The sequence below is a fragment of the Miscanthus floridulus genome, chromosome 2, assembly GCF_019320115.1.
Source record: "Miscanthus floridulus cultivar M001 chromosome 2, ASM1932011v1, whole genome shotgun sequence".
In the NCBI taxonomy this organism is placed as follows: Eukaryota; Viridiplantae; Streptophyta; class Magnoliopsida; order Poales; family Poaceae; genus Miscanthus; species Miscanthus floridulus.
The window spans coordinates 39,160,974-39,231,413 of NC_089581.1; the positions used below are offsets into that span (position 1 = coordinate 39,160,974).

The window sequence follows — 70,440 nt, forward strand, 5'->3', positions numbered from 1 at the left end:
AATGTGCAGCTCACATGTTGTTAGAGGCTCGGTAATGTCATCAACAGGGAAGCGCAACCCAGCGTCGTCTTGAATAACTGGTAGCTCCGTAGAAGCACAACTGCTTTTCATCTGACCAACGGGGCTAATGGTGACTCCCGGCGTTGATTGCGATTGCATTTGACTCATTGCTAGCTGCACTTACCTCTTGATCTCCTCCTGCATTCTTGCCTCAAGAGATTTTTCTCGTTCACGTGATTCAAGCAATGCTTGTCGTGACTCATCAATAAATTGCTCCAATACATGGATTCGTTCTGCCTCCTCATCCTTCTTTCTTTGGCAGCTTCTGTAGATATCCTTGTCTGCTAGGAATGCGTGTAGCCACGAAACCACCCCATAGCCTCTTGTTCGACCACCGTGTTCGGGATTCTCTAGGGCATATGTCAATTCATCCTTCTCTCTGTTGAGCTTGAAAACACCACTATCAGCTTCTTCCCTAGCACGAGCTAGTCTCTGTGTTGCTCTCTCAATTTTTTGGCCGAAAATTAGCTTGCCAGTGTCTGGGTCTAGGCTTCCCCCATGAGCGTAGAACCAATTCTTCGCGCGTTGAGGCCAGTTCTTCTCTATTGTTTCAGGTATGATTCCCTTGGCAGTAATCTCTGCTTCTAGGTTCTACCACTTGGGAATAGCACTCTTATAACCACCTGATCCCATGCGATGATGGTATTGCTTCTGTCGGGCATTCTGCCGATTCCTCATCACACGTTCCTCACTATCTTGGGATGTCTTGTATTCTACGAAGGCATCCCAATGGAACTCCAACTTGACAAACACCTTAGCATTGAAATTTGGCGTAGCATTCTTCAAGATAAACTTTTTATACAATGTCTTCTTCCAACTCTGGAACAATGTTGCCATCTTCTTCATTGTCCAATCCCTCACTAGCTCCTTCAAAGCATCATCTGCTTGTAATGTGAAATGCTGAGTGATATCTCTCCAAGCTAGGTTCTTGTCACGATCAGATACAAAACTAACATTAGGAGCGGATATCTTCTGCTTCCATTCACGAGCACTAACTAGGATCCTATCCCTTACAACGAACCCACATTGATTGACATATATCTGAGCATGTGGTCCCAATGGTTTGCCGGTGTCGGTGTCGAATTCTGATATTATGAAACGGCCCTCTAATGGCTTTTTTGGCCCTCGGACTTTCCTACTTTTGTCGGTGGTTGATGTAGATCCAGAGACCGGCTACATGAGTAGAAACACAACGATTAACAACAAATATACGTACGCATGCATCTATAAGAGATGATAGATAATCGAATATACCTCGCCAGTATTTTCTTGCGCGATAATTTGTTGATCTTCAACCACCGGTATATTTAGGATATCCTCATAATCAGCAAAGTACTGACTCGTGTCATCTACATCCACATTGGTGCCGGCGTTGATAATATCTGCCATTATGTCATCACTGAAGTTATCATTCAGAGCAGCCATTTGTATCTTCAAGATAACACATAGATAGAATTACTATGGTACATAACATAAGTACATGTGATAACACATATAGAATTACTAAATCCAATTAAATATAATAACACATAATATTTCATCAACATGGAAATAAGTACATGTATATATATACACAGAATGATACAATATATTTTCTCTCTCTCTCAACACATAGAAATAAGTGCATATGTCTATATCTCTAGATATGCATGTGATACACATAGAATGTCTCTCTAGATACAATTTTCTCTCTCTCAACACATGAAAATAAGTACATGTATATATACATATAGAAATAATTAAATACATATGTATACATATATATAGAATCTCTCTCTAGATATAATATATATAGAGAGATAGAATATATAATTACTAAATCCAATTAAATAAAACTAACATGAAATTAGATAAACTAGTAAGATAATACATTTTAATCTAACATATATCAAAAACTATAATAAAAAACTATCTAAAAAAACTATCTAAAAATACTAATTAAATTTTAATACATTTAAATCTAATATATCAAAAACTATCTAAAAATAACTAAAAAACTAACAATAAACTACTAATTAAAATTGAATACATTTTAATCTAACATACAGCCGAGACTTTGTAAAAAAATCTAAAAAACTTGGCCGATCGAGAGCAGCAGATCAAGATCGAGTTCGACGGAGGCCGTACGGCGTGGGCGCGCGGGAAGCGTCAGCGACGGAGGGTGGGGTCGGGTGCGGCGGCGGAGACAGGATGCGGTGATGCGGGCCTGGAGAATGGCGCGGCCGGGCGGGGGTAGACGACGACGGCGGCGCGGCAGAGACGAGCTCGACGACGGCGGATGGCGCGGCCAAGCGGGCCTGAGCGACGGAGGCGAGATCGAAGATGAACAAAACAGACGTTCGATATATATAGCCCGAGACCCTTTAGTCCCGGCTGGTAACACCAGCCGGGACGAAAGGACATTTAGTCCCGGCTGGTAATACCAACCGGGACTAAAGGTCCAACCCTTTAGTCCCGGTTGGTCATACCAGCCGGGACTAAATGGCCTTTAGTCCCGGCTCGTGTTACCAGCCGGGACTAAAGGTATTTTTTGGCGGGCACCGAAATTGCCGCCCACCCTTTAGTCCCGGTTCTTGGTCTGGGCCGGGACTGAAGCCCTAAAAAATTTGCCAACCCGCCAGCGTAATTGGAAAGGCCTGGGATTTTGTTTTTGTTTAATACTAGGTTAATCAATTAATTCCATAATAACTTCAATACTTTGCAATATTTATTTTAAAAAATACTATTAATTAACTAATTATTTATTGTAAATAGAAAAATTTTGTAACCTAAAGTTTTTAATTTCTTTTATGAATATAGAATATAAATGTTACTAATACTAAGTATTTTGTTAATGCAAAAATATATTTCTAACTTAAAATTAATAAAACTAATATTATTCGATAGGAAATTTATTATCACATTATTGTAACGTCAATGTTTCAATTTTTTCTCGGTTTTTGACCAAAATTGACAGGAATTTTTTGTTGAACCTATAAAAATAGAGAAAATATAGTATTTTTTGTTCTACAACTTTCTCAAATGAAAAAATGGCCTATATAAGGATTGTATATATTGATGAGCTTAACAAACTCGGTATTCAAAACTTTTCAATTTGAGACAATCTAGGGTCCCGAAAACTAGTTTGTAGGCGTCGAAATTTAAAAATCATAAATTTGAACCGTCCAAACTTTCTCAAATGGAAAATTGACCAAAACAACAATTGTAGATATTTTTGAGTTTAACAAACTTGGTATTCAAAACTTTTCAATTTGAAATCATTTAGAGTTCATAATACTAGAGTCAAAGTGTTGTTTTTTTATTTGACCAAATTTGACTTGGTCAAACTTGCTCAAATGAGACACTAAATGACCTCAGATGAAAAAACTCTGAATACCAAGTTTGATCATCTCAGCAAGATATACAATTGTTACATAGCTTATTTTCCCATTTGAGAAATTTTTATCAAACACTAGTCACAACTTCTTGAATCTCATATATACTTTCTAAAACTATGTCACACATTTGTGAAATTTGAACTACATTTTGTTCAAGCTTTCTCAAATGAAAAAAATGTCCTATATAAGGATTGTATATATTGATGAGCTTAACAAACTCGGTATTCAAAACTTTTCAATTTGAGACAATCTAGGGTCCCGAAAACTAGTTTATAGGCGTTGAAATTTAAAAATCACAAATTTGAACCGTCAAAACTTTCTCAAATGGAAAGTTGACCAAAACAACAATTGTAGATCTTTTTGAGTTTAACAAACTTGGTACTCAAAACTTTTCAATTTGAAGTCATTTAGAGTTCATAATACTAGAGTCAAAGTGTTATTTTTTTATTTGACCAAATTTGACTTGGTCAAACTTGCTCAAATGAGACACTAAATGACCTCAGATGAAAAAACTCTGAATACCAAGTTTGATCATCTCAGCAAGATCTACAATTGTTACATAGCTCATTTTCCCATTTGAGAAATTTTTATCAAACACTAGTCATAACTTCTTGAATCTCATATATACTTTCTAAAACTATGTCACACACTTGTGAATTTTGAACTACATTTTGTTCAAGCTTTCTCAAATGAAAAAATGGCCTATATAAGGATTGTATATATTGATGAGATTAACAAACTCGGTACTCAAAACTTTTCAATTTGAGATAATCTAGGGTCCTGAAAACTAGTTTGTAGGCGTTGAAATTTAAAAATCACAAATTTGAACCGTCCAAACTTTCTCAAATGGAAAGTTGACCAAAACAGCAATTGTAGATCTTTTTGAGTTTAACAAACTTGGTATTCAAAACTTTTCAATTTGAAGTCATTTAGAGTTCATAATACTAGAATCAAAGTGTTGTTTTTTTATTTGATCAAATTTGACTTGGTCAAACTTGCTCAAATGAGACACTAAATGACCTCAGATGAAAAAACTCTGCCAAGTTTGATCATCTCAGCAAGATCTACAATTGTGAAGTCATAACATATTACATAATATCTGTCTCTAAAACATAATATATTAAACATGCATCGTTGTATCATGCGGGCACAACAGTGAATTTCTTCTTGACGTATGACCCTTGGTTATGATCTTGTCGTAACCATGGAGTGTCTTCATCATTTAACATGATGCTTGGATCTTTCTTCACTATGAAGGGTGGAATTCGGACATTTCTTTCGTAATCTTCTGACATGTCTGACTTGTCTTCAATTCCCACTATATTTATTTTCCCAGAAAGAATTATGTGGCGCTTTGGCTCATTGATCATTGAGTTGATGTCTTCGTTTTTTCCTCTCTTTGATTTTGTAGACATGTCTTTCACATAGAATACCTAACTCACATCGGCAGCAAGGACGAATGGTTCCTCTTTGTACCCAATATTGTTGAGGTCCACTGTTGTCATTCCATACTCTTTGTCGACTGTTACCCCTCCTCCGGTCAGCTTCATCCATTGGCACCGGAACAAAGGGACTTTAAAATTAGGTGCATAGTCTAGTTCCCATATCTTTTCTATGCGGCCATAATATGTTTGTATATTCCCATTTGGATCTGTTCCATCTATGCGAACATCACTATTTTGATTGGTGCTCCTTTTATCTTAGGCAACTATGTAAAATGTATTCCCATTTATCTCGTACCCTTGGTACGTGAGGATATGCCATGATGGCTGCCTAGCCAACAAATATAGTTGCTCATCAATATTGTCATCGCCTTGACATTCTTTTCGCAACCAACCACTGAAACTTTCCATGTGCTGACGCCTAATCCAAGCTTCAGTCTTCCCTGGAAATTTGGATCGTAAGAACTCCTTATGTATCTCGATGTACAGATGCACCAATGACGAGTTCTGAAGAACTGTGTAGTGTGCTTTATTAAAATAATTGTCTTCCATGCCGATATATATTTTCTTCCCTAAAGTTCCTTTACCACTGAGTCGCCCCTCGTGTCGTGATTCAGGAACGCCAATCGGGGCAAGGTTAGGAATAAAGTCAACACAGAACTCAATGACCTCCTCTGTTTCATAGCCCTGGGTGATACTTCCTTCAGGCTTAGAATGGACTTTCACATATTTCTTCAAGACTCCCATAAACCTCTCGAAGGGGAACATGTTATGTAAGAACACAGGTCCAAGAATACTAATCTCCTTCACCAAATGAACTAGGATGTGTGTCATGATATTAAAGAAGGATGGAGGGAACACCAACTCAAAGCTGATAAGACATTGAACTACATCATTCTGTAGAGTAGCTAGTTCCACTGGATTGATTGCCTTCTGAGAAATTGCATTGAGGAATACACATAGCTTTACGGTGGCTAGACATACATGTGGAGGTAGAATTCCTCTTAAAGCAACTGGAAGCAATTGCGTCATAAGAACATGGCAGTCATAGGACTTTAAGTTTAGGAATTTCTTATCTGGCATATTTATTATACCCTTTATATTGGAGGAGAATCCCGATGGGACCTTGATGCTGCTTAGACATTCGAACATGTTGTCCCTCTCTTCTTTGCTAAGCGTGTAGCTAGCAGGACTTAAGTAATGACGTCCATCATCTGTCTTCTCTGGATGAAGGTTGTCTCGTTCTTTCATGCCCTGTAAGTCCTGGCGTGCTTCAAGTGAATCCTTTGGCTTCCCGTACACACCCATGAATCCTAACAGGTTCACACAAAGATTCTTTGTTAGGTGCATCACGTCGATTGCGTTGCGGACCTCTAGGACTTGCCAATAGGGTAGCTCCCAAAAGATGGACTTCTTCTTCCACATGGGTGCGTGTACCTTAGCATCTTTGGGAACAGATTTACTACCTTGTCCCTTTCCAAATACTACTTTCATATCCTTGACCATTGCGAGTACATCTTCCCCGGTTCGGTTATGAGGCTTCTTCCGATGGTCTGGCTTACCTTTAAAATGCTTCCCTTTCTTTCTTACTTGGTGATTCAACGGAAGGAATCAACGATGGCCAAGGTACATGACCTTTCAACATCTTTTCAAATATATACTGTCAAGGTCATCAAAACAATGTGTGCATGTATTATATCCTTTGTTTGTCTGACCTGAAAGATTACTTAAAGCAGGCCAATCATTGATTGTTATGAACAACATTGCTCGTAGGTCAAAGTGTTCTTGTTTGTACTCATCCCAGACACGTACACCTAGTTTGTTCCATAAAACTAGAAGTTCTTCAACTAATGGCTTCAGATAGACATCAATATTGTTGCTAGGTTGCCTCGGACCTTAGATGAGGATCGGCATCATAATGAACTTCCGCTTCATGCATAACCATGGAGGAAGGTCGTAGATACATAGAGTAACTGGCCAAGTGCTATGACTAGTGCTCTGCTCTCCAAAAGGATTCATACCATCTGTACTTAAGGCAAACCTTAAGTTTCTAGCCTCATTTGCAAACTCTGGAAATTCCCTGTCTATCGCTCTCTACTAGGACCCATCAGCTGGGTGTCTCAGCATATTGTCTACCTTATGGTCTTTTTTATACCACCGCAACAACTTTGCATGGTCTTTATTTCTGAACAAACGTTTTAAGCGTGGTATTATAGGAGCATACCACATAACCTTAGCAGGGATTTTCTTTCTAGGACGTTGTTCACCCTCGACGTCACCAGGATCATCGCGCCTGATCTTATACCGCGATGCTTTACATACCGGGCATTCATCCAAATTCTCGTATTTATTGCCATGGTAGATGATGCAATCATTAGGACATGCATGTATCTTCTAGATTTTTAATCCCAATGGGCAGACAACCTTTTTTGCTTCGTACGTAGTGGTGGGCAATTCATTTAGCTTCGAAAGCATCTTTTTTATGAGGTTCAATAAATTCCCAAATGCCTTATCGGATATACCATTCTTTGCCTTCCACTGTAGCAATTCCAGTGTTGTACCCAGCTTTTTTTGCCCCTCTTCGGCCATCGGGTATAGCAACTTCCTATGATCCTCAAGCATGCGCTCGAACTTAACTTTCTCTTTTTCACTTTTCCATTCTTGTTGTGCATCACGAATGGCATCGCCAAGAGCATCACCGAGATCATCTTCTATCGCTACCTCTTCTTCATCTCCCCCCATTATAGTATCATCAAAGGCACCATACTGAACAATAATGTCATCAATGTCTAAATCTTCTCCTTCACCTTCTTCCATCATGACCCCGCTTTCTCCATGCTTAGTCCAACATATATAGTTTGACATGAAACCTAACTTAAGCAAATGTGAATGAAGACTCATTGAGCTTGAATATTCCTTTAAATTCTTACATAGGGCATATGGACAGCACATGAAACCATCCCGCTTATTTGCCTTGGCCACACCTAAGAAATAGTGTAAGCCCTCAATAAAGTCTTGGGAGCGGCGATCGGCATTGTACATCCAATGGCGTGACATAATCTGTATTACATGACAAATTATGAAAACCTTGAACATAATTTAGTATTTTATTACACAACATAAATGACACACACACGATTGATTAATTAACTAAGTCTGGCTACAACGTAAGCAATCCCAACTATCACTAAACAAACTAAAACTACAATGCACTTCAGTAACATAATTATTTCGTGATCGTACGCAACTAAAACAGACAAATCATTCTTCTGTTGAATATCAATAAGCTTCTCCTGCTGGCTCACTGCCTCATCAGCAGCAGCCGCTACCTCAAGCACACCCAAATTCTGCACGTATATAGCATAATCTTCCTCTCAGTACCAACCATCGCATCCATTGCCCTCCCACTGTAATTAAAGCTAAAAAATATTTAGTCAAAAATATTCAAGAAAAGCAGGTCAATTAGCCATAAAGATAAAATACGTAAGAAACTCACATCGCGATCCAGGCACTTGTAGAAAACACGACCCTTGTTGGGTCCCTGTCTCTTGACTCGGTACTCCATCACAATCTTCTGCTTACACTTGCCGCAGATAATGAGAGGGAGTTCTGGCCTCAGTCGTTTCGCAACCGAACGAGAGGCCGATGATCCGGTACCAGTTGTCATCTACTTTCTATACTTATTTTTGCAAACTAGTGTAAATTTCATATTTTCTAAAATGATATATTTAAACAAAACTAGTACGGATTTCACATGTTTCAATAAATAACCATCCGTACTAGTTGACCTTGCTTACGTGATCATCTCGGCCAGCATTTCTCCACCGGACGGCACCGTACTTGGCCAAGGAAGAGTTCCGATTCTACGAGAAAGGGAACATGGTCTTCCACGGCCGTTGCCGCTCTCCCTCGTAGCATCAAAGTTCCTCCTTGACGTCCGTTACCGCTCGGCAGAGAACATGTTGGCCGAGCTGAACACGGTCCGCAAGTTCAACTAGTACGGATTTTCTATAATTTTCTAACTATTTACTAAGTTTTTCATTTCATGGAAAATTTAATTCTAAAAAAAGGCATGATTTCTAAGTAGTTCATTTCATGAAAAAATAATTCTAAGTGACCTGCTCGATATCGGCGAGCTCGCGGACGTTTAGGTTGCCGAGGATAGTAACATTTGTAGATGACATTTGTAGGTCTGAAGTTATCAAATATCCATCAAATTATAGCTTAAAAACATGTTTCAATAAATAACCATCCGTACTAGTTGACCTTGCTTACGTGATCAACTCGGCGAGCATTTCTCCACCGGACGGCACCGTACTAGGCCAAGGAAGAGCTTCAATTCTACGAGAAAGGGAACACGGTCTTCCACGACCGTTACCGCTCTCCCTCGTAGAATCAAAGCTCCTCCTTGACGTCCGTTACCGCTCAGCAGAGAACATGCTCGTCGACTTGAACACGGTCCGCAAGTTCAACTAGTACGGATTTTCTATAATTTTCTAAGTTTACATATAAAATCATAATAAAGTCCAACATATAAAGTTACACATGCATCTACATCGCAAAATGAGATAAGCTACTGATAAAACATAAGAGGATTAAGTTTGTTACCTCCAAAATCGAAGAGCAACACCAATGGAGGGGGAGAGAGCAAGAACAACAGCAAGCTGAAAAACAGAGGCAGTGAGTTTAAATGGAATGGCTCGGGCTCGGGCTCGGGGAGAAAGAAATGAGCTGAATTATAGGCCGGGATTATTAGTCCCGGTTAGGGGTCCAAACCGGGACTAAAGATTAATCTTTATTCCCGAGACATCACCTAAACCGGAACTAAAAGCTTTAGTCCCGGCTGGTAATACCAGCCGGGACTAAAGGCCCCTGCCCCGCGGACGACCGTTGGGCAGGGACCTTTAGTCCCGGTTGGTATTACCAACCGGGACTAAAGGGTCCTTTAGTCCCGGGGGCAAAAAAAAATGCCGATGCTAATGCTAAATTGGGACATCGTTTTAAAGTCTGTTATCTAGTAGTGCGTGCCTGAGAGTGAGACTGATACGAGGCTGTTTTCTGACTGAAAGCAAAATGATTGCGATAGTTACACAGATTGTCCCTAATTATAAAGTCGTGGCAGTGCCTGCTTCTTGGAGCATGCTAGAATTGTTCTGGATTTGGAAGGGGAAGATAGATTGTGGCAAGGCTTAGTTGGAGCATACCGGAGCATTTTAAGTAAAAATAAATGTCTAGCATACGTGTTCTGCAATATTAGATGGTTTGAGGAGGCGCTTGTGCATGTATTGCAGGTTGGTGTTCACTTGTTTGGATCTCGGATGCTTCTGTTCAAGTTTTAGCAATATTGAATTATGGAGTTGAAGTAGTTAGGCCAATGTCAATGGATGCTTCTCAGGGTGCTATGAACACTTATTTATTCATTTACGAAAAGAGAGTACAAAGGGGTTTTGTTTAGATGAGAGTACTTGGGCACTGTTTCCAACACAAATACTATTTTTGCTTATATATATGAAACCAAAATTGGAACAATGCATAAGAAAGACAATTCAAGCATCAAGAAATGTTCTCTGGCACATGTGGCACTTTTGAAAATATACCAATGCCAATATAAAGCCTCCGTTAGGATTTGCCTTAGAATCTTCTCTCATTCGTCCACGCATGTAAGCATTCATAAGATTTGATTTTTAGGTCAAATTGAGCCAAAAAGTAAAAGACTTCGGTTCTCCTCAGTAAAGGTCCTAGTCCATCTCTTTGATTGGTTAGCGGGAGAGAGGTCAGGAGATAATTTAACGGCGGTTTCTTTAATTTACTAGGTGGAAGACTTCAGGAACGGTAAACATTTGTGACAATTTTTAAACACTATACATGCTTAAATTGTGGACACATGAATATATTAGAAAAAGTTGTTTGACGAAGTTAAATTTTAATGAATTAGGGAAAAAAATGTGACTACCCTTTGTATCCACACCAATGGTGCGTATTGTGAAAACCGAGGACTAAAACATTATTGTTTTTAGGTGAAAGAAGAATTATATTAGATAAAAGAGTTAAATGCATCAGAGATCCATTAACTTGTGAGGATGTTTCAGTTGGGTCCATCAACTTTTAAAATGACTTTTTGGGTCCATAAACTTTAAAAATGGTTCACTGCAGTCCATACCTATTTATTTAACCTTAAATTCAATGCACATTTGTAGAAAACCCTACCTTTATTTATCTTCTACACGCTCACCCTTCAGTCATCGTACGCAAGAGCTCTTGCTCTGCGCGCCCTTCCTATCCGACCCCGCCGCGGCGCCGGTCGACGACGACGACAGCGCCGGCACGTCGCGGAGCGCGCGCCACATGGCGCTGTTGCACTTGAACCCGGAGCCGAAGCCGATCTGCCACACGCGGTGACCTCACCGCACCCGGCCCTTGGCCTCGGCGTGCGCCAGCTCGTACCACATCCTGGACGGCAGCTCCTACATGATGCTCGCCAAGAAGCTCGGCGAGCTGGACCCCCTGATGAAGCCGAAGCAGGACAGGTACGCGCTCCGCACGTCGCCGCAGTGGCTGGGCCCTCAGATCGAGGTCATCCCGTGGCATGGGCGTGGGCATGGTGCTCTCAGTCGTGCCCATGCGCTGGAGCAGCGTGACGCCGCCCTCGACGCCGGTGAGCCCTTCCTGTCCGGCTGAGCGCGCGAGGCCACGCGGCAGCAAGCTTCTGAACAGTCGGCCACGTTAAAAATTTCCGAACTAAATGAACTGATCAATACCACCTCAAATATACAAGCTGAAACTCAATCTTCGGCTCCCTCAAACTCTCAAACCAGCCCGATCCAGCGAAAGGTGTAGTAACAAAAATTGTAGAGCTAGAAGCGATCTACAAGTTTGTTTACATGACTTTGGGATTATTCGGTTTGGTTTGCAAACTACAGACCTCGGGTTCACGCTGGGAGACGAGACGTACCTGCCCCCAGGCGTCCAGGCGTGGCCGCCCAGGCTCAACATGGCGGAGGCGCGGATGGAGGCCGAGGCGGTCATGTTTGGGTGCCTGGACGCGCTGTTCGAGTCCACGGGGATCGACCCGTGCCGCGACGTGCACATCCTCATCGTCAACTGCAGCCTCTTCAACCCGACGCCGTCGCTGGCATCCATGATCATCAACCACTACAGGATGCGCGAGGACGTCAAGTCGTTCAACCTCGGTGGCATGGGGTGCAGCGCCGGCCTCATCGTCATCGACCTCGCCAAGGACATGCTCCAGGCGAACCCGAGCTCATACGCCGTCGTGCTCAGCACCGAGAACATCACCCTCAACTGGTACTTCGGCAACAACCGAGAGCGTCGTGAAGAGCTGCATGCACGCCGGCAACACCAGTAGCGTGCTCGACCAGCACCGACCGCATCTTCTGCATCAGCGGGTAGTTGGCGCTGCAGGGGGCGTCCGCGTACGCGAACACCGCCTCACGGTCAGTCGCCGTGAGCAGGTCCTTCTCGCAGAACCGCGCGCTGTGGAGGCCCCCCGTGGCGCTGGTGCTTAGGGTCTTCTTGGCCACTGTCATCACGCAGCTCTTCACGGCGCTCTTCAGGTTCTCCTCCAGGTGGCGTAGGTCGACGGCCTGGCACAGTGCGATCAGGAACGTCGACGACATGAGCTTCAGCATGTCAACGGCCTCGGCGGTCTTCCTGGACGAGATGAGGCCGAGGGAGTTGACGTCCTGGTTGTGCTGCTCCGCGCTCTAGACGTGGCTGGTCACGGGGTTGGCCAGGAACTGGAGCTCAGAGCAGTAGGACGCCATGGCGATCTCGGTGCCCTTGAAGCCATAGTCCAGGCTCGGGTTGCGCCCTCCGGACAGGTTGGACGGCAGGCTGTTGTTGTAGAAGTCGTTCACGAGCTCCGAGAACTGTGCGAACATGAGCTTGCCGATCGCCGCGATGGCAAGCCTGGTGTTGTCCATGGACAAGCCGATGGGCGTGCCTTGGAAGTTGCCGCCGTGGAGCGCCTTGCCATGGGATGACCTCGATCTGAGGGCCCAGCCACTGCGGCGACGTGCGGAGCGCGTACCTGTCCTGCTTCGGCTTCATCAGGGGGTCCAGCTCGCCGAGCTTCTTGGCGAGCATCATGTAGGAGCTGCCGTCTAGGATGTGCTCCATGATGACCGCGGACTCGATCTGACCCGGGTGGTGCTTCAGCTTGTGGGTCAGGTGGTCGGTGTACTCGGGCTTGCCGTTCATCACCTCGCACAACACGGCGGACATGACCTCGGCGAGGACGGCGAGGACGTTCGCCTCGAAGAGCATGATCGATGCCAGCCCAGAGCCGATGACCGTGCCGTTCACCATGGCGAGCCCTTCCTTGGGCTGCAGCTCGAAGAAGCTGTGCTGGATGCCGGCGATCTTGAACGCCGCGGACACCTCCGCGGCGTCCACCTTCCTGCCGTCGGGTGCCACCGCCGTGGAGTTGGCCCGGCCGTTGACGAGTCCCGCGATGTAGGAGAGCGGGACCAGGTCGCCCGACGCGGTGATGGTGCCCCTAAGCGGCAGGCACGGCGTCACGTTGGTGTTGAGCAGCGCGGCGATCGTCTCCAGGATCTTGAAGCGGATGCCGGAGTAGCCCTGCAGCAGGGTGTTGATAAGGACGAGCATCGCGGCGCGTGTGGCCGCCGCTGGCAGCACGTGGCCGTCGTCGCCTGTTCCGAACGCTGCGGCACTAAGAAATCTATATATAGTAACAACAGCAACGCCAGCAAGTGCGCCCTCCACCGGTTCGGCAACACCAGTAGCAGCTCTCTGTGGTACGAGCTGGCGTACGCCGAGGCCAAGGGCCGGGTGCGGCGCGGCCACCGCGTGCGGCAGATCGGCTTCGGCTCCGGGTTTAAGTGCAACAGCGCCGTGTGGCGCGCGCTCCGCGATGTGATGGCGCTGTCGTCGTCGTCGACCAGCGCCGCGGCGGGGCCGGACAGGAAGGGCGCGCAGAGCAAGAGCTCTTACGTATGATGATTAAAGGGTGAGCGCGTAGAAGATAAATAAAGGTAGGGGGTTTTCTACAAATATACTTTGAATTTAAGGTTAAATAAATAGGTATGGACTGCAGTGAACCATTTTTAAAGTTTATGGACCAAAAAAGCCACTTTGAAAGTTGATGGACCCAACTGAAACATCATCACAAGTTAATGGATCTCTGGTGCATTTAACTCTAGATAAAATCTAGTACGGAGGGAGAATGCTGAAACGTTTGAATTTTGAATGCAAGGGGCTTGGGGTGGGAGCCGACGGACTCTCGATGCACGTGCAGAGAATACTGCCCTGTTCGCTTCGCTGAAAAGCCAGGCTAAAAAGTACCGTCGGCTAATTTCTTGTAAGAGAAAAACACTATACCATAGCTGATAAGCCAGGCTGATAAGTTCAAGTACGTGCAAATTCTGGAACCATACTCTCATTCGAGCGAGTACAACTGTACAAGTATCATGTCATGCTTTTTTTTTTGCCTTTTTTCACTATTAGGCCTTGTTTAGTTCCACCCCAAATTCTCAAAAAGTGTTACAGTACCTGTCATATCGAATCTTTGCGGCCCGTGCATGGAGCATTAAATGTAGACGAAAAAAAAAACTAATTGCACAGTTTGGTGGGAAATTGCGAGACGAACGTTTTGAGTCTAATTAGTCCATGATTGAACACTAATTGCCAAATAAAAACGAAAGTGCTACAGTAGCCCCAAATTCCAACTTCCTACAATTAAACAAGACTTTAACATCATTTAGAAATAGAATAACCCCCTCTAGGCTCTAGTGTTCACAGATCACAAGCACAATGTGAGGTGAGAGATTGAAAGAAGCTGATTCATTTTTGCATTCTAATCCACATAGATTGGTAGAGAATGGATTTTTGCAAACAGATCCTGAGTTCGTTGGAGCACCAGATTTTATTACTCCTTCCTAACAAACGTCATGCACTAATAATTTTCCTAGCAAAAGCCGCACATGTTCCGCGACGCTGGCCCCTCTTGTCAGCCACCACAGTAGTAATGCTTAGACCAGCTAAGACTTCCCCGTTAAGCTGCTTCCTACTATAACCAGTCTCAATGGGGGTTTCGTGGGTGTATCATGCACATTAATTAGATGACACATCAGCAAGAAAAGGAATCTTTGCATGATTTTAGGAGGAGAGAGAGGGAATACGTTTCATGGCCACGACACGTTTGGGCACCGTTACCAAGTCCTCGGTAACTGAATGAAACTCGTGTTGAGGGGCGTCCGGCGTTTCATCCTCATCCCGTGCGGCCGGGCTCCCGACGGCACGCCCTTCTCGCCCCCTTCCGCCCTTTCCCCAATCTTCCCGCCCCCTCCCGCCACCCTCCAGTCGTTCCCGCCCCTCTCCTCCTCCTCCGTGGATAGGTTCGCCCCCCGCACATCGCCTGCGCTAGGGTTTCAAATCAACGAGCAATGCTGCTCCGATGGCACCAGCAGAGAGATCCGGGCGGCGCACCTCCACGAGTGGGGGGAAAGGGCGAGCGGGTAGCCGTCTGGGACTGAAGAAGTCGTCCTCGACTGCGCCGTCGCGGCCTCCAACTTCGTCACCGGTACCGCCGCCGCCGCTGCCTTCCCTCGAGGTGCCGGTGACGCCACCAGTTCCCACGCCGGCCACTGTGGTTTCCTCCCCTGCTGTGCTGAGTTCTTCCCCTGCTCTCTTGTCTTCGTCTGTGATGTCGCAGCCAGCGCGAGTAGGATGGGGGGCCGTACCCCCAATTTTTTCCTCTGAACCTAGAAACCAACAATCCCCAAATTCATGGTAAGCACTTGATTTCGATCTGTGTATTCCCAAATTCATGGCTGCCAGTAGTTGATTTGTACTCGTTGGAAGTTGATAGCCTGCAAGATTGTTCATAATGATATTGAAGATTGTTTAATACAGTTGGTTTTATAGTTGATCTTAGCATAGAAAGGTTCAGCTCTATTATGGATAGTGTTAATGATAGTGTGAAACTTCAGGGTCTATCCACCAGGTGGTTTTATGAATTTTCTTCAACAACCACACTATCCACAGCAGCCACAAATTCAAGGTGAAAATTTTCATTTGGTTGGACAGCCTATGGGCTTCAACCCGATATCACCACCACCAAGTGCCTGTGGAGCACCCCAAACTGTGAAACAAGGTACTTCAACAAAGGAGACGGTGAACATTGACATTGATGAAGATGACAACAATGAGGCAAATAGGCAAGTAAAGAAGAGATACTGGAGTCATGAAGAGGAAGAGAGACTGGTACAATACTTAATTTTGTAGGCCAGTGTTGTCGATAATACTTGATTTGTTCATCTTATATCAATATTTTGTATTTTGTAGGCCAGTGCTTGGTTGAATGCTTCTAAAGACCCAATTAAGGGAAATGACAAGAGAGGTGACACATTTTGGAAGGAAGTCACTGATGATTTTAACAAGAAAGGGAATGGGAAGCGTAGAAGGGAAATAAACCAACTGAAGGTTCACTGGTCACGCCTCAAGTCATCGATCACTGATTTCAATGACTATTGGAGTAAGGTAACTCAAATGCATACAAGCGGATACTCCAACGACATGCTGGAAGATGAGGCACAAAAGATGTATGCAAACAGGTTTGAAAAGCCTTTTTTGTTGGTGCATTGGTGGAAGATACTAAAAAACGAGCCCAAATGGTGTGCACTGATTGAGAAGACAGAGAAAAACAAGAGTGAGATAGTTGATGTTCTAGATGAACAATCACGTCCCATTGGTAGAGAAGCAGCAAAGGCTGAGCGTAGTGGAAGGCGCAAGAAGGACAATGTTATGGAAGGAATTGTCATCCTTGGGGACAATATTGAGAAAATTATCAAGGTGCAGCAAGATCGGAAGGTGGAGCGGGAAAAGGTCACAGAAGCACAGATTCAGATATCAAATGCAAATTTGAGGGCAGCAAAGGAGCAAAAAGAAGCAAAGATGTTTGAGGTCTATAATTCCCTGCTTAATCAAGACATAAGTCACATGTCTGAAGATCAAAAGGCTAGCCGAGACAGGGCAATACGCAAGATAGAAGAAAAGTTGTTTGCAAACTAAGGTTAGTTCTGAACTGCTCACATCATGTGTAAATGCTGCATCATGTGCACTATATTAATTAGATGTGAAAACTACTCATATCATGTGTAAATGCTGCACTATATACTATGGCAATTTGTAGTGTGAATGTTGCATTATCTACTATGGTAGTTTCACTTTAGGTGTGAAAACTGCTCATATCATGTGTAAATGCTGCACTATATACTATGGCAGTTTGTAGTGTGAATGTTGCATTATCTACTATGGCCGTTTCACTTTAGGTGTGAAAACTGCTCAGTTTCACATTAGGTGTGAAAACTGCTCAGTGTGCACCTATATATACACCATCCTCTCTTTTATGGCTGCCCTGTGCACCTATATATACACCATCCTCTCTTTTCCTTAACACACACGAAGGTCTTCTCTCTTCCTCATTCTTCTTCCATCTTGTTCTACAGTTTTGAGGTGATCTTAATATCTTTAAACTTTCTATCTTATTTTTCTTATTACTGTACTCTCTCACCTTTCCTTTTTCTCATCTGCAAAGATGTCTGAGGAACATGACAATCCTGATGAAAGTCAAAATCCTCTGTACTCGTTGGATGAGTTCATTGCTGAGGATGAGATCCTAGATGATGTTATCAGTGAAGCCATGGTGGTCATTCAGTCTACTGTCGAAGCTCTACAGAAACAGGCAGCTGACCATCGACTGCATCCGAGGAAGCACATCAAGAGACCACGAGAGGAAGCACATCAAAAACTAGTGAATGATTATTTCTCAGAAAATCCTCTTTATCCTTCCAATATTTTTCGCCGAAGATTTCGTATGTCTAGGCCTCTTTTCCTACGCATCGTCGAGGCCTTAGGCCAAAATTCTGATTATTTTACTCTAAGGGTGGATGCCGTTAATAGGCAAGGGCTCAGTCCACTACAGAAGTGTACTGTAGCTATTCGCCAATTGGCTAGTGGTAGTGCTGCAGATGAACTAGATGAGTACTTGAAGATTGGAGAGACTACTGCAATGGAGTCGATGAAGAATTTTGTCAAAGGTGTTAGAGATGTATTTGGTGGACAGTATTTGAGGCGCCCCAATATGGAAGATACTGAGCGTCTACTCAAAATTGGTGAGAAACGAGGTTTTCCTGGTATGTTCGGCAGCATTGACTGCATGCATTGGCAATGGGAAAGATGCCCAAATGCATGGAAGGGTCAGTTCACTCGTGGTGATCAGAAAGTGCCGACGCTGATTCTTGAGGCCGTGGCATCACATGATCTTTGGATTTGGCATGCGTTCTTTGGAGTAGCGGGTTCTAACAATGATATTAATGTTTTGAACCAATCTACTCTATTTATCAATGAGCTAAAAGGACTAGCTCCTAGAGTCCAGTACATGGTCAATGGGAATCAACACAACACTGGGTATTATCTTGCTGATGGAATATACCCTGAGTGGGCAGTATTTGTTAAGTCAATACGACTCCCTATCACCGACAAGGACAAGTTGTATGCACAGGAACAAGAAGGGGCAAGAAAGGATATTGAGAGAGCCTTTGGTGTATTGCAGCGTCGATGGTGCATCCTAAAACGACCAGCTCGTCTATATGACCGAGATGTACTCCGTGATGTTGTCCTAGCTTGCATCATACTTCACAATATGATAGTTGAAGATGAGAAAAAGGAAGAGGACATTGAAGAAAATCTAGATCTAAATGTGGCTCCAGTTCAGCAACCGTTCAAGAACCGGAAAGCTCTCCAGAACAGTATGTTCCGCTCGAGAGAGCTTTAGAAAAAGATACTAATATTCGAGATCGATCGGCTCATCACCGACTTAAGAATGATTTGGTGGAACATATCTGGAGTAAATTTGGTGGTCATACACATATACCTGGAGTTTGAGATAGAATACATGTAATAATAATTTTATATATCTGTAACGTTTGTTTATATATATGTGCAAGTGCATTTGTATCTGAGATCTCATGCTGAACTATGTTTATTTGTGCAGGGTGAAAGCATCTATATGAATCTATGGGGTGCATCTCGACATTGTTGGTTGAATGGTCATCATCAATTTACCGCCAGTTATCTGTCATCTTTTGCCATTGGAAAACTTGTTGTTCCAGTTATCTTGCTGTTACAATTCGTCTTAGTTATCTTGTTGTTCCAGTTATCTGAACTTATGCAGTTCATACTGCAGTTTGTAGTGCAGTTCTGAAGTTATCTGAACTTATGCAGTTATCTAAATTATGCAGTTCGTACTTGCTGTTCTGTTGGTTGAAACTGAAGTTCTGTATTTGTAGTGCACGTATTTTAGTTTTTGTGGAAAAGTTATTTGCTGACTAAGGTTGCTCGAAGCTTAGCTCTGTAGCTCATATGGTTAACTTCTGTTACAGTGATGGTTGCTGCTACTGGCCTGAATGTTTAAGAAGTGAATTGAGAGAGAGAGGCTATCTGAATTTTTTATCTCTAAAATGAAAATCTATCTGCATTTTATGTGAATGAAAATATAGTTGACTGTTATCTATATTTTCTCATGTGTGAATGTGACTGTCCAGAAATCTCCCAGAGTTATACAATGCCAGACTTGTATGGTTTTTCTCTTATCTGAACCCAAAGCTCATGTGTGCACCTGATGCTTGTATGGTTTCTGAGATGAACCCTATGAAGGTCCTGATCTGAAACTTAGTTATGACAAACTTAGTTAACTGAAATCTATGAAGTGCATTGTGTCCTCTCTGTTATTAGAAACTTAGTTACCTGAAACTTGTCATCTGCAACTTAGTTATGGTCCTTATCTGAAACTTGTCCTGAAACCTGAACTGTATTTGTCCTGATTACTGATCTGTATTTGTCCTGATGCCTTCATCTGTATTTGCCATGAAACCTGATCTGTATTTGTCTCGGTTCCTAAAATCTGATCTGTACTTGAGTATTATCTCATTTGTAAACCTATGTTCAGTTCGGCGATGGCAACAATTGCCGTAGCTATCTGTGCATGTTTCCTCCTCTCTTTCTTACTTTACATAGCTACTGCATGTGTGCACCCGATGCTTTTGATCTGTAATCTGAAAGCTTGTTTTGTTTTGAACAACAACAGTGCAAAATCTATTGTCCACAATGACGACGTTCAGTTTAGATAAATGACTACATATTTGATTGGTACATTTGATCACAACACCATACATACATTAAATGATGTAGGTTGTCTATGAAACAGTGAAATGAAACCTTCCATTGAGAGAGCCAGTTTTATTTCTTAGTCATAGCCCACAAAGCTGACGTGGCAATCTTAGAAACAGTGAAATGAAACTCCCCATTGAGACTGGCCTAAAAAAACAAAGTCCCCATTAAACACGTCTTCCACGAACAACCAAAGAGTTGAGCTGCTATAAATTCCCGGGGTTAAAAAAAAGGGATCTATCTTCCACGAACATTTGCTTCACCACTTTGCTTGAATTTGAAGCGCAGCCATCTATCTGCTCGGAGCGCCGCCGCGCGAGATGGCCCCCACCGCCAGCGAAGCCACCTCGTCGTCGGCGACGACCAGTGCCACCTCGTCCACGGACGCCGACGCCCCGGCCTCCCCCTCGCCGTCGCCGTCCCGGCGCGCGGCGCCCACCCTGATCCTCGTCGCCTTCCTCGCCGCGTTCCTCATCCTCTCCTCCGGCGACGATGCCACGGCGCAGCCGCTCAACGGTATCGTCCACCTTCGTCTTGTTCTGCGACTGCGCTCGTGTCTGCGCGCCCGCGGCGATTGTGTCGGCTAGGGTTTAGGGCTTTGCGTTGGCTCAGGATTTAGGTTGTGGGATGCTGCGATTGTATACCCTAACTGGTTGGATTTTAGATAATGCTGGCGGCTTACTTTTCAGTGATGGAAAGTTGCATCTTCTTTCCTGAAGGAATATTCAATCATATGCTGCTTTGCTGGGAATCAAAGAATGTTGGATTGGTTCTGTTGGTAACTGTTGCTGTAGTTTAATAACCTGCCCTTGGAATCAAGCTTGGATCTTGTTTGGATTGTTTTCTATATTATTAAGAACGTATTAACATGTCCTAACAGCTACACACAACAGCTCTTTTTATTTTGTTTCTTCTGTTATTGTAAGCACGGTGTGAGATTTTATACTTGTAGTCCTTTTATTTATGTGCTTGTTGCAGCTTGACGATTGTCTATGCCTGGTGAATGTTGAATTCACGAAATTACTGTTGATAACTTAATATTAAAATGTATATTTATTCCTGTATTGTGTTTGGTAGTCATCTGTATGGCGCTGTTTATTAAATTGGTTATTACTACTACAGGTGTTAGCTTGGAAAGTCCAGAGGTTTCATTTGTTCCCTCCCCCTTGGATGGACAATTTTGTGAGCGAGTCCTCCTATCTGGAGTGCCAAGGTTGCATCTTGATAGCTATGCAAGCCAAATTCGTGTCAAAATGAATGTCTCTCAATCGATTCCTGAGAAATTCCATTGGAAAATAGAGGTTTGCTTTCATAGGTAAGTCTTGTTTTAACTCTTCCTGACTGTAAATGTAGGCATTCTTAGTGTCCAGAAAACTGAAGCAGTTTACCTTTTGCAGGAATGCCTCCATGAATTTATGCCAGTGTGAGACGGGTGAATGGCAAGGTTTTCAAGATGGGATGTGGACTGCTGTAAATTCTCCATATGGAAACAAATATGTTGATGTGAAATTGGCTGATAAGAAACCTGCTAGGTTCACTCTTTCCATTCAGGAAGGTCAGGATTATTCATGAAATCAGTTCCTTTTTTCTTTTCAGTAATAAACTAAGAGCATCGATTGCTATTCTATCTAAATCATTTTTTGTTGTTTCAAATACTTATGCAGAGTTTCAGAAATGGCGTTTGGCTTGCCTTGGTATTGGATTTGTATTGCTATTCCTCTCACCAATTGTTAGCAAATGGGCTCCCTTTTACTATAGCAGCTCTATGGCTCTTGGGATCCTGCTTGTTGTTCTTATTGTACTTTTTCAGGTATATTTTTTCTCAAAAACATTTATATCTTTCTGTAGTAAGGATTTGTTTCCATTGAAACTTGCAACTATGACCATTTCATTCTTCATCCTTAAAAAAAATGAATGTAGTACTTTATTGCCAGAGAGATATTGTCATAACAGTGTGTTAGACTGTTAGCCGCTTGACGGACCTTACTCAAGAAGCGTTTGAAGTTTTTTTTTTAACTTGAGGTCTTGGAAAGAACATGGCTTGTTGTCTTAATAGACTTAGTACCTGCTTGATATGACTGGACGGAAAGATAAAATAAACATGTAGTGTGTTATTGTTTATCTCTCTTTTTTTTTGAAGGAATATTGTTTCTTTTATGATCTTGATATTGACCTGAGCCCTTTGATGCTATCCAGTTTTTTTCCCCCCTTGAACAAATACTGTCCAGTTTATTTAGAAGTCCACTTTGTACCGTTGCCCATAATCATCTGAATACATGTGAATCAGATTCATGCTTTCGAATATCATCATTTGGAATATCAACAGCGACCAGACAGGTTCACTGTTTTTTGTTACTAATTGATATTGAAATTGATATAACCTACATGTCTACACCTTTTTCTCAAGAAATTTGCTGACTACTAGTTTAGAGTGATCTTGTAGTGTTAGTCTTTTGATCCATTTATAATTTCCCCCTCAGATAGATTTGGAACATGTAGTGTTCTGGTTGGCTAAACCAATAGTGCCGTGTTATTTTCAAATTTTCTGACAAAGAACTGCAAATTTCAATGTACTTCCTTTTTATTTGTTGATGATGGTCCATTTTTTGTACGATAACAATATTGATGACCTTGCCTTCATTTTAGGGAATGAAATTGCTACCAATGGGCAGGAAAAGTTTGTTTTACCTTGCAATTTATGGATCTGTGGTAATTACCTTGTACCCACACCATTTTGCAGCTATTTGAATAGGCACTTCTCACTAATTATTTGTACTCATTCATTTTCTTTTTACGTACTTTTAGTTAGGTGTTGGTTCCTATGTTGTACACTACTTCTCAACATTGGTCTCTTCTATTCTTGAAAACTTCGGCTTGAGTGAAGAGTTGTACAACCCCGTAAGTAATTCCTCTTGCATGTTTTCTGATAATAGATCAACTAACTATTTTTACTCATTTCCCTTTTTGCTTGCACAATATTATTTACTGTTTTCTTTTGTATTCTGGATTTCGGTTTTCTAATGTTTGTTACATCAGAAATGGAGCACACCGGTATATTAGTGCTAGTATCTTTACCATTATGTGGCTTTGGAAAGATTTATAGAAACTAGAGCATGTGTATCAAGTTGGAAGGGAGTTTTTGTTGGTTCTGAATTTTATTTTTGGGCCTGATCTCAGTAACTGATAGCCTGAACCCTTAATTTATTACTTATAGACAGATTCAATACACCCAATTGTTCATTATAAACTACAGCCTTTGGGAGCTAAATTAATCTATATCCTGCTAATGTGTTACGTTTACCAAGATGCACAATACACCTGCCTAAGTTTTTGTTGTTATGATTGGAACGTAGTCTGCAATGATAACTTGTTTATTTCTGACTTCTGACTTACCAAGATGAACATTAGACCTGCCTCAGTTCTGTCATTATGATTGTAACGTAGTCTGCAAAGATAACTTATGTATTTTTTACTCCTGACTTTAACCAGTTATTATCTGGATACTTTGATGTTGTAATTTGTAAGAAATGATGTCAAATAAGTGTAAATAATATGGAAGTTAATGTTGTATTAAATGCATTACTACATGGCAGTATGGTTACTTCAAACATCAGAAGCTTTTTTTCTTTAATGAAGTTTGAAACTTTGACTTATGTAGCTTACAAGAGAATAATCCCAGATATACTGCCCCGTCTATCTATTTGGTGCACTGTGGTAAAAAAATATTGGTTGAGTTTTTATTTTTGTTTGGTATTTGCCTTCCATATAAAACCTAATTGATGTGCGAAAACATAGTGTGCTGCATATAGAGTTCCATGCTTTTATACGAGACCATGCCTGCTGGGTCATAACTCATAATTGGCACATATTTATTGGACACCGTTATTCAGAAAGATGACTTTATCTGCAATAGCTACATCACCTTAAAGACTGCACACTTATGGTTCACCATACACATTTTTTTTAATCTTTTGCTATTGCTTGGAACACTGGACGTTTCTATGCAATTCTCTGATATGGTATAATGGAACACTTATGGTTCACCATACACAGTTTGTTACACTTGTTGATCTGTGTGGTATAATGGACTATTCATTACTTGTTTAAGTACATCAGTCTGTTACATAGTTTTACCTAGTTACCTTTACCTGTTATACAAGTCTTTAAGTAACAAAAATTAATGATGAATTACAGGTTTCTATCTTCCTGCTGGTGGCAATTGTCTTCACTGGAGCTGGTTTTGGCTATTGGATGGTCAGGAGATTTATCCTTTCAAAAGATGGAAGTGTAGATGCTGGGATAGCGCAATTTGTGAAGTGGGCTATGCGTGTTGTTGCTACATTATTCATTATGCAGGTATGGTTCTTGTTTTCCCTTATCATGCTAAGTATTCTTCTCAAGAACCTGTCTGGTTTATATCTTGATCACTGCTTTGGATGAGGTTGCATTTATCTGCTTTGAATTTCGTATCTGACATGCTGTTTATCTTTCCAGAGCACACTTGATCCTCTTCTAGCACTGGTTGCTCTTGCTTTTAGCTGGTGGTTATGCTCTTTGTTGACTGCAAAGAAAGTTCAGAAGACAGTGACCCAGTAAGTTCCTCAAGTTAGTTGTTGTTGATGTTGTCTATGTACCGGTTGAAGTACCGAGTACGCTGGTTCTTCTGCAGGAAACAAAAGCAGTCAAAGGTTCTTTCTCAGCAAATGCTTACTCAAGGATCGCCCAAGAGTCCTAAAATCCAGTTCTTAAGTCCATCTAAGACAGGCTTTGGAAGAACCACATCTAGAAGTTCGGCCACACAGTTCGGTCAGAGCAATTTGGCCAATGGAGGTAACATAACTATATTGTTTGCAACTTCAAAGTTTTTTCTGTTGGCCTGTAGTCACAGCATTCTTTATACGATACTGTTGTCATAATGTTCACATGTTAGAAGTTGTGTTTTCATTTGTTTGAGCTAACGACAGGACCTTTCCATATGATTTTTTGACTGAAACTATTTTATTTCAACACACTGTATTGTTTTGACTTGACTAGACACTGGGTTTTGCAGGTCTGATCTGCTCAGCACTTACAAAGCGCGTAGTACCCAACGAAGACGACGAAGATCACTACTCCACCTTCCACAACATCCAGCCACGGAAATATTCCAAGGAGGAATGGGAGGACTTCACCCAGAAATCGACTAGGAAGGCACTTGCGGAGTGCACAGCAACCCCAGAGTTTGCCCAGTGGGTTGTTGACAATGCTCATCGTCTGCAAGTAGAAAAAGAGGAAGACAACTTCTCAGAGGAAGATACCATCGAGAGCTCCAACTCCTCGGAAGAAACTGGGGACGAAGCCGATGGAGCTCCAGGTCTGATCAGGCTGTGGGGCTAGCATGCTGGTTGAACTAAGCATGCTCCTGCCATTTCACGTGTAAAGAGTAGCTAGCGCCCATTTTAACTAGTTTAGCAGCAGGGTAGGTTGGTAGCAGTGGATTGTTTCCAGTTGTTGCCACGGTAGGTTCGTTCAATTCTGCCCTGTGTTGCAGTAGTTGGCTAGCCACCTCAGGTCAATTGATGCTAGGTTTAGCTAGCTGTTGGTTATCAGTGGATTCGTAGTTCTTTAGAACTGATAAGGTGAAATGGTTTAAACAATCTAATTTATGATTGGAATCCAGCATTGTGCTGATTCGGTTTGAACTTGGAAGTTGGGTCCTTAGGCATATTTTTGTGCTCCATTTGGATGGATGGACTCATGGACAGCATGTGTGTGGAGAGGATCCCTCGCTGTGCAGATGAGATAAGGTCGGCAAGATGGCAAGTGCGTGCAGTGTAAGCAGATCGAACGCGTGATGTGCTGCGAAAGCCAAATGCAGATGAGGTGAGATGGGAGTGTTGCTTGAAGGAACTTTTAGTTCTCAGCAGATCGAAAGCGTGATGTGGTGCGAAAACAAAATGCAGATTAGATGAGATAGAACTGTTGCTTGGACGAACTTCTCTTTCGGTTGGATGGGTGGATTTTGACTAAAGGTGGTTGTCATATTCTTTGCGTCTGCACACATTCATCTGGTGTTTGTCCTGTTTATTAATAGTGGTATATAAAGGTATTCGTCCTGTTTAATATTATTGGTATATATAAAAGTTGAACAAGGCTCCGGTCTCTCAGAGAGATTTCATCCTTGGTTAAATGGTTAGGACCAGTTAGATCCCTTTTGACCGCAGAGAGATTGCCTCCTGCCTGGTTCTGGTCCATGCACCGTTGGAATTCATCCTTTTTCGGCCTAATCGGATTTTTATCGATCCACATGTGTTGTGATATATTGGAGTGAAGCTTGAACTAAGTTCCATCTAATCCAATCCAACACATACGTATTGAAATGAATTCGACGACATCCAAACAAGGCCTTCGTTGAAATTCTATCCATGCACCGTTTGGACCGTTTAGGCCAGCCTAGGTCGACGACTTCGCTAGCTGACTGTGCAAAAATCTGACATGGAGGAGGAAAAAGGAAGAGAGAATGGTAGCGCCGAACAAAACGTCAGTCGATTTCTCGTGGCCTAAGAAGATGTGAGGAAAGTAGATGGTAACGCCGTTATGTCAGCAAGTCCGATAACTAGCGGCTAGCGCTACGTAAAGCATGTCAGCTGACCTGTCCTGGAGAAGAGGAGCCTTTTGTGCTACTCTTAAAAAAAATGTTATTTTGGATTTAGATTAAGTCAAAATTTCTTAAATTCAATTAGATTTATTACAAAATATTATTATTTATATCTTCGAATTATGTTTGTTATAAAAATATTTTTATGGTTTCTTTAATAAAACTATTGCGTATTATAAAGATTAACAATTTTTTATATATTTGATAAAGTTTTGTTTAACTCCTTATAGAGTGGGAATGGTACCTGACTGAATATTATACTTGCTCTTATCTATGATATTATTGCATTGTTTTATTGGATGAATTGGTGATCCTAGTTGCCTATATTTTTCTCCGTCTTGGAATTTGGATAGCCAATTGCTACGCAGATGCTTGGGTAGAAAGGTGTCCAGTTTCAAGCCGCACAAATATAATTCATTATTCTCACGTCAAGACATGCCTAAAAGGCTACGTATTGTGTCCACAAGGAAAATCGTCTGGTGCACGTAACGCAATGATTGGGTCTCTAAAATATAAAGCACGATTTAACTTATACAGTCTTTAAGATCAAAATTTTCTTGTACTGTACTTTGATATTTGTAGCATTAAAATCATAACCATAAGATAATATGTAACAAGAATATAAAAAAACTTTGTAATAAAACTTGCATCTTGTAAGATTGATCCTTGAGAATGTTCATCCAGATTTAAGTCCTCGATTTGAGTGAGAGTTCGCATTTTCTTGATTAATTTCTTGGTTTATATCTTTCAAATATGCTTATAAGGGGTGTATGTGCATGTGTTCATAGTATACATCTTCGTCCGTACTATCATTCACAAGAAGATTAATTCTTGGTTGATTTCATAGGGATAAATGTGGATGCCTTTGTATTAAAAAAATAATCCAATGCTTGGAAACTAATTTGATATACGCCTCTCTAAAAGGATACGCATGAACTGAAATATTCCCTCTGTTCCAAATTATGAAATGGAGGGATGACAATACAAAACTAATTTGAGCCTACCCGCTGGTCATCTCCCACCAGATTTCATGGAGATTTTTGGGGGCTATGACGTCAGAATTTTGGGCAGCAAAAACAATAAAGGGAAAAGTCGGTGAACTGTACCCACGAGTACTATGACCTAGTAAACAATTCCATTTGGAGACAAAAACAAACAAAAAAAGTATGACATTGGTGAGAAGCAAACAACAGTTGGAGACGCAAAGCATCTCCGTTTGCACACGCACACAAGGGCACGGAATGGAAAGCACCTCCACACAGCCATTCGGAAAGGGCAGGATCCCATCCCATCCCATCCCATTATTCCCATCCCATCCCTGGCCCCTTGGCGTGTCCGTCGACGCTGGCAGCCGATACAAAGATAGATGCAACTGTTTTAAAAAAAAATGCAGGCAGACCCGGCCCCGTTCCACTCCCCGGAGTCTGGCCGCCGGCCAAGTGAATCCTCCAAGTGGCGGCTCTTCTTCAACAATTATTGGGTGCCATGGCTTCGGATCGTTTGTTACGTTGGCCTTTGCGCTCATGGTGTGGCTGCATGGACTTCCAACCTTTTTTATCCCAGTTCTGTTTGGTAGATTGTTAACTCTTGCGTTTGATATATATAACTATATATTTGTAATATGATATATTTGTTTGATGTTGAAAATTAATATTGCTATATATGTTTTTCCATAAATTTGGTCAAACTTCAAGATGTTTTTTTTTTTGGAACTGGCAACAGGGGAAAACACTTTCCCACTTGATATATTGCACAGGAGCAGCAAAGATGTTGCTGTTCAAATTAAGGGAGATTACACAGCAGCAGGACTGAAGGAGAGACTAATCCATAAAGGAAACAACCGAGGTACACCCAAACTGCTACTATAGCACTTGTGTCTTCTCATGGTAGACGACATAGCAAAAAGGAAGGTTTAACTTCAAGATCGATATTTAACTTGGGACAAACTTAAATGACTAAACCGTATTCGTTTTGGAACAAATGGTATAGTGATTTAATAAGTGAATATAACAAAAGACTAAGAAAATACTAGCAAACCGTACAATATAAATTGTTAGAATGCATCACCATTTGAAAACGTAAGGCATATGGTTGAAAACCATTAATTTGCAACGAGCATAAGAAAAATGTGGTGCCATCTTAACTTTGGTTCAATCGTCAAGCATGATTCTTGCTAGCGGAGGTGGCGGGTAGCCCTCCCTATCATCATCAAGAGAGCAACATCATTTTTTAACATAAGAACGCTGCCATTCAATTAAGGTGAAAAAATAGATTACAGTGGCGAGCAGCATCGTTACATTACATCGCGCATGACGCTATAGAACAATGATTCACAAAAAAAAAAAAGACGCTATAGAAATAGAACAATAATTGTATGGCAAGGTGACATCTTGCCAGATCACATGCATAAGCAAAGACAAATCCAACGGTTCATAAATCGTGTGCCAGAAACAAACAAATTACTCAAGCAATTGAATGTCAAGCATGCCAATGCATGTGTGGTCCACGTCAAGGATTTAATCCATATAAAATGTGAGCACACTTCGTGAATTGGGTGATGGTATGATAATTGATAACTACAATTGTGTGAAATAAATGATGTTCTGGATATTGACTTGGTCTCCAAAATACTGACTCTGACCATAATCGGGTTTATGTTTGTATTTGCCCTACATTGTAAAGATATATGGAACTAGTTTTATGTATAAATCTACCTACATCATTTTCAATATATCAAAAAATCAACATATAAAACATAATTTGCAATCGGAGTTTGAAATTGTTAGTTTGAGAAAACCAAAAAAAAAGTCAACTGGATGAGTAAATATTAAGCTAACATCTAGAATTGGTCTTCCTCTGCGACTTGAATGAAGTATAATTCAGGTTTCTCATGCACCTAAAAGATCCTGCACGTCTGATAATCAATCGAGCAGGTTCATGATCTGAATCAATGCAAAGACGTCAAAAACATTTTTCCTCGCTAAAAAAAACGTCATGCGAATTAGAGACGGACAGCAAGATGTGAAGGATTATCAAAGACGTAGCACTACTGGTCTACTGCCAACAATCTCTCTCGATGAAACTGGACATTATATATCTGCCACAGGCTACAGCCACGCCCTATACGCGTGGAACACGTGAGCAAGATCCGCTCGTCATCCCTGATTCATGCCGGGGCCCTATCGTTTTGGTTTCTTTTTTTATATATAAAATGAGTGGCTATTAGGCTATATGCTTATTGTATAATCTTGTCAAAGTGAACATTTTCCCTTACTTGGTTAGACGTGCTGAATGGGAATAGAAGTATAATTCAAGTTTTTCAACGTACTAATTAAGGATCCATTTGGATCTCTACAACCAATAGTTAGCCACTAAAAATTAGATTTTTTTTAGATCCTCAGCTAATAAATCTAGCTAAATGTCTTACCTACCAACCCAGCTAACAATTAGCTATTAACTGATTTCTCCTAGCTAACCTAGCTAATAGTTAGCTTAGTGGATTCAAACAGGATCTGAAATCCTATCATCATATGAAAACGATGTTGATGGGAAAACATTTGTTGTTATGTGATTGTTATTCCTGAAAAAAAAAACACTTAGAGCATCTCTAACGATTTTTCCTTAAAAATTGCCAAAAATTGGGAGAAAAAAATGCACTCCAATAATTCCTAAGTTTTGGTTCCCAAAAAGAAAATCAAATATGTGCCACAATCTTCTTTTCCGCCGAGCAAAACATTGGGAGGCGATAGAAATCTGCTGGTCGTTTTTTCTTGATCTCGGCTAAACAAGGTCTTTGAGACGGTTTGTAGGACTTCTCCGAAATGCTACGGTCCTGGTTAATTTTTTTATATCAATTATAGAGTATGGATATATCTAGCCAGAACTTGCATCTGAATCTAAGTCGGAGAGCAGTTCATCTTCAAATGTTTTCAGAACTTGATTCGTAATCGTAAGCAAAATACTCCAAAATTTAAACCATGTCGATGAATCGACTTCCAATTCTTTTGCGGAGTATAACTCGGACAACACATTATTTATGATTTTTTCACGGTATATTTTCTGCATTGTAAATAAAAAAATCGTAAAAAAGTAAACAAGATTCTCGGCGATCAGTTGAACGCTTCTGAATCTCGGCGACTAAAACATTCTATTTCTATCCCCAGTGCTACTCGCTTGAACAAGAGCTTGGTGTCCATATCTCCTATATAACTAAAAAGAACAAAACATAATTTTTTCGTCCAAAATTTTTTTGGGTCGCCCTTCCCTCTCCCCCGTGCGATCCTACCATACGGACTGCGATCCTCCACGCATGCTGGCAGGTGGGCCTCCTCTGCGCACGCGCAATCACCCCAATCACTGGCACCCAGGAATCACAACAATCATTCCATCGCACGGGTGCCTCTCCTTTCTCCGCGCTCGCACGCAACCGAGCTAGCTCCCCTCCCCCACACCGCCGCCGCGCTAGCGCGCCACTCCCCGCTCGCCCACTTGGGTCACCGGCCGCGCGCAGGTGAAGGGAAGAGAGGCTGATCGAGAGAAGCCCGCGCTGGCATCTCCTCCAGCCGGCGGCGGCAGAGCTCCTCCAGCCGGCGGTGACGATGACTTTCTCATGCGGTAGCCCATCGCACGGCAGTTCAGAGCCACTAAGGCGCGGCGAGCCTTCATCACGGCGGCGGCCCAGGTGAAACCAGCGACCAGGCCGGGCCTCGATCTCGCAGCGGCGTGTGCACAGGAGGATGCTGGCGACGCGTGGACGTGTGCTCGGGAGGGGAACCTCCTGGCAGCGGCGGCGCGGAATCACTGATACCGGAGTAGGTACTAATCCGCCAAGTCATGCCTCAGTTCTGGATTTAGGGTTCCTGATTTGGCGAAAAGTTTTGATTGACCAAATTAGGGATTCGGGAACTTGGGAAAAGTTCATATTTGATTGAGATTTGCAAAATCCCATCCTTCCAATTGCTAATCTGAACCCTAGCTCCTTCCAGAACTCAGCCTTTCTGATTCCCTCTCTTTTTTCTCTTTGTGAATCTAGCTACTATTAATTCATTTGGGTTCATTGTCGTTGAGGCAAAGTCCTGACATTACGGACCTCTTAGCTCTTACAATTTTTGCCTTCAGATTGCCAGAAAGGTTTGCTCGCCTTTGTAGAGATTTACTTACTATAATTACTTTTGCAAGATATTATCTTGGAGAAATGTGGCACAGACAGCTGCAGCATTGGAGATCATGGTGGGTTTGGTCCAAATATTTACAGGTAAGTGAGAAACTAATTTACTATTTTCTGATCACACATTTGAAACTAATTTCTCATAGAGTTAATTTCAATATGCCATATCTATGTTGCTGTATTACTGATGTTCAGCATGTCTGAAGGCCTGGATCTTGTTAGTGCGGCAAACAAGAGGGCTGGATATAATAGAAGAATAAAATTTACAATTGATGTTGCTGCTAATGATTTTTGTGTGCATTACCTATGCATGGACTATGTAAATGTTCAGAAATTAACTCTCTAAATATGTAGTAGTGACATCTCAACTTCCTTAAAAAAAATCTTTTTTTAGAAAGGGGAATATATTAATAATATCCTAGCTTCTGCATCGATCAATGCATATAGCTGTTCCTTATTACACACAAGAGTCTCGCGGGGCAAGTAAACTCAAAAACGACGTTTTGAGCCAAAATGAGGAAACATAACAAATCAAAAAACCACATCTAAAAACCGATTCTATTGCTGAAAAATCTAGCAATTCTGAAAATCTTGATAGCAACTCAGTTTCAACACTTCAGTGGTTATTATTTTTTAAATATGGTCACGATCTTGCTTTGCTAATGTGTGATTGCGATTTGGTTAAACAAAACTGGATATATACTCAAGATCTGAAGCCAAATTATATACTCTATTGACTGCAGTTTGTTCTTGTTTGGCTATGTGTGCAGGAGATGTGGGCTTGCAGAGAGCTTGCAAGGTGATGTCAAAAGAAAATGACAATACTAAACAGTGTAATTGTCGTGGCCAATATTATTTTCTCCCACTCACCCGTCATTGGCTGATGGGTAGGAATGTGGGATAGATGATGGGCTACATTAAATGTAGTTTTCTCATGTTTATGTAGAAAAAAATCTTAAGTAAATATTTGGAGCTCAGCTGAATATTAAAGGGATTATTTGCCAAGAGACCTTTGACCTTTGCAACAAATGTGTAGAGTACTATCTAACGTTCTGTGCAAAACTACTCTTAGATATTATCCTTTTGCTTAATACTGGCCATCCTTTTGCAAAACTGCTGAATATGAAAGAGCCAGCATTTTCAAGAAACATATTGTCCTTTTGCTTAATCGGGATCGACACTGATTTACATCATATTATTGTGGGTGGCTTAAGAGTCCTCTCTGGGGTCCAATTATTGCCCAAGTGCTAATAGTATTAGTTTCGTGAAAAAAGGAAGGGCTAATAATTTCAAGCTCTTCTTATCCTGTTCTGTCATTCTCTTATGCCATTGTGAACATCACCTTTTTCATGTCCTAGCTGTGTAATGATGAACTTTCAGTGATCAGTTCATTGCTATGAAAACAATGAACTTCCAGGTGGTTTGCTGCGTGTGCAGCGCTCCGGACGCGCGGCGGTCCGCCCCCGCTCCCCCTGTGCTCCAGTGACGGTAATGTGTTGTGCCCGCTCTCGACTCTCAAGCATTCATTGCTCTTTGTCTGTACTTTTCTTTCATAAAAAAGAAGTTGGGGTGGATGTGTTAGTGCTTTGGGTTGGGAGCTAAGCTGACGAGGACATGACCTCTATACATATGACCATGCTTGGAGAACCATATGGAGACCAAGGAGATCAACGAGGGTGTCCTAAGCAAGAAGGAGGTCCAAGGCTAATTCGGTTCGAGTCCCCGAGGTGGAGACCCAAAGCAACTCAAGTTCGAGTCTGCCTCGGGTTCCAGGACCAGTCTGCCTTAAACTGGTCACCCAGGACGCATCCGGACTCCGTTTTCGACGATCCATATATGGTTGAAAAGCTAATTTGATAAGGAAGCCAACCCAATTGGTCTCACATCAAAAGCCCTTCAGAATCAATAGGAATCGTCGAAACAAGTCAGCGTCCAGAATCTATCAGGGTGCTGCGACACCATCTTTTGATCCGTTGGATCGTGTATCGTGTTTGGCCCCATTAGGGGGCGCATCCAGGAGGGTGACGCCCAAGACTCTATAAATACCAGCCGTCGCTCTCCTTAGGGTTTGAGTTTTGTTTAGTTCTTGATTTCCTTGTGAAACAGACATCGTTTTGCTGCAACTGTGCCGCCAAGGCTGCTTGCTGTGAACCAGGGCCCCAGTTCTTGATCTTGTTTGCCTGTGGCGATTAGTCCTTTCGAATAAAGACTTAAACTCCTTCTCGTTATCAAAAGCCTCATATTTATTTGCAATTTCAGATTGCGTTCATCCCGTTCTTGCTTGTGTTCTCGATTTGCTTGCAGGAAAGCCTTCTCGGCGAGGTCAATCGCGTTCGCGTGGTTGATAACCAACGGAACAGTGGTGTAACGGTTGCGGGGGTCCGAATCAGTCTTGGTTCGAAGCCTAGATCGTGAACATCGAGTCTCCACCAATCGACGCGATCATACCTTTCGGAAGATCGGGCCTAATCTACATCATAAGCACCCGAGAAAGTATGGTAATTTGTATGTTTGATGTTTTATTTAATCCGTTACAATGGTCGTATTTTTGATCAATAGATATTGCCCATAAGTGATGTGTTTTTATGGTCCTCTACCAATTGTAGTAGAACATCTCAAGGCACGTGCTCAAATGTTTTTTAGAACTTTATAAGTTAAATGGTTTTAGCTTGTTTGGCACATATAAATTAATTGGTGATATGCACTGACTACGCCTAAAAAACTCACTGTTTCTGCAGTTTCGATGCTCTCCTTTACTTAGGCTGCTACTTTTTTTACAATTTCATTATTGTCATTCTGCTTATGACAACTAGATGTAGAATTGCCTTTTAATTGGTGTGCTGTGTTTTTCATGTTACATTTCATTCGGCAAACAACTACACAACTGCTTCTGAGGAGAGACTTGGGTAGCTCATTCAGAAGTTGAAAAAGGAAGGTGTTAATCCCAAGCAGTGGAGACTTGGAAATTTTCAGCGCATGTTATGCCCATAGGTATGGAGCATCTGTTCTTTACAACCTTGCTATGCTGCTTCCAGTTTAGTGTCCTTTCATGAATTATATCTAGCTTTACAACCAAGCAGTCTAATTGATTCTCCTACAACTAAAAAGAACAAAACTAAGATCGTCGATTCGTGTGACTATCATTCGAGGCGTCGCTCTGCCTTGGACAAGCGATACCGCGCGTCCAAATTCACGCTACCCACGGCGATCCCAGCATGATTTCCCTCCAAATGCCACTCCTTACGGACCCACATGAAGGCTTCTCGATAAAATGCCACCTAGCAAATCACGCTCAGGATCCCTAAACCCTAGCGACTCACGCTCGCGATAGCCAGAAATCAGCCTGCAATCACGTAGAAACTGCCGCGCCTCGTTCTACAGCCTTAGCCGTGCAGTCACATCTCCCTCCACACTCGCCTCTCGCTCCCAGCGCCTCCCACCGCCACCTCAGGTCTCCCTGCGCTGTTTTTGCGGCGATGCCGACGCTGACACACGCTAGGGACGCGGAATCAGGACACCGCTCCGACGTCCGTTGCAACAGATCGGCGATCTCGCCACCTGCAGTCCGCGGAGCCTGCAATAGATCGACGATCGTGGCCACCCCACACCCACTGTACAATCGAGCAGCAACAGATCGACCATCCTCTTGTCGCCTCTACTTCCTCCTCGCCGCGCCGCCTGTCCAGGTCCCTCCCTCCCTACTGGTCTAATGCTCAAGGGCGCCTACTCTTCATGATCCAACATGCCCATGATGGCCTCTTACGTTACGTGGTAGGGTTTCTCTTTAGGGGCTTGGGCTTTCCCTTATCAGGTTGATGAGCATAGTATTGTTCTTTTGTTGCTGGCTCAACCTTTGGTAAGATGCCTGCAACATAATGGCTAGGGCTTTTCCTTTTTCTCCGTGCTGCGAGTGTTTGTTTTGGATATCACTATTGATCTGTGCAAAAGGAACAAAAAAAAACTTAGCATGTACTTTCTGGCCGAACAGACTAATGAATGGACTGCCTGAACAGACTAGATAGAAAGCCTGTTTGCCGAATCCGATTATGGAGATATTTCTGGTTGTGTTTCTGATCTTGTTTGCAGTACTAGCCAACACAAGATATATAGAGGTGCTCTTTGTTAATGAATTGATTGATATGTTGTTTTCGCTTCTTTGCGAGTCCTTCTTGTTGTTTAAGACAAATGACTATCAGTCATCTGGATTGCCACACTTCATATCTTGTCTGTTGTTTTTCAGACAAATGGCATTCAGTCATCTGTATTGCTACACTTTGTATATTGTGTTGTCTCTCTTTTAAATAATCGATTCACAGCTCCCATGTGTATTCTTTCTTACAGAAGGTACCCTACTCATCTGAACTTCCTGTTTAATAATCATTTGCTTGTGAGATAGATTAACTATTTATACTATGTTTTAAGTTGCAGATGGGAATACAACAAATGAAATAGACGAAAATAGTGACTGGCTCCATATGCACTCAACCTACACTAGGCAAAATTTGGTTAGGGTTCTCATATTTTTGGCAATGCTGCCTTGATGCGGTCTGGAGCTAGGCAAAATTTTGTGCACATATGTGGCTTCTCTCGGGATTTGTAGTTTTTAGAAACTTTGAACCATGGTGCTTTGGTGCAACTTTGGGTAAAAAAAACAGGGATTATTCTTTTGTACTAATATGGGCATTTGTATATCAGTTGATTAGTGAAGCTTATTGTTAGCCAAATAAAACCTTAAATCTCAAAATTGATGTCATCAGCCATATGTAATATATGTGCGAACTTATTCCTTTTGGGAGAAAATTTTCATGAACATGAGGTTTTCCATGAAAATTTGTTGTTTGGCAGCCATAGGTCTGTTTTTCTATTTTGGAGTAAAATGGACCAGTTGAATAGTATATTCTTATGTCTTGAGTTCATAGTGCTTTAAATCTTGGGTGTTGTCTTTCTCCTTTTCATCTACCATTCTCTATTCTTTATATTTGCTTCTATCAGAAACTTACTCACTTATGCCCTCTGCCCAACTACTTGTAGTTATAGCCCCAGTAGCATGTACTAATTTAGCCCGAGCTCATGTTGGTTTGGTATGAGATGATAAATCCAGTCATCGAGGCATGTTCAGGAGAGACATGAGTAACTAATGCTATTGCTATGAGTATCTGGTTCAGCCATGACTATGAATTTCAGATAAGTAAACTGGCATTTATCAATATGAGAGTTACAGAATATCAAGTAAGTAATGTGGAACACCAGTCTAGGGGTTCCCTTCATCGCCGTGCCTCAACTCCGCACTCAGCTTACAAGTGGTTCAGTTTTGCATCACAAAATATCCCAGTGAAGCATATCTACTGATACAAGTGATTCAGTTTGACAATAAAAAACACCATCTTTTATTTGCAATCTATTTATTTATTTATTTTTATTCATCATTTGTTCATGTCAAATTTGCACATTGTGGAATCGAGATTTCAGACCTACATATTTTCTGTTTCTGTACTCTGAAGTTTCAGCAAACCCCGCACACCACTGAATTATCTGAATTATGCATTGTAATTATATTGTCTTAGCTGTTGTAGAGCCTCTCTCTTTTATTATTGTATATGTTTCTTTTTTGCTTTTGGTCACATGCGAGGCAGCCTTGGATTATGTCGACATAAATTTTTCGTCTCTACGCCGAGGACACACGCAGCAAGCCGGAAGGGTCCGCTTGATGGAGCAGATCCGCCTAGCTTCAGCACAAGGATGGTCGATCCTGCGCAATTCTCCCGAGACGCGCCAGTCAATTTGACCCTGCAATTGACAAGGAGAGAAAGCTCATCAGTAATTAAGGGCAGAACGTGCCGGTGTTGCCAGACAGTCCTGTCCTGAATATGCGGCTCTAAGAGCCGATATGAGAGGAGATCGACTAAATAGTCGATCCCAGCATATTTACAAGAATGAATCATTTAAAGCTCATGGGGTTGTATAAGAAGAATCAGTTATCATTCAAGATAAATGTTATTTAAGCAAATATTAATCAATGACAATAAGATATCAGCGGTGATTGGTTTGTACTGAGCCGATGATTATAAGTAACCAAACTCCTTTTTATATAAAAAACGATTCAACATCACTTAACCATTTAGTAAAGATGAATCTAATGGACATGTTAGATCTCATCTATCATCATGACCAGTGGAGCATGAGGCAGAATCATGCAGGCCGTAGAAACAACAATAGACTCGACGACCCTAACTCATTACTAATATCAGTGGGGTATGAGGTAGAATCATGCAGGCCGTAATACAATAACAAGATCATGGGGCTAGCATATCTTTCAACTTATCTCTACTTCAACGATCTCATAATGCGAACTGTTCGTGAAAGCATTTGATATCGGCTAAACAGCCGATTCAGGCATAGTGCACAGTTAAGGTCATGCCTTCTCAGGAACGGGCCTACCAACTAACGATCCCCGCTCTATGGTGCCAACAGTGGGGTGAGAGGCAGAATCCCACAGGCCATGATGATAGGCCATAGAACGGTTTTTATTAGCTAATAGATCTACTCAAGATCGGACATGCCTTAACCGCACGCTATGCATGATTAAGATTGACACAAAACAGCCAATAAAAACATAACTCATCGCTTAAGATGTAGATTAGATCAATTTTAAATTAGCAAACGATGAGTTAAACAAGATGTAAGGCCGATCTAGATCAATCTCAATCGAGCATAATGATATTGCTGTAATTAGATAAACAATGAAAGCAATAAGCAATATCGGTAACTTAATGAATCTACCAAAGATTGCCATGCTAAGGTAGAGCCGATAACTTGACCTTGATCTAATTCAAGCAGTGGGGTGTGAGGCAGAATCACACATGCCATACTTGAATTAGACAAGAGTTGATTACTAGCCTATACCAGAGTCACAGTGGGGATCGACCAAATCGATGCAGTCATATGAACAGAGGTATAAACCATGACGGTACTTATAGACAAGCAGTGGAGGTCGATCGGATCGATGTAGTCGTACTTGCTGAAGAACTCACCGAGATCTACTCTACTACTTCTAAGGGGTGACCGGAGCCAAAAAAAAGTAATTGACTTTGTATTTGATTGGTTGATGCCTTTACAATAGCTGGGATTTGATATTTATACCCAAAGTCTAAACACGAACCTTACTCGAGTACGACTCAATACAATCTTTGGCATAATGAAAACATTCCTAATTTAAGATAACTTGGACTCTAATCTTTCCCTTTTTGTAGAGTCTAGCATTTCTCGTCCTAACGCCGATCGTAGCCTCTGTCATCATCTGCTGGTGCTATCTGAAGAAAGTTGATTCTGGTGCGTCCGAATCAACTAGCTCCAATCTCCACGCAGCTGATTCCTTGATGACATGATTTTCGGGAGCTTCCAAATCCCTGCAATTCTTCTTCCAAATTCTGGTGTAAACACATGCCCCCCAATTTTGGAATAAAAGTAATTTTATTCCAAAATTATTACCTCTTCATCTTTGATTGGTCTGCAGTCACATGTAGAGAATCTTGATATGGGGTCTACTGTTTGTCGCTGCCTATGTCAGCTCATGAGCCCATGCTTCACAACTTTTACAAGAGCATCATCGCTTCATGGGCACTTGGATTCATCCTTCTAGACCGGCTATCTTGTGCATTCTAGAGTCTCCCTCAAATCAGCTAGATGCTCTTTGTACCCTATTGATTTTATCATCACATCATCAATGTAGATTTCGACAATCCTGCCGATCAACTTATAAAAGATATAATTCATTGCCCTTTGATAAGTGGCACCAACATTCTTTAGACCAAAGGTCATCACAACCCACTCGAACAAGCCGATCACGTCGGGGCACCTAAAAGCGGTCTTCGCTATGTCCTCTTCAGCCATGAAAATTTGGTTACACCCTGCATTGCTGTCCATGAAGCTAATAACCTTGTGCCCAGCTGTTGCATCTACTAACATATAGGCTATTGTCATCAGATAACCATCCATGGGTGTGGCTTTGTTCAGATACCTAAAATCAATGCAAACCCTTAATTTTCCATTCTTCTTATATACAGGGACAACGTTTGATATCCACTCTACATATCGGCATGGTCAAATGAACTTCGCCTCCAGTAGCCTCTTAGTCTCCTTTTTAATATCATCAAGCACGTTCGGATTGAATCTCCTTGGGGCTTGCTTGAATGGCCGTTATCCAGGTTTGATTGGCAACCGATGTTCAACAATTGACTGGTCTAAACCAAGCATCTCGTAGTATTCCCAAGCAAAGCAGTCTTTAAATTCCTTCAATAAATTAATTAATTCCTGCCTATACTCCGGACCCAATTTAGCACTTACGCACGTTGGCCTAGGTCTGTCTCCAGAACCAATATCCACTTCTTCCAATTCATCAGCCAATGTAAAACCGTGCCCTAGTTTACCATCTGTACCATCTATTGGATTATCCATTAACACAAATTTTCAAAGTCGACTGCTTGGATCGGCTGTGGGCTTTCACCATTGATTCTGAATTCCGATGGCAACAGAAAAGCCATTTGGATATTAGCCAATGGTTGCTTTCTATCGGTTGTTTGCTTGGTACGCCATACTTGAGTTTTACTAGATGTCTGAGCATGTTCCATCTCTTTATTCCTTAGGCGTCGTACCCTTCTCTTCTAGCTTCTTGTCAATCCTCCGGGGCACCATTGACCCTCTTGCTAGACATGTTCCCTCTGGTTGCTTCCTTCTTCATGATCAGCCTAGTCTTGGTCAACAACTCTTTTTCCCAGCCGATCATGAATACTTTTATTTTTTAAGCGTCGATCCATGCTATTATGATGATATGCATCCTAGGCATGGATAGACCGGCGGTTGATTTTAGATTGCCTAAATTCCTAATATTGATTGCTGCATTTTGGACAATCATGTCTGGTAGGCAATTTCAAACCTTCGTTCCAGCAGTATCTAAAGAAAGGACAATTCCAGTGCGATTCAGCTTGCTTCCTTTCATACCTTTCTTCTTCCAATTGACGCTGGTATTCTTGATCCTCTACCCATCGCTGATAATCTTTTTCTTTTTGTTGACGCCACTTATTCAACAGGATCTGAGACATAACTCACAGCTTCGTTGCTCCATCCTTTGACGTTTCCCCCTGCTCATATCGGCTCTTTTGCTGATCACGATGTTTTCTAATCTCTTTGTATTCGTCAGCCGATATTTGCATCTTGGGATCAACTGTTCTAGCTTCTCTCGATCTAGCCGATGTTAGGACCTTAGTTTTTCCTTTGAATATCCCAACATCAACCATATTTTGATCTCCTAGGAAAGGATTATCATCAACCTTCATCTTTCGAGGCGTATCGAACTTGAGCCTCCCTTGCTGAATAGCCCTTTGTATATGCTGCCGGAAAATTTTACACTCATTAGTGGAATGAGAAGTAGCATTATAGAACTTACAGAACTTCTTATTCTTCAACTGTTTAGGGGGTAACATAACATGATTGTTCGGCAATTTGATCTGGCCTTTCTCAAGTAAGAAGTCAAAGAGCTTGTCTGATTTTATGACATCAAAGTCATAGCTCTCCTCAACTCCTCTTCCCCAAGGATTTGGCACCATTACTGTCTTCTTGCCCCAATTACATTTAGCTGCAGCAACCTCCTCTTCTTCATATTTATAGTCGGCTTCAATTGAGTATGGATCATAAGCTTTGGCTACTGTGGTGCTATTCTGGAATCGGGTATCTCTGTGCATACTCTGGAATTGGCTATTGAGCATTGCCACCCATTGAGCCAATTGTCCCAAGTTGTCAAACTCTTGTCCTAATAGCTTTTCTTTCCACATTGGCAGCATTACTTGGACGGCTAGAGCAGCTAGCTGATCATCGGCCAAGCTTAATGAGAAACACAAATTCTTAGTCTCTCAGAATCTCTAAAGAAACTCAGTGCCCGATTCATTAGTCCTTTGTCTCATGGTTGTCAAATCGATTATTTTCTTCTCTCCAGTCCCGGTGTAAAAATATGTATGAAATTTCTTCTCCAGGTCAGCCCAATTGGCAATGGAGTTGACTGGTAGTGACGAGAACCAAGTGAAGGCCAGCCCTGACAGGGACAAGGAGAAGAAACGAACTCGATGGCCATCCTCAACTGATGCTTCGCAAAATTGTGTAAGATATCGACTGACATGTTCTATTGTGCTTGTACCATCTTGACTAGTGAACTTGGTGAATTCTGAGAGCCTATAATTTATAGGAAGAGCGACCAAATCATATCATTCTGTATATGGGCGTTTGTATAAAAAAGTCATTCATTTTGGCTTCAGATCGAACTGATTCTTCATCATCTCGGTCACCTTGAGCAGCAACTCATCAGCTTGCAGATTTGGATTTCTCGGTACTTGCTGACCCATCTGTGGATTGAAATCCTGCATGCCTTGATATCCTAGATTTGGTATCATGTGGAGGGTGTTATAATCTGTGCCATAGTGATAGCCTTATGGAATCTCAATTTGTTGGGTCCTTTGCTGGCTTGCTGCTTGGAGTCTCTGATTATAGACATAAGGATCTATATCTCTATGGATCCTTTGAACTGATGGTGCTATCTTCTGAGCCAACGACAGTATGTGGTCTGATGTGCTAAAATTGATCGTCTGGTTTTGACTTTGCCCCGTCGGCTATTGCACATATTGTATTGATGGTCTAGGATTATACTGTATCTAATTTGTAGTAGTACCTAAAGTTTGTTTAGATGAACCTTGAAGTGTCCGGATGTCACCATTACCAGCTGGTGCTACCTCTTGATGGCTGGTACCAACTTGATTAGTCCCTTGAGTCGATGGATCTAGAATATTATACCAAGTCAATCCAACCTGACCAACTGGAATTCCATGAATCGCCTCTTTCATGGCGTTGTGAAATGCGTCAACGAAAGCTTCATTGCGGCTTAATATGGCATCACGAACAGACTTGTCTATGGCTTCTGTAAAGAAACGACTATCTTTAGCTTCGACCATATCTATCTGCCCGTATAGTAGAACTCTTGGTAGTGGAAATTTCTAAATAATTGTGCTGTCATGCGTTTTGGTGTAGGACAACAAACACTTCTTCTGAAATTATTCTGTAGCCTTGTTGATGGTATCCTTATCTTCGTCAGGTAGGTCTTCATAATGTACCATAAGGATGCTGTCATGGTTGTGAGCCGCCATGATGATTGTGGGGCCCCACCGGGCGTGCCAGAAACATGTGTTGACACAAAATTTTTATCTCTATGCCGAGGACACATGCAGCAAGCCAGAAGGGTCCGCTCGATGGAGCAGATCCACCTAGCTTCAGCGCAAGGATGGTCGATCCTGCGCAATCCTCCCGAGACATGCCAGTCAATTTGACCCTGCAATTGACAAGGAGAGAAAGCTCATCAGTAATTAAGGGCGGAACGTGCCGGTGTTGCCAGACAGTCCCGAATATGCGACTCTGAGAGCCGATATGAGAGGAGATAGACTAAATAGTCAATCCCAGCATATTTACAAGAATGAATCGGTTAAAGCTCATGGGGTTGTATAAGAAGAATCAGTTATCATTCAAGATAAATGTTATTTAAGCAAATATTAATCAATGGCAATAAGGTATCAGCGGTGATCGGTTTGTACTGAGCCAATGATTATAAGTAACCGAACTCCTTTTTATATAAAGAAACAATTAAACATCACTTAATCATTTAGTAAAGATGAATCTAATGGATATGTTAGATCTCATCTATCGTCATGACCAATGGGGCATGAGGCAGAATCATGCAGGCCGTAGAAACAACAATAGACTCGACGACCCTAACTCATTACTAATATTAGTGGGGCATAAGGCAGAATCATGCAGGCCATAATACAATAACAAGATCATGGGGCTAGCATATCTTTCAACTTATCTCTACTTCAATGATCTCATAATGCGAACTATTCGTGAAAGCATTCGATATCGGCTAAACAGTCGATTTAGGCATAGTGCACAGTTAAGGTCATGCCATCTCAGGAACGGGTCTACCAACTAATGATCCCCGCTCTACGGTGCCAACAGTGGGGAGAGAGGCATAATCCCACAGGCTGTGATGATAGGCCATGGAACGGTTTTCATTAGCTAATAGATCTACTCAAGATTGGACATGCCTTAACCGCACGCTATGCACAATTAAGATTGATGCAAAACAGCCAATAAAAACATAACTCATCGTTTAAGATGTAGATTAGATCAGTTTTAAATTAGCAAACGATGAGTTAAACAAGATGTAAGGCCGATCCAGATCAATCTCAATCGGGCATAATGATATTGTTATAATTAGATAAACAATGAAAACAATAAGCAATATCAGTAACTTAATGAATCTACCAAAGATTGTCATGCTAAGGTAGAGCCGATAACTTGACCTTGATCTAATTCAAGCAGTGGGGTGTGAGGCAAAATCACACAGGCTATACTTGAATTAGACAAGAGTCGATAACTAGCTTATACTAGAGTCACAGTGGGGATCGACCGAATCGATGCAGCCATACGAACAGAGATATAAACCATGACGGTACTTATAGACAAGCAGTAGAGGTTGATCGGATCGATGCAGCCGTACTTGCTGAAGAACTCACCGAGATCTACTCTACTCCTACTCCTAAGGGGTGGCCGGAGCCGAAAAAAGTAATTAGCTTTGTATTTGATTGGTTGATGCCTTTAAAATAGTCGGGATTTGATATTTATACCTGGAGTCTAAACACGAACCTTACTTAAGTATGACTCAATACAATCTTTGGCATAATGAAAACATTCCTAATTTAAGATAACTTGGACTCTAATCTTTCCCTTTTTATAGAGTCCAGCATGTCTCGTCCCAACACCGATCATAGCCTCTGTCGTCATCTGCTGGCACTATCTAAAGAAAGTCAATTCTGGTGCGTCCGAATCAAGTAGCTCCGATCTCCACGCAGCTGATTCCTTGATGACATGATTTTCGAGAGCTTCCAAATCCCTGCAACTCTTCTTCCAAATTCTGGTGTAAATAGATTATTTGGTTGTTATCTCCCTCTGAAACTCTGAAATTGTTGCTCAGTACGGGTGATTCAGTTCAAGCTGTCCAGATGTGGTACACTGTTTTTTTAGTTCTTGAAATCTATACATCATTTTGCTACTAAGCTTATTCCACATGAATGATTCTGAATAAAGCTTGGTTGGGTTCAGACTCAAATTATTTAATTTTCTTTAGAACTGAATGGGGACATCACCATGGTTAATTGCTTATCCCACTTAACTGGTAGTAGTATTTTTCATTTTCCACCAGGGAGGTGTCCTCCATTTCATATTTCTTCAATATGCACTATGCAGTTGACAATCATGCATTGGTTTACTGTATGGCACCACTTGGCAAGTCACCAAATTAGATCAGCGACCGTCTGTCCTCTATAGAAGGCATAAATGCCAGTTTTTATGTTTTACCCAATTTATTTAATCAGTAGACTTCTTCAAATATGCAGAATCAGGATTGCCATTTGTAACTACAATTTACAGCATAAAATCTGTTATGATGTTATCCATTATTTTACCAATAAATCTAAGTGCAACCAAAATCTTGTTTGTAGCAGTAGTAGGCAGGTTAGAAGGTGAATCACATCTTGTGTGTCATTTGGAGGCATGGTTTGGTTCCTGTTGTTTAAATTGATGTGTTTAAATTTGATTATTTCAAGAGAAAAATCCCATATTTTAGTTGAAATATAACTCGCTGTGGGGGCTTTAGGGTCTCTACCAGCTTGTCATGGCCGGAACGGAGCTTGCCGTGGTGGTGCTCTGGCCATGGCGAGCGTTTAGGGAGGTTCACTGGCACCGGCATTCCCAAGTGTTGCGGGCTCGGCAAGGCCGTGCTTGTGCTTGTGTGTGCATGTTGTGTACCATGATAGAGAAAAGGCCGAGCCTTGGGCCTCTCAGGTGGAGAGACCACGACAGCGGCCATGGCGAGCGCATACCGGCGAGTGAGGCAGGTGTGGGGGCTCACCGTGGGGTAAGGGTGGCTAGGATGCCATTGCGGTGGCAAGATGTGGCTATGGCGAGTCGGTGTAGTGCAGGCAAAGCAGCAGCGCTGGTGTAGCTGATCGTCGTCCTTGTTCCCAATGACGTCGAGCGGCTTCGTATTATCTTATCGTGCGATCCATGTGTTTTTAGTACAAAAGTTTTTGTCCCATAGCAACGCACGAGCACGCTACCTAGTCTATATATAATATATAGGGCTCTAAATAGCTAATGTAGAGCCCTAGCCAGCACCCCTAGCCAGCCCAACCATTTAAGTCCGCGGTGCTGACGCGCATGTAGGTGGGGGACCAATGCAGACCCAATAGATCGGATGCATAAAATCCTAGGTCAAGCTACGTAGAAACGTTTTTGTTGTGATGTTGTACAGAAATTAGTTGTTGGATGAATGAAAACCAATTCGTTGCCGCATAGAAACCTCTCCCCGAGCTATACGTTCCACCTGACACAACCTGTCGGTGTGAAAGTGACCAACTAGTAAATATTTGTTGTTTTGTCGTATGTTGTGATCGGATGTGGCCTAGCACTCAATGATACATGATTTATACTAGTTCAGGCAACATGCTCTACATCTAGTTTGAGTGGTCCTAGGCCATCTGGGCTAGGACCCTAGTCGTCGGGTCGACGACCATGCCTAGGGTTCATTTCACCGCTCCCCTCGATGGTTCGGCCAGTGCCCGTGCCGCCTACTCTCACCGCCCCCTGATGGACGTCATCATCATGTTGGGCCTAGCACCAGTTGTTGATGATGCTGTGAGCATCTTGGTTTGGCCTAAGGCGTTCACGCACAGGTGGTCGGTGTGGAGCAGATGCCGGGTCAGGCCATGGTGCAGCTATGGCCTCCTGTTCCATGCCTAGCGACTATCGAGGTGAGCGGATGGAGCGGTATGACTGGTGCGTCCCCATCCCCTAGTGGGGATAGGGGTCGTGAGTCGGTGTCGTGACATGGAGCTCTCCGCCTGCTGAACGGCGGCTGTGTTCCACCAGTGCTTGGAGGATCCCATGGATCGCCTGCTCCTAGGGGTCGACCGGCTCTGGAAGGCCACGCAGAAGCATCGCCACAGCGGTAATGTTCTGGCCAGCCCAAGCAAACTATGGGGGATCACCCCCCCCCCTGTCGATGATGTGCTAGACCTGGCGGGCGCGTCCCTAGGCGCCACTCGCCGGGTTACGCGCATGAGGAACAGCGTGCTGCGCCGAGTGCGCCAGCGTAGGTGGTGGCTGGTTCTGCTGCCTTTGTTGTAGCTCCTTGCCATGCTCCTGTGCACATGTGAGGGCCTCCACGCAAGGGTCCAGAGGGGTGTGGGCCTGTAAAGACTCTACTACCACCGGTGGCTGTCCTAGAGCGTCCGTCATAACGCACTCCTAGGACAGAGGGTGGCTAGGTGCCACGACATCACCGATGCTGGAGCCATCGCTCTCAACTTCGTCATTCATGAGGTCATGGAAAGAGGCGGGAGCGTAGCCCGCCATTCCCATGAATTCGCACATGAAACGAGGTGGCGTCAACATCTTTTAGAGCCCCCGTGCGTACGCGTCCACGGGGGATGCGAGGCCATAGGGGAACCGATCGTATGGTGGTCATGGCGGGGACAACGGTGTCCCTTCGGAGAGTCGATGGAAGTAGTAAATAGCGAGTAAATAACAGTATGTACGTTACTCACAGCGGGGTTTGAGCCCAGCATAGGCTCAGAGCGAATCACAGGTGCCTCATCATTGAAGTTGCTGGGTGTCCTAGAGCTGACGGAGGGCACTCCTCCTCCGATGGGCGCCGGGACGGGTGCCTTCTCGCAAAGGCGAAGCACACCAAGCTGGTCAGCGACGAAGTCTAGGCTTCCAAAGAGGAAGGTCTAGGATGGCTCGAAGATGGGAGGAACCCACATTCCAATAGGTGGGAGCATAGGAAACTCCAGCGAGCTAAAGCGAGTCGTATCGCTTGAGCCCGCCATGCCGAAGATGGTGGAAAGGTGGGCCATCCGATGAGCAAAAGCGTGAACGTACGGCGTTCTCCCCACGGATGGTGCCAACTGTTGGTGCAAAAAGTGACCAACTAGTAAATATTTGTTGTTTTGCCATACGTTATGATCGGATGTGGCCTAGCACTCAATAACACAGAATTTATACTAGTTCAGGCAACGTGCCCTACGTCCAGTTTGAGTCGGTCGGTGACTTTATTCCAGAGCCTAGGTGCTTGAAGTTTGCTATGGGGTTACAAACGAGTGGGAATATGATGGGGGTATCAGAGGTCCGATCGGACTCTGGACCGAAGGGCTGAGAGTGACAGGAGCTCCTACGTGTGCTAAGTATTGAAACATATGCTCTGTGTAGGTTTAGAATATCCAAAGCTAGCAGAGAATGAGTCAAAATGATCCATGTATTGTCTGTTGTTTTTTAAATCAGTCCTCCTTTTGGGGAGGGTGCATCCCCTTTTATAGATGAAGGGGGCGGCCTTATAAGTGAGAGAGAGGGAGTGTGTGCTATCTAGTCTTGTTGCCCACGCTATCGGGTACGAGACAGTTTGTCGGCGCCTATAATACTGTTGACGCCCTGATGCATGTGGTTGGTTCCATCGTGTTCTGTTGGTATGGCAAAGGTCAACGCCTACCATACTGTAGGACAAATGTCGACGCCCACAACACTGTTCATGCCCGGCCATGTCTGGAAGGTTACAAAGTACCCTTCTGATATGGCCTAACAGTACTGTCCTATAGGTGTGCAGGGCATGGTCCTCGGTATTGCGGTTTAACTTGTGCGCCTTACCTTATCTGCTTCGCCTGATTTCTTGGATCCTCACTAAGCGGGTGTCCCTGTTCGTTCGTTCCCAGTTGGCTCTGACCGCGTCGGTCAGAGAAGAGCCACAGGTAGAGGTTTGGTGTGTTTCGTATTAGAGAGGCGGGTCAGAGTCAGAAGTGAGCGTCACCCCTCTTTAGCCAGGCCTTTTGGTCGGAGAGGCGGGTCAGAGTCAGAAGCGAGTATCACCCCTCTTCGGCCAGGCCTTTCGGTCGGAGAGGCGGGTCAGAGTCCGAAGCGAGCATCACCCCTCTTCGGCCAGGCCTTCCGGTCAGAAAGGCGGGTCGGAGTCAGAAGCGAGCATCGCCCCTCTTTAGCCAGGCCTTCCGGTGGGAGAGGCGGGTTAGAGTCAGAAGCGTTCCGATCGGAGACTAGATCACTCTTACAGCCTGTCGTTAGGTATCTAGGCCGGCCCAGGAGTTGCGCGTCGTCCGCAACACCGTCTGCTGGGCCAAGCTTTTTGCTGGAAAGCAAGTCCAATAGGGACCCCGGGTTTATGAACCCAACACAACCTGACAAAGCTAATGCACGCATGCATGCACGCATCCAATCTAATCTCTTTGTTTTTTCATTATAATTCCTCAATGAAGCATCTGATTCAAAAACGGTTTTCACCATTGAACTCTTAACTTTTTTGCACATGATTCAAGATCCATTGTGAATATTTTTGTTGAAAAAAAACTAAAATTCATAAATTTGAAATTTGAATATGGCACATTATGGGCGACTGGATGCATAGAAACAATGGTAAAGATGCGCAAAAAAGTTTTTTGCGCTGATGTTGCATAGAAATTAGTAGTTGGATGAATAAAAATTAATTTTGTTACCGCATAAAAATATCTCCACGAGATGGACATTCCACCTGACACAACCGTGATTGCCTCCACCAACATCATGCTTCCCACTATGGGGGTGTATAATTAATATAGGAACATTGCATAAAATATGGAGACCGCAAAGCGCAAAACATAGAAACGATCTTGTCTTCTCCAAAATTTAAAATTTAAATCATGGCACGTATAGGGGTGTGTAATTAACATGGGAACAATGCATAAAACATGGAGACTATCTCATCTTCAAAATTTGAAATTTGAATCATGGCACGCGATGGCCGATTGGATGTATAGAATCAATGATCAAGATGCGTAGAAAAGTTTTTTGCGCCGATGTTGCATAGAAATTAGTGGTTGAATGAATAAAAATTATTTTTGTTGCCGCGTAAAACCCTCTCCACACAGAGACGACCTCGTCTTTTCCAAAATTTGAAATTTGAATCATGGCACGTGATGGCCAATTGGGTGCATAGAATCAATGGTTAAGATGTGCATAAAGGTTTTTTGGTGCTGATGTTGCATACAAATTAGTGGTTGAATGAATAAAAATTAATTTTACTGCGCTTAAAAACCCCTCCATATGGAGACGATCTCGTCTTCTCTAAAATTTGAAATTTGAATTATGGCACGTGATGGCCGATTGGGTGCATAGAATCAATGGTCAAGATGCACAGAAAGGTTTTTGGTGCCATGTTGCATACAAATTAGTGGTTGATAAAAAAAAATTGCTACCGCTTAAAAACCTCTCCATGAGATGGACATTCCACCTGACACAACCATGGTTGCCTCCACCAACTTTATGCTTCCCAATATGGGATGTATAATTAACATGGAAACAATACATAGAACATGGAGACCATGTATAAAACATAAAGACGATCTCATCTTCTAAAAATTTGAAATTTGAAAAGTAGCATGTGATGGACGGACGATCGGATTCATAGAATCAATGATCAAGATGCGCTTAAACATTGCTAGTGTCGACATTGCATAAAAATTAGTAGTTCGATGAATAAAAAGTAATTTTATTGCCACATAAAAACTGCATGGAACTACTCATTGAGTATCAATAATGTATAGAATTGTGTACCAACAATGTATAAAATTGTGTAGATGCATACATATAATTATTTAAACAATTTATGTCGAAGTGTTCTAACCATGCATAGAAGAGTGCTCTAACCATGTATATAATTGTGCGGCAGTGCACAGATAACTGCTCCAATAATAATGTATACAAATATGTTGTAACAATGTATAGAATGAACACCAAGTTGCAGTTTAGCCATGCATATAAACTTAGGGACACGTTCATAAGAACAAAAAACAGGAAACAAAAAGAGGCATCGCTGTCATTGTCGAAGATGTTGGGGAAAGGGTCGGGGGCTCGCTGCTCGTGGTCGGAGAGGGATTGAAGCTACACCGCTACAAGGAGAGTAGGGGGGGGACGCCATGCCTGCTTGAGGAGGTTAAGCTGCCATCAGTGGGGATGAAGGAAGTGGCACTGCTATCATAGGGCGCTAGATCCGCCACGCGAAACGCTGCACCGGGTTGTAGGGACGGGCTGCCGCCACCGGGTGTGGAAGGGACGGGCCGCCACCGCTGCCGCCGCCTCCCCTGCGCGACGCCGGTGGTGAAGGAGAAGCAGTAGCCGCCATGCATCGTGCTCCATGGATCCAATGTAGGGGTAGGGAAAGGTACCGTGGCTGCCTCCGGGGTGAGCCACGCAATCATCATGGGGTGGGACGCCGGCCACCGGGATGGAGGAGAGGTCGTCGTCACCACAGGAGGGGCTCCACATGGCCGAGCTTGTAGCTGCCCCACCACTCGCCGAAGCTGAGCATGTGGGCCCATCCACATTGCCTCCAAGGGCCGCCGTGTGCGTTGCCGGGAGGGAGGAGCCCGTGTGCCGCAAGTGGGGGAGGAAGTCCACGCGCTGGGAGGGAGCAAGGCTGGCGCCATCACAGCTGGGAGGCTCGACCGTGCGTGACGCCAGTAGGGGAGGAAGGCTGTGGGCCATCGATGGGGGAGGAAGCCACGCGCCAGGGAAGGTGTGGGCCATGGCGCTGGTTGGGGAACAGACGATGCCGCACCATCGTGGGTCGGGGCCGGAAAGCCACGCTCGGCAGGTGACAAGGGTGGCGCCAAGGGGTGGATGGGTGGGATTAGGGTTTTGGAGAATATATAGGGCCTGGGAAGGTGGGGTCTGGTGGACCGGCGGGTGGGCCTACGGGCTGGTGGACTGGAACCTTGTAGGATTTCTGGTTGGCCTAGAGAAGGGGTGAATAAGCCTGCCAAAACAAACACTTAAACTTTTATCAAATTCACCCTATGACACTGCTGCTCTAGAGGGCGGCACTGACGGACCAAAATAGCGGCACTACCGTACCTACAAACAACTTCGAGTCACAGTTCAAAATCAGTGAACAAAAACTTAGATCGGAGAAATCTCTTAGCTTACTGTAGGTATTATAGTCACAGATCAAGAGCTAAAATGAGTAGAAACACCACACAGAAGTAGATCGACTAGAAACCCTAGAAATTATCTCAACCAACAATATAAAATGCAAGTAATGTAAATCAAGCACAAGTGACACAATGATTTATCCCATGGTTCGGCTCACTAATAAGGCTTGCCTACTTCTACATTGTTGAGGTTAGCCACTAAGGCTTAGGGCTTTCCAACCCTTCCTCGTTCTCAAGTCAAGAGACATAACTCTTGAGATGAGGGGTGAGTATACTAGCTTCAAGAGATGGTTACAAATCTCTCGAGGCTGCCACACAAGTTAGCAAGCTCTACGGGCGACGCTCTAGCTGGCTAGGAGCCAGGCTCCAAGAGTAACAAACACAACCGCCGGTCAAAACGTGAACCAAGTGCTTTTTTGAGTTGGGGAATCAATTGAGCTGCTCCCTAATTGAGTTTTGGACCCTTTTCTCTCAAAGATTGATGGAGAAATCAATGAATTTGCTTGAGGGCTCAAGGTCAACAATAGAGGGAGAGAGATATGTCCTTTTCTGTTTGGACGTGCTGGAATAAGTGGGAGGAAGAAGAGCGATGTTGGGGAGGAAGAGGATGGGTATAAATACCCCCTCAGCCCCAACGATCACTTAAGTCGCGGCAGTGCCTCTCTTCAAGTGCGGTAGTGGCACACCATGCAAGACAACAAGAGTAAGAGTGAAGTGTAGACTGTCTTGGCTGTGAATCTGATGATGCATGTGTATGTTTGAGCACTTAGTAACACATATTAGCTTAAGCATTGTGTCCCCCTTTATATTACGGCTTTTTCTATACTCAAATTCAAAATATAAAAGAATTTAAACCTCATTTGAGTTTGAAACCATCTACATTTGTAATTGGGGGTTCCTCCGTTTCGTGTAGCATCCTCGAACATGAATTCCCTGCTTGTCATTTCGATAAATCTCATTAGTTCTCTAATTGTGTGGTCATTATCACCAAAACCTATAATTAGAGCTTGATTGCACTTTCAAACCTGATTTGGTAGAACCAGAAAATACCAGTTTGGGCTAGGGCTTCCACTGACTATTGGAAGCCCAAAGCTCCCAATCACACACACACACACACACATATATATATATATATAATAAAGAGGTAAAATTTATGGTTATTTTTTTCCATTTATTTTTTTTTGTCAACCTCCCCTACCACCGATAGTTAAGAGTTTTTTTCATCTAGACTTATATAACCTTAGATAGTTAGGACAAATAGATGTCACCGAATATAGGAATTCTAAGTGCGTGCGTGACATGAGTCCGTGCCTGTGTCCATGCGTGAGTCCAATTTCTTCCCAACTAACTGTGTATGTTTGAGTCCAGTTTAGTTTAAGTGCGTGCGCCATACGAGTCCGTGTCTGTGTGAATGCGGGAGTTCAATTTTTTTCTGTTTGTTTTTTCCTGACCGATTCTAGGGAAACGATCGACGGCCATCAATAAGTTTTCAATTAAAAAAACGATTCGGTGTCATCAGAAACAAAAGCATATTCAAAATTTTCTGGCCGAATCCTTTACCAAAAATAAAACTTTACAATATGGATCCTATTCTGACCTGCCACGTGACGGCAGATATATAAAGAGCTTTTTCGTCCTAGAAAAAATGAATCTTCCTGGTATGGCCTCTTTTTTTTTTACTTACTTGTATGGTCCTAAAACGAACTTTCATTTCTTCTATGACCTTTCGTTCGTTTTTGTCACTTGACGATGTTAAGTCAAGGGTAAAAAGACCGTTTTGCCTTTGACGTAAAAAAATAAATTATAGAGTTTTGTTTGATTGTTGTATATTTAGAGTAATATTAAGCAAATAAATTCACACATAACAGTATGGCATATTTGGAGTATATAATACACATAACAATACATATTTGTAGTAATATTAAGCAAATAGAACACATAATAGTACATTATGTGCTTTAAAATTTTTCACACATACATTGCAATTAACCAAGTCTCACATAAATCCACCATAGTTTCAATCACACATAAATAAGGTCTCACATAAATAAAGTCACACAAGAGTACGAATTCAAACATATATTGGTCTCACATACAACTAGCAAATTCAATAGGCATATCACAAATCAAAGACTGAGCCTTCTTTTACTTCGCGTGCTCATGGCAGGGCTGCTAGGAAGTATTGCCTTGCTTCTTGTATCCATCGATGGACTCTCAAGTAGCACCTTTAGAATGTCTACGCCTTTTTTCTTTGGAAGGCATAGCTTCTTCTTGATGGGTGTCCGCTTCCTTTTAACTTGAGCAGATCGATCTTTGCGTGAAGCAATAGAAAGTGATTCGGGCTAATTCGACCCACTTCTTGACCTACAATTGTTATACATCGACAATGGTTTAGATAAGAGGGGAAAATTAGATTCATGTAACTAAAATTTAAAATTAAAAAATATACAATTTTGAACGTCCAGAATTAGAGTTAGTGCGGTTTCTCTTTTTCTTACTTGAAACCTCTAAATTGTGGCTACATGGTAGTCAAATAATGAAGTTTTCAAAGCAATATGTGATAATATAGAGAGATTTCAGCAATATATAAATTACCTTTTAGAGGCTTCAGGTATACAATCGTCACTTTTCCTCTTTTTAGAAAATATTGTTTCTAAGTTTTAACTACAGTGACAAATTAGTTGGTACTTAGAATCCATCAGAAGTGCGAAATAACCATGTGAGAAAGGAAGAATACCGAACCTTAGAGGAAAAGACATGGATGCCGCTGGTGCATCTTCCTCTAAAGGTATAATGGAACTTTAGGCTAATTTGATGTTCCTTGCCCTCTTATTTGGTTCTCCCCTGAAATAAGAATAGAATCAATATCATGTACTTTACAAAGAAAAAACATAAATGGTAGAGAATACTAGACAAGTTATTACCTGATTGCTTGCATAGCTTCAATGTCTTCTGGTCTGCCTCTCTTGCAATTATGCCAATGATGTCCATAGTCCATACAAATAGGGCACTGGTGTTGTCCTTTTCTCTTTTTCTTGTCACCAGTACCTTTGTGCTTTTCAGTTTTAGGCCTACCAGCAACTGGTGTCAATAAAGGTGGGTGTATGAAAAATTCATGGTTAGATTTAGACCACTGAGACTTGTCTGGCATAGCAGGAATTAGCTGACTGTATGCAACTCTAAATTTCTCAACCACTTATGCCCATCAACAGCACATGCACTGGCCAATTGCCCCTTGTACTTGCCTATCAAGAATGTGTTGTCTATTGCAAGGTATGGCCTACAACTAGCAAGGAACCCATCTATGCATGGTTTTAATGCAAAAAAAGAATCTTCTAAATCTGATCTTGTCATCTACCATATGATGGTCAATAATGACTAAGCTACCAGAACAACAACTATCAATTTGTGCTTTAAACTTGAACATATTATCAAAGCTAGAATTACAGTCACCATAAAGTCGTTTTAATGCTGGCTCCTTACCATCATACACTCTCTTGTAGTCGATATTTACCTTATGGTGTTCTTTCAATTTGTTCGACAATACCGCTGCACCCAAAGTTGCATCCACTATGAGGAAGTCCTTCACCTTTTCACATATCCAAAATTTGGTTGCATTCTTCACCTTCTTTTTCCTCCTTGTACTAGAGCAAGCATGAGCACAAGGGTTCATTTTCACCTATAAGATGAGAAATAATTAGTTAGAAAGATAAATAATAAAGCTCTAAATAATATGCAATCTCAATTAACATAAGGACAAAGACAAAGCCTTACCATAACAGTGCAGTTGTCCTTAGTGGTAGAAGCAAATATCCACTATGGACAGTTGTCTTTGTCTCTCCTTGAATAATATGCCCTGAACCTATTTGGTGCACTCTTTGCAGAATTGAACTCAAATAGATTTTTTATTGCATGCTGAGAAATTGCCAGTTTGAATGTCTCCATATTAGCATAAGTGGAGCCTACTACCATTGGTGGATCTTCTGGATCATGTTCTACATTTGGAGCATAGTTTTTCGCATTGCATGGCATCTCTTCCTCATCCTGTGACTCATCTCCACCTTCACTATCAACCTCATTATCATCAACAATATAGGATGGGTCTTTTTGAATAGGGCTATGAACCACTTGTAGAGCATTAGGTGCTATAATATCATAGTACATAGTTTCCTCATGAACACCTACATGTTCATTCTGTGGTTCAGGATTCCTAAGGTAATCATCCTCATCTGCATCATCATTGTCTATGTTGTCCTTAGGTTGGGTATCCACGCCAAAATCCCACTCTGTGACAGGCTCATATGGATCAGAATGACCTCGATATACAACAAACATGATGACAACCTTTTTCTTTAAATGTTTATCAAACATAGACATCAACTCTTGGTCGTTTTTTACTTCTGAAAAAGATTTTAGACCTTGATCATAATACTGAATATGAGCTACTTCTAAATAACCAGGCGGGTACTTCTCTACCACCGATTCAACAAGGTCCTCATAATTTATTTTGTCTAAATCAACAACCATGTCAAAGCAAAAATATTTCATATCTTGTCTACACTTTTTACGGTTGCCCAACAATTTAACTTTTAGCTTGAAACTGGAATTTGGATCCATGCTGTTATTCAAAATCAAAATAGGCTTTAGGGTTTCGGTACATCTATAACTACTTTTAGGAGTAGAAAAATTATGGACTCACTCTTGTAGCCAGTCTTCTTGGTCGGAGTCAACGCCATTCTCTGTTTCTGCGCGCTTGCTGTAGGATGGGCCGGCCGCGATAGGCTACTTGCTAGAGGGGCCAGCCACGTGGGGCTACTGCTCACTGGAGGTGGCGGCCGCGCTGCTCGCTGGAGGAGACGCTGCTCGCTAGAGGGGCCGCACGTGGGCTACTCGCTGGACGACGGGCCACCGGGCTGGGCGCTGGAGGAGGGGCCGCCGGGCTGGCCGCTCAACGAGGAGCCGCCGGGCTGGCCGCACCGGACCAGCCCCGATGAGGCGGGAGGCGGCGCCTCCCCCATGGCGACGAAGGACGGGAGCGGGGTCGGGCGGAGCCAGGTCCGGCAGATTCGAGGCCGGAGATCCCGGGCGAGGCACCTAGCCACCGGCGGCGGCGACGGAGCCCTTCTCCATCGTGTCGCGTCCCATCCGCCTGTCGCTCGATCTGTTTCTCGATACGCGCCCGTCGGTCTGAGTCGCTCGGCTCGGTGGGGCCCTTTCAGAAACATAGAAGGGCAATTTCGTCTTTTTGCGTATTCACAAGTGGACAGACTAATAGAGTTCGCTAACAGACTTAACAGAAGGCTATAAAAGGAATAAAAGTTTGTTTCAGGACCATACAGATAAGTTAAAAAAAGGACCATACAAGAAAAAAAAACTATTTTTTCCAGAGCGAGCTCCTATATAAAACCAAGGCAGGAGAGGCTCCCTACGAGACCCAAAGAAAACTCAAGCGCTTATTCGTCGAGGACCTATACAGCAGCTAGGCCTGGGCTAGACATGGGTGGGGCTGGCCCAGACTAAACCCATGTGGAAATTAACTAAAATTAATTATCTGGCTGCTTTAATGTTTGTGCAAATTTTCTGGAGAGGATCGTGGGAGCAAAACTTCATGGCCCCGTTCGGCTTACCCAGAAACCAGCTGTCACACCTAATTTTAAGGATAAAATTGAATGTACAAAACTCGTGTGTGCCTAGGGATCAATCACACACACAAGCTGACAAATTACATAAAGTATCATCATGGTGTCTCTTACATCAAGAACCATAATATAACTTAGTCTTACATCACACAGCGGAATATACAAAAAATAACTCTCTCGTGGGGCTTCATCATAGGGAAGGTTAACTGGTTGACCACAAGCCTAAAAATCCTCAGGAAATTCCTCATACCCGTTGTCATCTGTTACCCATCCGGGATTTTTGTCTAAATAAAGAAAATAAACAAGCGTAAGTACTTCCCGTACTTAACAAGATAACATGGGGTTATGTAGCTCAAAAAGGACGACACTGGTTTACTGCAGTTAGCACTTTTAGTAAGTCCAGATTTTATTATCAAGTATCATTAAGTTATGCTTAAGCTCCCATTAAAACCCACTTAATCAAATATCTGCATCATTTGGATCATATCATCATAAACCGTCATAACTAAACAACAATGAGTATCCAATTCTTCTGTGAGTTTTCCGGGCCGCTCGTGACCATGGGCACGGCTGTTATAATAGTTTGTTACCCTCTGTAGAGGTGGTGCACATTCACCGCGAGTCGTGATTTCCATATGTCCGGATTAATTACTCCCATGTCACTACCAAGGTGGCGGACAGGGTACACTATGAAGCCATTTCATAAGTTTCTCTAACAAGTTAGGGCCGCTAGGTTTCTTCGGCAGACAGATGTAGGAACCACTCTTTCCTATGGCACATATCCATCACGGTTATACACATAGGAACAGAGGCAGCCCTATACCCAACATGGCAAGCCCCTTTTGCGCCATAAAGGTAACCTCTAACAAGCTAGAAAAGATCATATTACTGAGCTAAAGTCAGAGCCATATAACTCTCCCGGTTGCACTGTCAGTCCCAGCTTTTACTGACAGATAAGTCCTCATGGAGGGCCGGAAGCAACAAGATCAAAAGTCATTTGCACCTTCACCCTATGGATCAGTTGTTATAAATCATGTTATACTTTTAGTTCCATAGAACCATTCATCATCATGTAGATCATGTTCAGTTAGAGCACTAGCAATCTACCCATATGCAATTAACCCATAAGAGTCAAGGGAACAAGTCATCAATGACTAGAATGTCCTTATGGTTACCAAAATTAGACACATGCACATGAGTAAATGATTAAAGTGAATAGGACATCAAGGAAGGCCCAAGCTATACTTGCCTTGGTTCACAAACTCTTGCTGGTCCAGCTGGTCGTCGAAGAATTCTTGGTCTCCAACGTTCTCCTTACCGTCTGAACGCGACCAACACGGCAACATACAACATTCCAAAGTCATTCACACAAAGTAAATATTTCTATAATTAGAACTGTACACCAATAGTATAGAAAACAAGATAAAATGTTTGTGAAAATAATCTACGTCTCGCTACGATCACGTCAACGCGAAGTTCACAAAAAACAGAGCTAAAATGCAAAAGTTATGATTTAAACGGGATTTCCTATAGCAATATATTTAATTAAATCTAAACATGAAATTTAAAAGTTACAAACTTAATTAACAATGGTACTAACGCGTAAATTATGAAATTATGAAGCTAACGCAATTGGAACGGGTTAATTCGGTGCTAAAACGACGATTTTATAAGCAAAACGGTACAAATGACATTTCTGTAAATACTGAAAACGTATTTTAGACTAAAGCAGTGAACTTTATGCTTTCAAAATGAGAAAACATACTCGGGGAAATGCGCTATGGACGACGGGTTCTATTACGCGAAATTAGAGGGGTTCTTTAGCAAAACTACCCGCAAAGGGGTATCGGCCAACGGTAGCCGTCGGATTTAAAATGAACGGCCAGAAATAGATCTAGGGAGAGAGAAGAAGGGGTGGCTGGCTGGAACAGTGTTCCCAGCGGCAAGGCACCATTGCCGGCGGTGTAGAGGTCACTGGAGCACGCGGTACAGGGGCTAGGGGCCACGGTTCGAAGAACCGAGGGCACCGGGAGAGAGAGCGGGAGCAGGGGAACTTGCCAAGGCCAAAGAGGTGGCCGGAGAACATGGCCGAGGCGACGGTCGCCATGGCCGGCGGCAAGGAAGTTAACGGCGCTCACGGATAGTGTGCTAGGGGCCATAAAATGCAAAATAAACTGCATAGGGAGAAAAAGGGGAGCACGGTGAAGCTCACCGCGGTGACAAATGGGGCAGAGGCAGCTCGGGGACGGCTGCTTTCGAGCGGAGGGCAGACGGCGGAACCGGTGTCGCGGCGGTTGTGCCTTCCGTGCACAGTAAGAGCGAAGGAGGGAGAGGGGGCAGTAGGGGGGCACGCGGTGGGGGTGGTCGGCTTCATTTTGTAGAGGCCAGGGCACGGGCGATGCTCCCACGATCGAGGACATGGGTGGCGGTTGCGGCTGCGCCAGGCGCGGGCGGTTGCGGGTCGTGCGGGAGGATGGGGGAGGAGCTGACAGGCGGGGCCGAGTGGTCAGCGGGGATAAGGAAGGGGGAGACGCGGCGGTTGCCCACTGGTGCTGGGCTAGCGCGGAGCTGGGCCGGCGCAGAGGCAAGGAGGGCCAGCGGGAGGGAGAAAGGCCATGGGCTAGTGGGGAGAAAAGGCCCGCAGGCCAAAAACAGAGAAGGGGAGGAAAGGAAAGAAATTTCCTTTTTATTTTTCCAAACAAAATTTCCAAAAGCATTTTCAATTCAAATTTCAATTCTCGTTGAAATTTTTGATCAATACCAAGCATTCACAAAATAATATGCAGCGACATGAATGCACATACATGTTACTATTTTATGATAAATTTTAAATTCATGAGAAATTTATTTATTTCTACATTTTATGAGCACAAAATATAGAATTAAATCATTTTAAACCTATTTTCCAAAGGAGGTAAAATTTTAGGGTGTTACAATTCTACCCCCCTTAAGATGAATCTCGTCCTCGAGATTCGAGTGATTGCTTACTCAATCAATTGGGGATAAGTCTTTCCCAGATCCTCTTCTCTTTCCCAAGTAGCTTCATCCTCTATATACCGATTCCACTGCACCTTGCACATCTTTATAGTTTGGCTTCTTGTAACTCTTTTGGCAGTTTCCAAGATCTTGATCGGATACTCTTCATAAGTAAGATCTTCCTTGATAGCAAGTTCTTCCAAAGGAATTTGCTCTTCTGGTACCCTCAAATACTTTTTCAATTAGGAAACATGGAACATGTCGTGCACACCTGACAAGCTCTCAGGTAGTTCTAACTGATAAGCTACTTCTCCACATCTCTCTAGGATCTTAAAAGGTCCTATATACCTTGGCGCTAACTTTCCCTTTATATTGAATCTTTTTACACTTCTCATTGGTGACACCTTCAAGTACACATAATCACCAACTTCGAAAGTCAGCTCTTTTCTACGAGTATCAGCGTAACTCTTCTGTTGGGGACTGAGCCACTCTCAAATTGTCTCTAATCATTCTCACTTGTTTTTCCGCGTCTCTAAGGACATTGGGTCCAAACACTTGAGTTTCTCCAGTCTAATTCCAGAACAAAGGCGTTCTACATTTATGCCCATACAGCGCCTCAAAAGGTGCTATCTTGAGACTCTTCTGGTAACTGTTGTTGTATGAGAACTCTGCATATGGTAGACTCTTATCCCAACTATCACCATACTATAGTGCACAAGCTCTCAACATATCTTCCAAAATTTGATTGATCCTTTCAGTCTGTCCATCTGTTTGCGGATGGTAAGCTAAACTAAAATTCAACTTTGTCCCCAAAGACCTATATACTTTATGCTAGAATTACGATGTAAATTGAGTGCCTCTATCCGACACGATTTTCTTGGGAACACCATGTAAGCACACTATTCTTTCCATGTACAACTCTGCTAGTCTTACACCTATATAGGTAGTCTTGACTGGTAAAAAGTGGGCAACCTTGGTGAGTCGATCCACTATTACCCATATTGAATCATAACCTCTTTGAGTGCGGGGCAAACCTACGATAAAATCCATACCAACTTCTTCCCATTTCTATTCAGGAATCTTCATTGGTAGTAGCAACCCTGCAGGTCTTTGATGCTCAACTTTCACTCTTTGACAAGTGTCACACAAAGCCACATACTCTGCCGCATCTCTCTTCAATCTATACCACCAAAACTTCTCCTTGAGATCCAAATACATCTTGGTACTTCCGGGATGTATGGAATAGGCAGATTCATGTGCCTCTTGCAGAATTGCTTCATGGATAGCCTTCATTTCAGGTACACATCCTTTTTCTGAACCAAAGAGTGTCATTCTCATCCATTCTGAATCCTAGTGCCTTTCCAAGCACTACATTCTCTGCTATCTCCTTAAGTTTTTCATTCTCCAATTGACCTTTGCGTATCTCTTGCTCCAAAGTAGGCTCTATCACCAATTCCATTGCATTAGTGACAAGGCTCAAGTTGAGATACTCCATTTTAGCACACAGCTCTGCTGACATAGATGTCATCTGAAGTCCATTGGCATAGCTCTTCCTGCTAAGTGCATCAGCTATGACGTTTGCTTTTCCTAGGTGATAATGCACTTCCAAATCATAGTCTTTGATCAATTCTAACCAACAACGTTGTCTCAGATTCAGATTTGATTGGGTAAAGATATACTTCAAACTCTTGTTATCCGTAAAGATATCACTCTTATGCCCAATTAGGTAATGTCTCTAGATTTTCAAAGCATATACCACAGCTACCAATTCCAAGTCATGAGTAGGATAATTCAACTCATGCTTCCTCAATTGTCTAGATGGATATGCCACCACTCTTCCTTCTTGCATAAGCACACATCCAAGGCTCAAACGGGATGCATCACAATATATAGAGAAGTTCTTGCTTAATTCGGGCAAAATCAATACTAGAGCTATAGTCAATCTCTTCTTTAGCTCATCAAAGTTTGCCTGGCATTTATCCGACCATAAATATTTAGCATTCTTTTCCAACAGAGCTGTCATAGGCTTAGCTAGCTTGGAAAAACCTTCAATGAACCTCCTGTAGTATCCAGCCAATCCCAAAAACCTATGAATCTCACTTATAGTGGTTGGTGGTTTCCAATTCAATACATCTTGCACTTTACCTGGATCCACTGCTATTCCACCATTGGAGACAACATGACCCAGAAAAGAGACTTCCTTCAACCAAAACTCACACTTGCTCTGCTTAGCATACAACTTATATTCTCTAAGCTTTTGCAAGACCAACCTTATATGTTCAGCATGTTCTTTTTCAGTCTTGGAGAATATCAGTATATCATCTATGAATACAACCACAAATTTATCCAAAAACTCTATGAACACCTTATTCATCAGATACATGAAGTATGCAGGTGCATTGGTCAATCCAAAAGACATAACGGTATACTCATACAATCCATACCGTGTAGTGAATGCTATCTTGGGTATGTCCGAGTTTCAAATCTTTAGCTGATGGTACCCTGAGCGGAGATCAATCTTGGAGAACACATGGGCTCCTCTTAACTGATCAAATAAATCATCAATCCTAGGCAAAGGGTATTTATTCTTGATTGTAACCTCATTAAGTGAACGGTAATCCATACACATCCGTTGACTACCATCCTTCTTATCCACAAAGATCACAGGTGCCCCCCATGGGGAAGAACTGGGGAGTATGAAACATTTTTCCTGCAACTCTTTTAGTTGTTTCATAAGCTCTTCTAATTCATTAACCCTATTCTATATGGACGTTTAGCTATTGGTGTAGTTTTAGGTAATAATTCAATAATGAATTCAATGTCTCGGTTAGGTGGCATACCTGGCAAGTCATCGGGGAAGACATCCGAAAACTCCTCCACGACACAATCTTGTTTATTGGCTTCACCATCTAGCTGGTTCACTGTGGCTGTAGGCTGAGCTTGCACTACCACTTCTACATAGATTCTATCTCCATTGAGTAATGTCACAACCATAGCTTCTTCTGACACTGAATCACTGCCCGGTGTTGTTTCATCCAATCTATTCCCAAAATAAGATCAATTCCCGTTGTTCTCAACACAATTGGTTTCACTTTGAAGTCTACCGCCCTTAAGGAAATGCTAGTTGAGGGACTCCAATATAAAGCGGGCATACTACCTCCCGGTGAATTTACTAGTATGGGGTTTTTCATGGCACACAAAGGTATGCTATGCATTCTAACAAAAGCTTGGGAAATAAAAGAATGTGAAGCACCAGAATCAAAAGGCACTGTAGCAGAGATAGAGTTAACGTTGAACGTACCCAACATGACCTCTGGCGTCTCTTGAGCTGCATCAGATGACACATAGTTCACCTTCGCAGTGTGAGATGGTTGGGCGTTGAACTTCTGATTGCCAGTCTAGTTCTAAGGTGCTTGTTGGTTCTACTTCTTAGGACACTGATGGGCATAGTGACCTACTTCTCTACAGCAGTAGCATGCATTGGGGTTACTGGGTGCACCACTCTTCACAGGAGCATTGTTGGATGGTCCCTAGCGGGTTGCTGGATTGCCAGTCTGTTGTGGGGGACGTTGATTACCATACTGTTGCTGGTACTGAGGGCGTTGCTGGAACTGATTCTGTTGAGGATACTGACCATGGTTTCCCTGGTTAGATAGTCCTTGATTCCTTTATTGAAAACCCTGCTGAGGATAGGTACGCGGGCGGGTGTTACTTCCAGAAGCTTGCCCTTGAAGCCTCCTCTTCTTGGCTTCCATCTCTTTGCGCTTATCGTCAATCACAATAGCGCGGTTCACTAATGACTGAAAGTTGGGGTAGGTGTTGGACATCAGTTGAAGCTGCAGTCCATCATAGAGTCCCTTGAGGAAATGGCGTTGCTTATCCTTGTCCTCAGCCACATCATTTGGAGCATAGCGTGACAATTGAGCAAACTTGTCATGATACTCTGCTATAGTCATCAATCCTTGCTTGAGGGATCGGAATTCCTCCTGCTTCAATTCTACGAGTCCATCAAGGATATGATAAGACCAGAAAGTATCCTTGAATTCCTACCAGGTGATAGCAGGAGCATTGTTGGGACATCCATACTAGAAAGAATCTCACCAATCCTGAGCTGCTCCCTAGAGTCGACTAGAAGCATACAACACCTTCTCAAGATCGTTGCATTGTGCTATGTTAAGTTGCTTCTCTACAGCACGCAATCAATCATCTGCCTCCATAGGGTCTGAGGCATGAGTGAACACCGGTGGACGACCCTTCATAAACTCTCCATGCTTATCTCTGACCTAAATAGGTGATGGTCCTCTTGTAGGTTCATTGCCCAAGCATGGCATTATAGCCTGCATCAACTGCGCTTGCATTCCCAATATTTGTTCCATGGTCACAGGTGGCGGTGGTGGTGGATTTATGAGAGCTTCACATCCACGACCACGGCCTCTGCCTCTTCCTCCTCTTGCAGCCATCTGTTTTCCAACAAATGCGCAAAATTTAGAGATTTTCCAAATTATAGAGAGCTTACAAAAGATAAGAAACAATGCTAAGAATTTTCTGGACAAGATTCAAATTCAGCAGTTCAGTAAAACTGTTATAACTCGAGTTTCAGAGATCCAACAGAGGTGTACCAAGAATTGTTAGAAAGCTTAAGAGATCAGCTACAACTTTTATTTAGATCACTTTTACAGATTCGAGCATATATATGGTCAAAAACAGAGCTAAACCGAATCTGTTCTGGGTTCCAGTCAGCACAGAAACATCAACTTGTGATAGCTAGATCTCACAAACCAGAGAAGATATTGATGTGATTCTAGAGGCATTGGAAAGATACAGAAGTCTAGTTATCTCCACAAAAATTTCAGAATTTTTGATAGTCCAGATTTCGAGATACAAGATAAAGAACACAGGCTGCTCCAGAAATCAGCACAGCAGAGATAAGATAAAGTGAACCATCTGCATTAAGATTTCATCTAATCTTAAGGTTCCAATCTAAGGAAGTTGTGGACATGCCCACAAACTTCTAGCAAACAACCAAACTCCAAATCAACCAAGTTCATAAATTAAAACATCTAATCATCCAAGTTCACAAAATCAAACAAGACTAAATATGAAACACGAACTAACGATGTGGTAATCTAAATCAAGGCACCTAACACCTATGGAGCGGTGTCAATCATGGTGAATGACCGACACTTCTTCTTGTAGATCGATTGCTGCCCCAGTTGAGCTCGAAGTTCATCCACTTGCTTCTAGAGGCGTCTCTCAGCCCTCTAGGATGCACGCAGTTCTCCCTTGACCTCTTCGTCCACCCCCTGCATGGCATGGACATGCTGCACTATCGCTTCTAGAGTTGGGTCACCCTCTGGTGGAGCCAAGACCTGCCAAACACCCTCATGATCATTGTGAGGAAGGAACCTGAAACGATCCTCCCTCATGGCCTCAAAGCGACAACCATGGTAGTAGATGTAGGCATCCTGCGCTGCATCTTCCATGCCATCCAAGGCATGGGCCCTTCTAGCAGTGGCTCGGTGGACAGTCTCCACCTCATGTCCATTCTTGATGTCATTCCAAGCGGTGACCACTAGCTCTACCTTCTAGAAGGTGGCCTCCAATGGATGCTGGTACTCTGCACAGTGGTAGCTGATGGAGGCGTGCAGGTCAGGGTAGTAGTCGTCCAGCACATGAGTGAGGAGGTTGTGATAGTAGGCCATCTCTAGGGCTGGCTTGAAGTAGTACTTGCACTTCTAGCCTATCTCCTCATCCACCACAGGGACAACTGAGGATGGCGTAGGTGTAGGTGAAGTAGCCGATGACTCCTCAGGTGTAGCTACAACAGGATAGACCGGTGCGACAGCTGGAGTAGGAGCAGGTGCAGGTGTCAGGATAGCCATCTCCTCATCGCCGGAGAGGATCACAATCTCGTTCTCCGCCTGTGGAGCACGTGGGGTGAACAGGGCACGGTAGCCAGCAGTGTTGAGGCGGGCAGTCTTCGGGTTATGAGACATCTATAGATTTAAAGTAAGATAGAATTAGAATAAACAATTTTATATAATAGATTAAGGTATGAAAAGCATAAATATTTTAATAAAATAACAAGAATAAGACAGTAAGCAAGAAACCAGAGGAGCAAATATGCTAAAACGACCGTTTTCTAACTAGGCTTGCATCCTACAGTCAACACGGCTCTGATACCAATTTATCACACCCAATTTTAAGGATGAAATTGAATGCACAAAACTCATGTGTGCCCAGGGGTCAATCACATACACAAGCTGATAAATTACATAAAGTATTATCACGGTGTCTCTTATATCAAGAACCATAATATAACTTAGTCTTACATCACACAGCGGAATATAAAAAAAATAACTCTCTCGTGGGGCTTCATCATAGGGAAGGTCAACTGGTTGACCACAAGCCTAAAAATCCTCAGGAAATTCCTCATACCCATTGTCATCTGTTACCCATCCGGATTTTTTGTCCAAATAAAAAAAATAAAAAAGCGTAAGTATTTCCCGTACTTAACAAGATAACATGAGGTTATGTAGCTCAAAAAGGACGACACTGGTTTACTGCAGTTAGCACTTTTAGTAAGTCCAGATTTTATTATCAAGTATCATTAAGTTATGCTTAAGCTCCCATTAAAACCCACTTAATCAGATATCTACATCATTTGGATCATATCATCATAAACCGTCATAACTGAACAACAATGAGTATCTAATTATTCTGTGAGTTTTCCGGGCCGCTCGTGACCGTGAACATGGCTGTTATAACAGTTTGTTACCCTCTGTAGAGGTGGTGTACATTCACCACGAGTCGTGATTCCCATATGCCCGGATTAATTACTCCCATGTCACTACCAAAGTGAGCGGGCAGGGTACACTATGAAGCTATTTCATAGGTTTCTCTAACAAGTTAGGGCCGCTAGGTTTTCTCAGCAGGCAGATGTAGGAACCTCCCTTTTCTATGGCATATATCTATCGCGGCTATACACATAGGAACAGAGGTAGCCCTATACCCAACATGGCAAGCCCCTTTTGCGCCATAAAGGTAACCTCTAACAAGCTAGAAAAGGTCCTATTACTGAGCTAAAGTCAGAGCCATATGACTCTCCCGGTTGCACTGTCAGTCCTAGCTTTTGCTGACAGATAAGTCCTTATGGAGGGCCAGGAGCAACATGATCAAAAGTCATTTGCACTTCACCCTATGGATCAGTTGTTATAAATCATGTTATACTTTTAGTTCCATAGAACCATTCATCATCATGTAGATCATGTTCAGTTAGAGCACTAGCAATCTACCCATATGCAATTAACCCATAGGAGTCAAGGGAACAAGTTATCAATGACTAGAATGTTCTTATGGTTACCAAAATTAGACATATGCACATGAGTAAATGATTAAAGTGAATAGGACATCAAGGAAGACACATGCTATACTTGCCTTGGTTCACAAACTCTTGCTGGTCCTGCTGGTCGTCGAAGAATTCTTGGTCTCCAACGTTCTCCTCACCGTCTGAACGCGACCAACACGACAACATATAACATTCCAAAGGCATTCATGCAAAGTAAACATTTCTATAATTAGAATAGTACACAAATAGTATAGAAAACAAGATAAAATATTTGTGAAAATAATCTACGTCTCGCTACGATTACCTCAACAAGAAGTTCACGAAAAACGGAGCTAAAATGCGAAAGTTATGATTTAAATGGGATTTCCTATAGCAATATATTTAATTAAATCTAACCATAAAATTTAAAAGTGACAAACTTGATTAACAGTGGTACTAACGCGTAGATTATGAAATTATGAAGCTAACACAATTGGAACGGGTTAATTCGGAGCTAAAATGATGATTTTATAAGCAAAACAGTACAAATGACATTTCTGTAAATAATAAAAACGTATTTTAGACTAAAACAGTGAACTTTACGCTTTCAAAACGAGAAAACATACTCGGGGAAATGCGCTAAGGACGGCGGGTTCTATTACGCGAAATCAGAGGGGTTCTTTAGCAAAACTACCCGCGAAGGGGTATCGGCCAACGGTAGCCGTCGGATTTGAAATGAACGGCCAGAAATAGATCTGGGGAGAGAGAAGAAGGGGTGGCCGGCCGGAACAGTGTTCCCGGCGGCAAGGCGCCATTGCCGACGGTGTAGAGGTCGCCGGAGCACGCGGTTCAGGGGCTAGGGGCCACGGTTCGGAGAACTGAGGGCACCGGGAGAGAGAGCGGGAGCAGGGGAACTCGCCAAGGCCAAAGAGGTGGCTGGAGAACGCGGCCGAGGCGGCGGTCGCCATGGCCAACGGCAAGGAAGTTAACGGCGCTCGCGGATAGTGCGCTAGGGGCCATGAAACGCGAAATAAACTGCATAGGGAGAAAAAGGGGAGCATGGCGAAGCTTACCACGGTGACAAACGGGGTGGAGGCGGCTCAGGGACAGCTGCTTCCGAGTTGAGGGCGGATGGCGGAACCGGCGTCGCGGCGGTTGTGCCTTCTGTGCACAGCAAGAGCGAAGGAGGGAGCGGGGGCAGTAGGGGGGGCGCGCGGTGGGGGGGGGTCGGCTTCGTTTTGTAGAGGCCGGGGCGCGGGCGACGCTTCCACGATCGAGGACGTGGGCGGCGGTTGCAGCTACGCCAGGCGCGGGCGGTTGCGAGTCACGTGGGAGGAAGGGGGAGGAGCTGACAGACGGGGCCGGGTGGTCAGCGGGGAGAAGGAAGGGGAGGCGCGGCGGTTGCCCGCTGGTGCTGGGCTGGCACGGAGCTAGGCCGGCGCGGAAACAAGGAGGGCCAGCGGGAGGGAGAAAGGCCATGGGCTAGTGGGGAGAAAAGGCCTGCGGGCCGAAAACAGAGAAGGAGAGGAAAGGAAAGAAATTTCCTTTTTATTTTTCCAAACAAAATTTCTAAAAGCATTTTCAATTCAAATTTCAATTCTTTTTGAAATTTTTGATCAATACCAAACATTCACAAAATAATATGCAGCGACATGAATGCACATACATGTTACTATTTTACGATAAATTTTAAATTCATGAGAAATTTATTTATTTCTACATTTCATGAGCACAAAATACAGAATTAAATCATTTTAAACCTATTTTCCAAAGGAGGCAAAATTTTAGGGTGTTACACCAGCTTGTTCGGTTTGTTTTTTCAACCAGAATAATATTTTTCTCTTACAACAATTCAACAAGAACAATGTTTTTTAGCCAGTTTTAGCTAAGTTTCAGCAAGCCGAACGGGGCATATAAAATATACGAGGAAAGACAAAAATATTTACTATAGATTTGTCAAGTTAAATGTTAGAGGTTGATAAAAGTATCTTAAAAAATATTTGCAATGGAGGACTTTTAGAGAAAAATAAAGGATTAAGCAATCCTAAGGATTAGTGTAGATGTTTTTTTTTATGTAGGAAAGCAACTTAAGAAATCTAAAGGAATATTGTTGCCATCCCATGATTTCATATGAACTTTATGGGAAAATCATCTACTCGAACCCCTTTCTTTTGCTGACTAGCGCATAGGATCGAGGCAAAAAGATTACAAGTTCGTAATTAAGGACTAAACAACTCGAGACAAAAGATTGACCCGACGGGGATAAAAATACATTTGAAGGGAATGCCATGGACTGTTGGTCGTATAGACATGTACGTATGCACCAGCGTCCTCTTATAATCATCATAGGACATATGAGCCCTTGACATATCAGTATCTAACTACATGCCAAATTGCTAACTTCAATTACAGATTTTTACATGTCTTTAAAAGAATTTATAAAACTTGATTTAAATGTACCAATGCATGGATATTACAA

The 70,440-nt window shown here is 42.8% G+C and overlaps 2 protein-coding genes and 2 pseudogenes across 2 annotated transcripts; 3 read left to right on the plus strand and 1 right to left on the minus strand.

Moving 5' to 3' along the window:
• Positions 1 to 12,249: 12,249 nt before the first annotated feature.
• On the minus strand, positions 12,250 to 14,813 carry LOC136536380 (phenylalanine ammonia-lyase-like; annotated as a pseudogene).
• A 504-nt stretch (positions 14,814 to 15,317) lies between these two features.
• Positions 15,318 to 18,983, plus strand: LOC136536381 (glutathione S-transferase T3-like). The gene is made up of 4 exons (XM_066528697.1): positions 15,318 to 15,652; positions 15,853 to 16,126; positions 16,208 to 16,934; positions 18,918 to 18,983. Exons 1-3 carry the CDS (start codon positions 15,318 to 15,320, stop codon positions 16,931 to 16,933), a joined length of 1,335 nt encoding a protein of 444 aa, XP_066384794.1. The 3' UTR covers position 16,934; positions 18,918 to 18,983.
• Positions 17,460 to 18,808, plus strand: LOC136536382 (protein ALP1-like; annotated as a pseudogene).
• Positions 18,984 to 20,316: 1,333 nt separating the features above from the next.
• Positions 20,317 to 25,769, plus strand: LOC136522175 (uncharacterized). Its single transcript, XM_066515970.1, has 10 exons — positions 20,317 to 20,608; positions 21,215 to 21,407; positions 21,490 to 21,647; positions 21,757 to 21,902; positions 22,739 to 22,801; positions 22,898 to 22,990; positions 24,287 to 24,448; positions 24,587 to 24,684; positions 24,762 to 24,922; positions 25,143 to 25,769. The coding sequence occupies exons 1-10, from the start codon at positions 20,413 to 20,415 to the stop codon at positions 25,466 to 25,468; spliced, it is 1,596 nt and encodes a 531-aa protein (XP_066372067.1). The 5' UTR covers positions 20,317 to 20,412; the 3' UTR covers positions 25,469 to 25,769.
• Positions 25,770 to 70,440: the final 44,671 nt, after the last annotated feature.

Bases quoted from the DNA above. Each gene is read 5' to 3' on its own strand.
- LOC136536381 (XM_066528697.1), top strand. From the start codon at position 15,318: ATGGCACCAGCAGAGAGATCCGGGCGGCGCACCTCCACGAGTGGGGGG. The intron at 15,653-15,852 runs GTAAGCACTTGA...GTGAAACTTCAG, and splicing joins CAACAATCCCCAAATTCATG to GGTCTATCCACCAGGTGGTT. The intron at 16,127-16,207 runs GTACAATACTTA...TGTATTTTGTAG, and splicing joins ATGAAGAGGAAGAGAGACTG to GCCAGTGCTTGGTTGAATGC.
- LOC136522175 (XM_066515970.1), top strand. From the start codon at position 20,413: ATGGCCCCCACCGCCAGCGAAGCCACCTCGTCGTCGGCGACGACCAGT. The intron at 21,903-22,738 runs GTATATTTTTTC...CCTTCATTTTAG, and splicing joins TTCTTATTGTACTTTTTCAG to GGAATGAAATTGCTACCAAT. The intron at 24,449-24,586 runs GTATGGTTCTTG...TTATCTTTCCAG, and splicing joins CTACATTATTCATTATGCAG to AGCACACTTGATCCTCTTCT.